Below are 60,948 nucleotides of genomic sequence, written 5' to 3' on the forward strand. Positions count from 1 at the left end.
GTTTTTCTCTAAGATTGAATTTTCATTAAATCTATACCGATCACTGAAATCAACGCATGTCTCGGATCCATGATAGAGTTTTAATTCACGATGTTTCGACCAAATTCTATGAGTCATTTTTGAAACGTTTTTGAGAAAATGATATGGAATCGAGTCACTACTCTCTTAGTCCTTGAAATTGGCTCACAGAATTGAGTCTAAGCGCCACTACTCTTTTAGTTTCGAAAATGGCCGATAGAAATGATTCTGAACGTTTCTGATTCTAAAGCAGAAATATTTCTAGTCAGATTTCTCTTTGTATTTCCACATTGTGGATGTTTACACTTGTAACACACCAACAAAATGTGACGATTCTACATCTTCTGTGATGGCGAGCTTCAGAGAGAAAGAGAAAGAGAGAGGGAGAGAGAGAGGCATCGTGGGCGAGAACACTGTAGGCATCCCTCAAGTTCCTATAAAACGCCCTTCCCCTGGAGAGCTGATATTTAGGCTTATCACGCATTCGCCAAGCTCGATGACGCCGGATAGAAGTGACGTTTTTGACACACACCTGGGAAACGAGCTCTGCGCCGACTGGAAATTGGAATTTCAAGCCGAATCGCGACCGATATTGTCAGTAGCGGCGTTATGACATTTTGTTAACGTCGCGCGCCTGTGACGACGACATCGAGTCTCTCGGTGAAAGCGTTCATTGTGTTCGCTGTCACGCGATATTCCAAGGGCATTTTGAAACTTGGGTTTGAATTCAGTCCCTGCGGCGGCAAAAGAAGATTCCACTTGAGGGTCCGCTAAGTGTCGCTAGTGTTCAGTTGGACATCAAATACTGAGGCAATAGAGGAGTCCACGCGTGGCAAGTGAAGATCCACCAGGCGTCGCTAGTGTGCAGTAGGACATCAAATACTGAGGCAACATTGGATCCCGCTTGTGGCAAGTGAGGATCAACCAGGTGTCGCTAGTTCGCTGTAGGACATCAACCACTGCGGCAATAGCGGAGTTCACATGTGGCAAGTGAGGATGACCCCAGGTGTCGCTTGCAGTTAATCGGTCATCCACGCCTTGATATCTTCCACATTTCGATCGGGGAAATCAAATCGAAATCACCTTTTCCAGCCCTTTTTAAGTTAATCAATTATGAATGATAACTAGTGCCAACCTTACGCAGAGGGTAGAATAATTCGATTTTTCGAACAACGACAATGTAGATAGTTTGACCACTTAAAGTCCCGAAGTCAAATCGGTTGAAGAAGATAAGACAAGATAAGATAATTTCATTACTATCCTACCGCTTCCATTGGTGGAAGGAAAAATAATTTTGTTTTACAAGTATTTAATATCAAGAGAAAAACAAATTTAAAAACTTAACACGGTCAACCGTAAGGTCACGCCATCTGGTGAGATTGGCTTCACGGGTCGACGATCTCGCGCGGGGAGTTTAGCGGATTCGGACGACGGCGTTGAGACGAGGTCGGAGCCCGCCCGATCGAGACAACGCTAACTCGTCGTGTCGTGTTTGACAGCTAGGAACGAGCGCCAACTGATTAAACGTTCACGCCGAATCGACTTTCATTACATCCGCGACGCAATAACTTTTCGATTTTTTTTTTCAAAAACGAACTCGACCTTTTTCGAAAGCTCTCTCGAGAACGATGCGAAACGCGAATCAACGATTCCTCCCCGCGCCCTCTCCCCCTGCACTCCCCCCGAACACACATTGACTACTGCTGCCCACGCGTTGTTAATTTTTTACCACACGTCAAAATTAGATTTTCGCGCGCCGAACGTAAACTCGATAAAGTGAAAAAAAAGTACTTTATTTATCGACGAAGCCGTCGCTTTATTAATTTCGATAAGTTACGAGAACTTGTGTTGGTCGCGTCGATTCTCCGCGGGATTTGCGTTACGACTTTTCCGACGAGTTCCTCACGAGGGAATTCTACCTAACGTGTGCGTGTGTGCGTTAGAACAGACAGAAACGTGCCGGAATTTCTCTTCACACGCTCGAGTTCATTTCGGTTTTTTAAACAATGGACATCTAATCGTCATCGCTAATGGCGTGAATCTCGTGGGCGTCTCGAGAAGTCTCGCGGGTTCTCGTGCGTGGGAGGCAAGGTTCAGAGATGATACGATTTTGTTTTTGCTACATGTAAAAACTTCTGCCTCTCCCTCCCTCTGCCTCTCCCTCTCCTGGCTCTCCCTCTCCCTCTCCTGGCTCTCCTTCCCTCTGCCTCTCCCTCTGCCTCTCCTGCCTCTCCCTCTCCCTCTCCTGGCTCTCCCTCTCCCTCTCCTGGCTCTCCCTCCCTCTGCCTCTGCCTCTGCCTCTGCCTCTGCCTCTCCCTCTCCCTCTGCCTCTCCCTCTGCCTCTCCCCCTGCCTCTCCCTCTGCCTCTCCCTCTGCCTCACCCTCTGCCTCACCCTCTGTCTTTCCCTCTGCCTCCCCTCCCCCATTTTCTCCCTCTCCCTCTCCCTCTGTGTCTCCCTCTCTTTCTCCCCCTGTGTCTCCCCTCTCCCTCATCCACTCCCCCCATTTCCTCAGCCCCCCCGCTAATTTAGATCTCGTTGATTAGGTAGCAAATGAAGCGATAGTAACGGAGTTGGAACACGAGGGAATAAACGACGAAAAGCCCGTCGCCCGTGCAGCAGCTTCTCGATCCAGCCGCCGCCGCCGTGCGTGGTGCGCGCCGCCGATATCGCCGCTGTTTCACATTCAGCTGATTAACTACCCGAAAAGCTAACGGCCCAATTAACTCCGCCGGCGGCGGAAAACACACAATTCGTCAGGCGAAACGTCGAATTTAGCAAATTCGTTCTTTTAACGCGAACGACGACAAGCGACGAATAACAATACGACTCTAAACCCTAGAACTCTTTTAGTTTCACTTTTTATCCTCCGCGAACGAACGAATTGCATTTTTCTTTTTTTCCGTTCTTTTTTTTGTCGGCTAATTCGACTCTTGATATCGAGCGAGCGACTGAGTTCAATCAATCGTAGCGCCGGTCGTAATCTGTTAAAATGGCTGCGTTTGTTTTTGTCGCTGCTGCTGCTGCTGCTGCTGTCGACGCTTCCACCGAACGGAGATCGACTGTAAAAACGACCAACTTCAAATGAATTACAGATAACAGGGATAGGGTTTAAATAGACCACTCGCTTTGAACTTCGGAGGCCGCAGTTTTTTTATAAGATGACATGATCGGACGTGAGTGTCGAGAGAGTGGAAAAGAGAAGGAGAGAGAGGGGAAGAAATAAATAGCGGAAGAAAGAGGAGAGGGAATCCGCAGGGAGAAGGGAAGCGTAGTGAAGGAATGGGAGAAGAAACATCAGTGAGAAGGGGAGGGAGACAGGGGGTGAGAAGGGGAGAGGGAGACAGGGATAGAGGGAGACAGAGGGAGACAGGGGGTGAGAAGGCTAGTTAGAAAGAGGAGAAAAGGAGGAATCATAGGAGACGAGAGCGAGTGAGGAGGAAAGGAGGGAGAGAAAAAAGGAAGGGAGAAATAAAATAGATGGGGATGGGGAGGTCGAGGATAGGAATTTAGTGGATGGTAGAGGGTAAGAGAAAGGAGACGTGAGAGAGTGAGAAAAGGGGGTGTTGGGGTGGGGGGGGGGGGTTGAGAGAGGATAGAAATAGTGGAGAGAGAGGGAGAGGTATGAAGTATTGTAGGATTAGTGTAACTGTATTATGTGTTGGCGCGAGAGAATAGAGATAAAGAAATAGAAGCAGCCAACCGACCGACCGATCCGACCGGGAGGGAAGGAGGGATATTAGTTGTTTGTAGGTGAACGGCTGATGTCTAATTGTGCGTGCGACGGAATCTTAATGAAATAGACACCGCTACCAAATGTGAGTCCAATACCGAGTTGTTCACTCGACCGGAAATGACGTATGCGCAACGAGACAGGAAGTCGTAGATCGACTGCGATAGCTAAATTACATTTAGATAAATCGTTATGTGTGTGTACAGTGTGTTTGTTAGAGCCTTCAAGGCCACCGCGACTGACTCCACAAATTACTTTGACTTCATTTTTATCGCTATTGTGTCAGAAATGGTAATGTAGGACTGTCTACCTGCTGTGACTAGCTCATCTATTTCCTCTAGTTCTCGGTAAACTCTTAATACGAAACCCGGCCAAAAAGACCGGGAGAGATCCCGCGGGAAACCCCTAGAGATCCCTGGAGAAACCCCTAGAGATCCCGCGGGAATCCCCTAGAGATCCCGCGGGAATCCCCCGGAGATCCCGCGAGAAACCCCTAGAGATCCCTTGAGAAACCCCTAGAGATTCAGCGAGAAACCCCGGGAGATCCATTGAGAAACCCCTAGAGATCCCGCGAGAAACCCCTAGAGATCCCGCGAGAAACCCCTGGAGATCCCGCGGGAATCCCCGGGAGATCCAGCGAGATCCGGAACAAACCTCGAGAGGCTCGGGAGGGACCCTAGTGGCTCCCAGACCCTGAGATATTCTCGTGTCCCTGAGAGGTCTTAAGAGACCATATACGATACCCTGCTTTCGAGGAAGGCAAAGTCGGTTCACCATTTCTTACTCAACGCCCTGACGGGGCGAAACCAAACTCAATCCCAATTCATATGGGACTTTAATTTTATACACAACAACAGCGCTGGATATTTCAATAAGGAATTCCTGTTGTTAGCGCAGACCAAGTCGTCTTTTGCGCTGCATTAGAAAATTTTAATTAAACTTGACGAAATGATTTTTAATTTCGAATTGCGTGGGATTCTTTTTTTCACGGGGAGAACGTTTTACTATTCAGTCAAATACTCTTCATTCAAAAAATATCAAAAATGCAAAGTCGAATTCCGTTGCGGTGATCAGTAGCTCGGTCACGTGGTAAAACGATCGATTGCCCGTGGCGTTTGATCGATTGCTACGCGTTTGAAATTCAAACTGGATATCCGTTACGCGCAAAAATAACGGTCGTTTCGCGAACGGGTTTTATGATTGCGCAGGCGGCGGTGCGCGAGCAGGCGGCGCTGGCCGGATAGAAGCAGGCTGTGTTGAATGATGGATGAGTTATGGAGTGCCGGATGCGAGTAGGATGTGTCGAAAAAACATGAATCAGTGACAAACTGAGAATTTCATTTTCCATGAGTAATCTGTTCGATTCGGTCTACATTTGAGGCGCCGCCATTTTGAAAAAGTGAACAAAAAAGGTTTGCACTTAATCATTACAGGGCCCTTCGGAATTCACCAAGTCCTGGCAGTGGTTGTCTCCACAGTAACCTACGTTGATCTACGAGCCTAGTTTGGTACATCTAAGTTTCTTGGTGAACTTCGGGATTGCATGACAAATCCAGCAGATGGCGCCACATGACGATCTAGAGAAGCCTGGATTTTGAGTATTTAAGGGCTAGGTAGATAGGATATCACCTTCTTCGCAGTTATTTCAACGCTTCATTAAGCGTCAACGGTTTCAGACGTGTTTTTAATGGATACCACGCCGGTCTCGAATACAACGTATTAAAGTTTCAATTTTCCGCGTTTATTAACGGAAAATTACTTAGCCGCGAGTGCATTACACACACGTGTATGTCATAACACGTTTCGTGAAGGAGTTTTTTCTTCATTTCGTGCCAGCGATCTACAACGCCCTTTCCCTAACCGAACGGAGGAGGCCATCTTAGTTCTGACAACTATTCTTAGTCAGTCAACGTAGTTGTCGTTTTTGAAAAATATTTCTTTTCATAACTTTAAAAATCCAACCAATAAAAAGTCAATTTCATTTTAATAAAGAACTTATCGAAGAAATATCTTTTATTACTTAACGGAACCTAAAGATTATCGGCGACAAATTAAACCGCCGAATAGAACGGAATTTCGGCGAATAAATCGTGCGTTGTGTCAGCGTGTGGCGCGTGATCGTGGAACGGAGTGTAATCCACTAATCGGTTAAAGTGCCGGGGCGATGTAACAAACAGTAACAGCGTCGAGTCGTCTGTCAATATTTCACCAAAACGCGTCGTCACTTCAACGAATGGAATGAAAACTGTTGGCGGATTTATTAAATTTGTCAATCTATTTTTGTGCGCGGGTTTCTCTCGCACTGGTCTTTCATTCAATGAAATAGCACATTTTTCATTTCGTTATTAAAGTCGTGAAAATACGAGAGCCGGCTTCGCAAACTTGAATAGATGGCTGACTCCGTAAATCCCCTTATGACATCACGAAAGTAGCTAAAAAGAATCTCCAAGACAAGTCGGCTGCCATCCCCCCTCAGAAAAGATGTCCGCCTCCATAAATCTCCCTATGACATCGTCAACTTGTCTACTAGTGACTTGATTTATAGACAATTCAAGAAATGATGTCTACCTTGATAAATTCCCCCTATGACATCATCAAATAACCTGCTTATGGTTTGATCTTTAGACACTTCCAGAAAAGAAGCCTCCATAAATCCCCCTATGACATCATCAAATTACCAACTAGTGGTTTGATCTTTAGACACTTCCAGAAAAGATGTCTGCCTCCATGAATCTCCCTATGACATCATCAAATTGTTTACTAGTGATTTGATCTTTAGACATTTCTAGAAAAGATGTCTGCCTCCATAAATCCCCCTATGACATCATCAAATTGTTTACTAGTTATTTGATCTTTAGACATTTCTAGAAAAGATGTCCGCCTCTTTTTAACTGCCCCTACGACATCATCAAATTAAGGCTCCATCAATGCACGTACGTCATCATAACCCTTTTAATTACGAGTTGAAAATAGTCGTCTGCGCAACTGGCGAGACCTTTTCTACAGTTCACGGTCGATAATTCATGTGTGAACGTTCTCGAATTTAATAAATTCATTTTGCAGGAGATTTCAGAATCAATTTCTTCACGACAGCGTTGTTTTATTTGTAGACCGCACGTCGTTCATTGATGGTTCGAATTTCATTAACAGTCAGTTCGGACGTTTTTACTACGAGTGAATTGTCGTATTTTGTTATAAGAATGACAAATTAAATTCCGCAGTCGACTTCTCGTGTGTCTCTAGACTCGTAGCTGTAGTGCTGTAGAGTTACGGTTACGGAGACACTGTCCTGAAGCGCGCGATTCGACTCCACTCCACCGAGCTGTGTTCGGGGGTGTCTCCGCGATCGTATCGTGGGACACTATGATTTAACCCATTGGAAAAATTTTGGAGTCTGGTTTTGTAGGCTTCGTTTCTCAAGGGATAAATCCTTAACCCGGTCCTGGTTTTATAGACTGGGTATCAAAGTTATCCCTAGGGATAAATCCTTAACCTTGGCCCGGCTTTATAAACAGCAGGGGCCGGTTGCATAGCTTAGACAGGGCCAGTTGCACGGTCGTGACTTAAGTCCAAAAGTGGTCTTAAATCTTAAGACTGGTCTTTGGCTGTAGAAGTTGGTCTTAGAATGGTCTTAAGTCTAAGCCATGACCATGCAACCGGCCCCTGGGTATCAAAGTTATCCCTATGGGTAAATCCTTAACCTGGGCCCGGTTTTATAGGCTTGGTATCAAAGTTAACCCTATGGGTAAATCCTTAGACTGGGCCCGGTTTTATAGACTTGGTATCAAAGTTATCCCTATGGGTAAATCCTTAACCTGGGCCCGGTTTTATAGACTTGGTATCAAAGTTAACCCTATGGGTAAATCCTTAGACTGGGCCGGCTTCTATAGACTCGGTATCAACATCCCTAGGCACAAATTGATAACAACTTGGGCCTGGGAAGATGCTGACTTGAGGCGGGTTACAAATAACTTACGAAGGCCGTTATGAACTGAGATATGCTATATTGAAAATGGAGGAAAGTATGAACGTAATTTGAAGACATTTTGACTAAAGCGTTTCCAATTAATAGCCTAATTATATCGCATTTAAGCCTGTACACTGGACTACTTTCTCATATCCAGGGTCTACGGTCGTTCGTTCACTTTTAGATCTTAATTCATCAGAACTCGAACGGAGGATGAGTATATGCCACCGGATTTACAGCGACAGTTGTCTATCCGACTCCCTGAATCAATAACAGCGGATCGATAGAGATTTTCTCATGTTCCCGATCGGGGGTAGGCGTTGTTCGGACTAAGCCGCGGATATATGTGTACCTGTTTTAAACACCCGACCGACTCGCGTTGCCGACGAATGGTTATCGCTAATACACGGACACCTGCCTCGTTCCCAGCGGTTGAGCTAATCTCGCGGATCTCGCTATGGACGGCATCGTTGATTGCCGCTATTCTGTGTCGATTTGATGAAAGAGTGAGTATTTTTTTGCAATGCGTCCCGAATTGAGGTTGTAAATATCTCACATGAAGTGCTTATTGGTTCCGGTGTCGAATTGTTCCCTGAGAAATGGCATCCGCCGCGTTTGAAGCTACAGATACCGGTCACTGTTAATACGTAATACGCATCAGGCGATTCCACTTGTGGCTGGTGAAAATCCACCAGGTGTCGCTAGTGTGCGGTAGGATATCAACTACTGCGGCAATACAGGATTCCACTTGTGGCAGGTGAGCATTACACCAGTTGTCGCTAGTGTGCAGTAGGACATCAACTACTGCGGCAATAAAGGATTCCACCTGAGGCAAGTGAAGACCCACCAGGTGTCGTTAGTGCGCGGTAGTATATCAACTACTGCGGCTATAAAGGATTCATTCCATTTATAGCTAGTGCCAGTCGCACCTCAATTATTTTACACGGACATATAATTTCTATTTTATTCGACGATCGATTTGGTTTAATGCTTTTGCACTCGATTGCCAGAGATCGATTCGATGTGGTCTTATGTAAAAGCGGCGGATGAATCGATAGGCACAGAGAGAGAGAGACAGAGAGCGAGTGATATCTAAATGTCACCTTTACGAGACGCGCGGCCATTCCGGGAGAACAGAGCATAATCAATCAAAACTTTTAAACAAGACCTCAGACGCTCGAAGACAAAAGAAAGTTATGTTACAATAAAATACGTTTACACTTAAAATCTATAAATGTCATCGGACGCAGTTCGGCTTTTACGGTCGGTTGCTTGGTTACTGGCGGTGTTTATTGCAAGTGCGCGGTGACGTGACAATATGGCGGCGAATGCCGGTAGTGATTTTAATGAGTAGATGAAATAAGAATGTTGTTTGATATTGTGTCGTTCCCTTCTGCTTTATGACAGACACCGTGCAATAAATTTATCGATTGCGGTAATGTTTGGTGCTTGTTTTTGGGTTCGTTGGGTTCACGAGCAGGGGTTAGTTCGTGTACCGGAATTTACCTGATGACGACGTCGTGATTGTACGCACGAAAGATTTCATATACCGTTAAGAAATTGGATCCATTTCCACAGTTGTGTGGGTTTGATTTGACTCTGAACTCAGTTCCACAGTTGTGTGGGTTTGATTTGACTCTGAACTCAGTCCCACAGTTGTGTGGGTTTGATTTGACTCTGAACTCAGTCCCACAGTTGTGTGGGTTTGATTTGACTCTGAACTCAGTCCCACAGTTGTGTGGGTTTAAATTTGACTCTGGACCTAGTTTCAAAGTTGTGTGGGTTTGATTTGACTCTGAACTCAGTCCCACAGTTGTGTGGGTTTGATTCGACTCTGAATCCAGTTCCACAGTTGTGTGGGTTTAATTTGACTCTGGACCTAGTTTCAAAGTTGTGTGGGTTTAATTCGACTCTGGACCCAGTTCAGCAGTTGAGTGGGTTAAATTTGGACCCAGTTCCACAGTTGTTTGGGTCTAATTTGACTCTGGATCCAGTTCCACAGTTGTTTGGGTCTAATTTGACTCTGGATCCAGTTCCACAGTTGTTTGGGTCTAATTTGACTCTGGATCCAGTTCCACAGTTGTGTGGGTTTAATTTGACGGGATATTTGTTGAGAATTCAGATGGAAGTTGATTACGGACAGACGACACATCGTCTGCTAGTGACTCGTTAAAATTGAAATTGGAATAGATTTTAATTTATCTACCTGCCCGATTCACGTTTCGTGTTATCACTGAATCAGCGAGTTTGTTAATAGGTTTATTGACCCCCCACCAAGAAAGTAGGCTATTCAATCATTCCACAAGCGCGTACACTTCTGGTTTATGCATTATCTTTTTTCTTGGCACAGAGCCAGCGAAACCGCGTGCAAGTATCTTATCCAAAATCCAGTTCATTGAAACTCAACATTAAAAAGTTATTTTATTTTCTATAGCCGGTATAAACTCCAAGAACCAATTGCCAGTTGCAAAATCGCTTAGATTTACGATCAGTCAAATACCATTTAAATTCTATAGCAAACCTAAAAACCTTATGACCACTCTTAGCTATACTACTGGGAATATATGCGGAAAAGATAAACGAGACATCATCGATGAAACTTACTGAAAATGGTCTTTGAATGGTCACTGGTTATTCATGTAACATATCGAGCCCCAGTGGCACAATCGGTTAGCGCGCCGTACTTATAGACAGTCGTGGCTGAGCTATGCGGAGGTTGAGAGTTCGAGCCTCTCCTGGGGCAACGATCATTTTTTAGTCAGCACCGACCATTCTTAAATTGTTAATTTTGAATCTTCAATTCCGGTCTTAAGTGTTTAGATTAGCTGTATGATTTAGAAGAGTAAACATCATTTTACTCGAACCCTTAGAGCAGTCGTCCGGCAAACGTAACATCCGTGGTTCGGTGCACCGGTCCAGGTGGTGGACCGCCTACCGGATTAGCTAAGATTAGCTAAACTACAAGTCGACAAGTGGTTTCAATTCGTGCCTCCAGTGAGAACGATATTCTAAGACGCTGTGCTGTTAACTAGAATATGATTCATACGAACTCGACGAAAAGCGACTTGTTGTGCGACGAATCTAAACGGAAAATCATGTCATACCGGTTTCAGCTGTCGCTCACTGCGTAGACCATAATCACGCTTGAAAAAATAGTATATGTTTTTTTTTATTGTATATTTTCGTACATGGATATATGAAAATGTTTAAAAAGAAACTTTGCCGCATCGTGAGACTCTGTCACAGTACAAACCCCTGCCCCTAGTAGACACATCCCTCTGAAGAGATTCGAACCTGATGACATCGTGAGACACTATCACGTTCCCCCTGGGGAGGGATTCGAACCTGATGACATCGTGAGACTCTATCACGTTCCCCCTGGGGAGGGATCCGAACCTGATGACATCGTGAGACTCTATCACGTTCACCCTGGACAGGGATTCGAACCTGATGACATCGTGAGACTGCCACATTTCTCCCTCGGCAGGGATTCGAACCTGATGACAACGTGAGACTCTACCACGTTCCTCCGCGACTGGGATTCGAACCTGATGACATCGCTTAACTCTGCCAACGGACACTCCTCCGCGCGGCAGGTGAACCCATATGACACAAAATAGAGAACAAAAAAAATATATGATAGATCTTCACCATCAAAATCTTTTATTTTCGTTCATTACCGTTTTCGGGTCCGTCGAGTCTGCGCGCAGCTATTAACGCGGAGGATAATGAACATTTTTATCGCCGACGTCGCTAACTGTAGATTGAGCAGATGAGTGTATTAGACGGGTGCGCGCCGATAGACAGACGGTTTTACTGCCCCGGGGCTCGTCTTCTGCTGCCTCGTTTTATTACTCGAATATCAAATCACTGTTTTATAATGACTACTTTCCGTTAAGTCTCAGTGAAATTGGATGCATGTTTTACCGAGCGGAATTGTGTAAGAGTAAGTAGTGATATCATGTGACCGACTCGATCGATGACGAGACTCAATCCCAATAGTTACAGCCAGTGACGTACGGTTGGTCAGTCATCGATCTAAATTGCATTGGTTCGAGTCCTAGTGGTAACAGTCGCAGGTGGAATCCTCTATTGTCGCAGTAGGTGATATCCTACTGCACACAAGCGACACCTGGTGGATCCTCACTTGCCACAAGTAGAATCCTCTATTGCCGCAGTAGTTGATATCCTACTGCACACTAGCGACACCTGGTGGATCCCCACTTGCCACAAGTGGAACCCTCTATTGCCGCAGTAGTTGATGTCCTACTGCACACTAGTGACATTGGATCCTCACTTGCCACAAGCTGCACTTGCCCTACTGTACACTTGTGCCACCTGGTGGTTCATCACTTGCCACAGTATCTGTGGTGTGTATTGGTCGATTGTATAAGCGTAAGAAAAATTAATTCTTCCACAAAGAAAGAGCTCTTGCGTGGTCACATTTTTATTAAATCTAAACGTCAAGAATCCATCAGATATTTGATGAAGTGTGAAGCGAGAATTATGAAAATCCGATATTCCGTTTCTGGTTTCTTTTTTCCGGAGCGCGTGATATCTGCGATTGCGACGGCGACGCAGCCTGCGCTTTGCGCACGGATGCATCGGTCGGGTTCAGTAATGAAAAATGAAAAAAAAACAACACCGCCAAATCAAGAATGGATCGAAATTTGATGAAAATTTTTTGTTGTGATCGTGAATGTTTATGAAATTCTGATTTCCTTTAAAAAAATCTCTACTCGAATGCGAATGTGGCAATCTGGCAATCTGCTGGTGGAAAGTGAGGATCCACCAGGTGTCGCTAGTGCGCTTTAGGACATCAACTACTGCAGTTATAGAGGATTCCACTTGTGGCAAGTGAGGATCCACCAGGTGTCGCTAGTGTGCTGTAGGATATCAACTACTGCAGTAACAGAGGATTCCACTGTTTTGTGGCAAGTGAGAATCCACCTGGTGTCGCTAGCGTGCTGTAGGACATCAACTACTGCAGTTATAGAGGATTCTACTTGTGGCAAGTGAGGATCCACCAGGTGTCGCTAGTGTGCTGTAGGATATCAACTACTGCAGTAACAGAGGATTCCACTGTTTTGTGGCAAGTGAGAATCCACCACGTGTCGCTAGCGTGCTGTAGGACATCAACTACTGCGGTTATAGAGGATTCTACTTGTGGCAAGTGATGATCATCCAGGTGTCGCTTGTGTGCAGTAGGACAGGATTCCACTTGTGGCAAGTGAGGATCCTCCAGGTTTTCGCTAGTAGTTAGTTATGATTTCGACGCTTCAATTACCTCCAAATTTCCTCATGATTTAACGGATGGATATATTTGATTCTGTGCCCGTGTGTTTTATGGATATGAAATCACACCGCAGCGAGCGCGAAATGGCTGATTTGATGGCTTTAATTCACGACAGGGGAAATTTGTGCGAGACAAACAAAAAATATAGCATGACATACGCTGTTCAATTAGACTGTCTCAGCGCGACTTGTAATTTTCAACAAAAAAAAATCTTTTATCTTACATTCGCTCTTGCGTGGTGGACGGTGCGGGTGGAAAAGAATGACAAAGATAATGTGAAAAACCCACAATAAGATTAAGAAAAAACAATAAAAGAGAGGGAGGAGATGGAGAGGGAGATAGAGAGGGAGATAGAGAGAGAGAGAGAGGGAGAGGAAGAGGGGAAGAGAGAGATGAAGGGAGAGGGAGAGGGAGATGAGAGGGAGAGGGAGAGGGAGAGGGAGAGGGAGAGGGAGAGGGAGAGGGAGAGGGAGAGGGAGAGGGAGAGGGAGAGGGAGAGATGGAGGGAGAGGGAGAGATGGAAGGAGAGGGAGAGGGAGAGGGAGAGGGAGAGGGAGAGGGAGAGGGAGAGATGGAGAGAGAGGGAGAGGGAGAGATGGAAGGAGAGGGAGAGGGAGAGGGAGAGGGAGAGATGGAGGGAGAGGGAGAGGGAGAGATGGAGGGAGAGGGAGAGATGGAGGGAGAGGGAGAGGGAGAGATGGAGGGAGAGGGAGAGGGAGAGATGGAGGGAGAGGGAGAGATGGAGGGAGAGGGAGAGATGGAGGGAGAGGGAGAGAGAGAGAGAGGCGATAGATGAAAATATATAAATTCCAATGGGATGAATGAAAAAACTGAACGAAGATTCAGTACATTTTTTCCCGAAGGACGAGAGATTAATTAATTATGATTATACTGCTCGCAGGTCCCCGGGGATCGTGTTGGTTGAAGCGTAGTAGCCATTTAACTGAAGTTAATATTCATTCATAAATTCAGTAGACAACGTAATTTCCGCTTATGGAAATCCTTATCTTTCTTCACCGCGGATGGAGAGAGCGTTGGTGATTCTTTTATTAGCATTTCTCTGCATCTCGTGGGAGAGAGGGTGTGGTTCATTTGTGGTTCATTTGTGTGTTCTGTGGTTCAGAGCAATGCGTATCCCGTAAAAAATGTTTGGTTTAGGTTCATTGAGAACAAACTGAACCCCCTCCCCCCTCACCCCTCTCTGTGACTAAGTATGCGGCGTACGTAGCCCCACTCCCTGAGAGGCGATCTAATTGAAATAAATCAGTAATCGGAACCGTTTCAGTAATGTTTGGATAGATCTTAATGCGTTAGTGGGGTTTACTGGGATATTCGAGCCGATCGTGTGTCGTTGATCGATGTGTGTGTGTGTGTGATCGTCTGTCGCTCTCAACCAGCTCCGCGGAATCGTCTGCGATTACCTAATTACCCGATATCTAATCAACTCGGACACGTTCGCCGGGTTTACTTGCGAACTTATTCAAATAATCGTAAAAATATGGCGGCATTTCCGCGGCGACCGGCGTCACGACAACTAGTTCGTTCAAAAAAAAAAATAGCAATCCTAGTATGGTGGGATTGACAGTTCCACATTACTCCGACAGGATTCTTACTCCACCCGTTGCGCAGTCATAGAATATGGATCCAGTCTAAAATCTAGTTCTTAAGCCAATCTAAAATTCCTATTTATATTTTTAGACTATATTTGGAATAAAGCTATAGGCCAGAGTCAAATTCAAGGTTAATTCTGATGCAATGGCGGAAAATTGATAATCAAAGTTTATGGAAACAATATTCGAGTCAAATGCATTGGTTTTCTTGTATAAAGAAGTAAAAATGGTTGTTGAGAAAAAGATCATTGCCCCAGGAGAGGCTCGAACTCTCAACCTCCGCATAGCTCAGCCACGACTGTCTATAAGTACGGCGCGCTAACCGATTGTGCCACTGGGGCTCGATATGTCATGATAACAACCAGTGACAGATGATAGACCAGAACTTTCAGAACTTTAAATCGTCGACGTCTGGTATATCTAGATACTGTTTTAGGTATAGGTCCATCTCCATAAATCCCACAATCACATCAGCTAGTTTTTTTAAGTCCCATTATATCCACTTACTTTCTGTGGCAGTTTGCCAGTGTCACCTGGGATTAGTGGGCTGGCAGGTGACTTTTCTGGCAAGGTTTAGAGATGATTTTTTTTTAAATGTCATATGCCACTGAGTTTTCCATAATTCGGAAAGTCAAAACCGAATGGCAATTTGAAATTTTAACACGAGATAAGGCACAGGCATCGGTATTCTACTGGATTTTTAAGTCTGACCACAGCTCAGGACCCAGTTCTACAGCTCAGCGCCCAGTTCTACAGCTCAGCGCCCAGTCCAACGTGACAGCACAGGACCCAGTTCCACAGTTCAGGACCTAGTTCCACAGGTGCGGAACCCGCCAAGAGAGGTACGTGGTAATGTGACACGGCGTCACCGGGTTGAAGGAGGAACGTGTGATGGTTAGGCTTTATAAAGTTGTTAACTTAACTAACTTTTCATCCTTGTATATACCATCAACCGCGGCTAACTTCATCACTCACATCGGTGTGATCGCAGACGACAGATGGCGCCACGTTACGTCGCAATAATCAGCAGTTAATTACTCGGATCGTCTGTCGTTCATTTGTCAATGTTTTAAGTGTTACAAATCGGTATTCTCGCTCGGAACTCCGCCTCGCGCAAATACAATGATTTACTCTACATGTTTCACGTTTAATGAAGACCTATTGTTCCGCGCACTTGTCACGCGCACTTGTTCCTCGTTTGGCGTCGCGATGCTTGGATACGTTACGTCATAAATCAAAGCTCGTCTCGAGTAATTCGTTGCCAGGGAAGCGGCGACATTTCGAGCACTTTATTCTCGTTTCTGGCGTAAACCTTTTTAGCGACCGGCGGAGGCCGGGTGCGAATCGTTTTATGGTAAATTAGGCAGGTTGAAAATTCGAATTTGTCTTACTTAACACCTTTACCGACATCGTCAAATCCAACCTGATCGGAGACAAATCGAAAATATATCCCTAAATTCCACAAAATCCACTTGTCCATAGGATATGGATTCTAACCTGAAAAAATGTCTATAAAATGTCGCCTCAGAATTCTGAGGGGGGCTTTGGAAGCTGAAATGTTCTGTGAAATATCTACTTTCTGGGGTTGCGTACTCTGAGATGAATAACCACCAGGGAGGTGCACTAGAATATCTACCAGAGGGAGCCACCTGTTGGTGCACCGAAATATCTACAAGAGGGAGCCACGTGTTGGGCTCGGTGAAATAATTACTTGAAGAGAACCACGTGCTGGTGCACTGAAACTAGAGGGAGCCACTGTAGATGTAGGTCTTGTTGTCAACTGAATGACTGCTCTCATTTGTATTTTTCTAAAGCGTTAGAATATTTGAATGTATATATCTATGCTTGGAGTAATGATTCAAACGATTACTCCAAGCTCTATGCATGGATAGTTCTAATTAGTTATGATATATAGAAGATGAGCTTAGATAGCTTACAGTGAAACATATGCTCCGGAAATTTGAGCACATATTTGAAACTCTTCATTAGTAAATATGGCCTTCGTGGTTAATCCAGATGGTCATTGTTTTGCCATCGTGGCCTTCGTGGTCATCAAGTAATCCAGATGGTCATCGTTCAATTGACGTGGCCATCTGAGAGTATGAATACGCCTGTCGCGGACTCATTCTCGGGTTCTCTCTCTTGTTCTAGACTCTTGTTCTAGCTCTCGCAACAGCTCGGTTGGCTCATCAATAAACTGAATTAACTAACAACTACTTTTCTTGTAAATTCTGTGAGCTAGGAAAATCACTACGGAATCCTATATCAGTTACTATGTTATTTCCTGTTTGTTCATTTAAACAAAATGTGTTATTGAATTTGTAATTTTTTGTACTGTGTTATACATCTGTAAATTTTGTGTTGTCCCTCTAATACCTGTAATGGGTTTGAGTGTAAATAAAATAAATAAATAGATATTTGTTAACCCTTTCAGTGCTGACTAATTAATACCCTATAGTGCTGGAGGTAATTCTAAAATTCTAAAGAATTCCACCCTAGTGTGTTATATAACAGGAATACCACTATAGTGCGTCTACACCACGGTGCAGGGTATCGTTAGTTACTAATATCTCACTATGTTTGACAGGTGCTGCAATTTTTCAAGAGATGTAATTACTAATTAGATAAATACACCGCAGTGCGGTGTACTAGCAAAATCCATCACTGATTCGTACACCGCACTGCGGTGTAGACGCACTGAAAGGGTTTAACGATTTCCGTCTTGAATTCTGGGCATTTCGGTGATTTCTACACGTACACGCGATCGAACGAACAGCGTGGAAACATATCGCGTTCCAGCACACACGAACAGAGATTGTTTTAAAATTCATAGGAGAACACTTATTTCCTGTTAAAATGATGACAAATCGTAGCTAGTTTTAGAGACAGCTAAATTGAAATCGGAATAAAAACTACGATGATTAATCATTTTTCGAAAGCGGCGCGTTTTATAAACCCGGTGATTTTATTAGTTTCTGTTTCGCTTCAGAATTTCTGAATCATAGTTATTTGATCGAGTTGGGGCGCCGCGGTTTTTGTTAGCGATGTAGTTAGATCTGTTGATGCCGTAAAAACCGTTACAACAATTGGTACAATGGAGGGTCGTGTGCGAGTCGATGCGCACTACGTCATCGATATTGGCGTTTCAAAATAACGATTGTGAAATTTGGCGCTTATTTTGTAACTGGATATATTCCATCAATCTTATTCTCTTTTTGGTAGTTTTTCATAATCATTTTTGAGAGAACGTGTGCACTACGTAATCAATATATGGGGGCTAGACTGGTTGCCGGCCAATTCAATTCAATTATCGATATATTAGAATTCTACATAACTCCAGCATAATTTAATGTTTCATTATTTCTGCATTTATGTCTATTTGTCGACAATGTGTTGTTTCTCATTATTATTTATTAATGAATTTCTTTTTTTTGTAAACTGCATCTATTTTTTTCACAAACTTAGACTTTTATTTCGAACAATATCATCTCAATGAGTCCGAATACAATGTACAATGCTCTGTTAACATTCGAAACAGGAAAATGTCTCCTCGTCGAAGGAAGTCTTAATGTTTATTTGTTAGAATGCCCGCGTAATGTGGACTACCGTTGGGCAGTTCGTAGTCAGCCGAAATAGCTCAGTTGGGAGAGCGTTAGACTGAAGATCTAAAGGTCCCTGGTTCGATCCCGGGTTTCGGCAGATATTTTGGTTTCATATAAATACCGCTTTTTGAATCGTCGACACTTTCTATGAAGGTATTATCAATATTTTTTCCTATCATCGCCTACTTTAGCGGTAAAACTTCCAAGTTTTACCGCTCGAAGTTTTAACGAAATAGAGAAATTCACCCAACATTTTGTATCTGCCATTTTATCCATTTTGTATATCAACACAGAAGACGAAGACGGCTCTGAATACGTCGGACAAGGGAAGGGAGTTTGGATACTGAAATACTATCCTTTAATTCGTTCAGTTCATCTCAGCTGTGACGCGTGGATCTGGTCGAATTTCAAAATTTCGAATTAGGAGAAAAAAAATAACCGTCATAACCGTGATAATCTCATTCGAATTCAAGTCTGCTCTACGAATGGCGTAATGATTCATCGATCGATAAATCGGGCGGAGTGATTTTCCTCTCGTCAATAACGACGACAAAAAATAGTTCTCCGACTATCGATCGAATTACGAACTCGACCGTTGTGTGATAGTGACTAACGGTTTTCGATTTCAAATTTCAAATTCGACCTCAATTCAGCAAACACCCTAAATTACCATATTTGATTCGCAGCATCGTATCGGAAAAGAGTGATAAAAATCGAAACAGATTCTCGAAATGTTATTCCTTTTTCGAAAAGTTCGAGCAACTAGAATCTAGACGCTGAATGAAACGAAGTTTTTCTAGAAGAGGATACAATTTCGGGTTGGATCCCAGTTTACAGAATTTGCGGAAATACAATGTAACAACAGCTAAGGCATCTGACAAGGCATTTGACAATTCGTGGTAGTCGGTAGTAGGCTGACCCAACCCAAGAAAATATGCCCAGGAAACTTCTGATGGTATTTTTTGCGAAAATCTGGAAACAATGCCAGAACGTATTGTCGTAAATGCCATGTATTCACAGTATTTGAAAAAAAAAACGTTAGACACAGATTTTTTTGTAGTTTTGTTGATTTAGATTTTACGAGCTCGCGCGCGTGCGCGGGGATATCGTGTTGACGCTGATTCGGTTTGACGCCCGCAATTAATTCACAAAATGACAGAATTACGACTCGTTGTCGTAATGGAACGTTCGGGTTCTTGTAGTGGTTGCTTTCTGTTTCATTTCAATTGAAAGTGAATTATATTTGATGACAGACGCGTGATCGTTTCGCGCACTGCCACAATTAGCATTTAGTCAAATATTGTTCGACATCCGTGAATAAAAAGCTTTTTAGAGTTGTTTGAAATATCATGGAAGCATCTCTAACTGCCTATTTCTCTCCCTCTCCCTCTCCCTCTCGTCTCTCCCTCTCCCTCCCTCTCCTCCCTATCTCTCTCCCTCTCCCTCTCCCTCTCTCTCCTCCCTCTCCCTCTGCCTCTCCCTCTCCCTCTCCCTCTCCCTCTCTCTCTCCCTCTTCCTATCTCTCTCCCTTTCCCTCTCTCTCCTCCCTCTACCCCCTATATCATCCTCCCCTCTTACTCTCTCTCCCCGCCTCCCTTCCCTCTCTTCGTCCCTCCTACTCTCCCCCTGTCTCCCTCGCCTCTGCCTGCCCTTTTCTTTCACACTCCTCTATTAATTTCCACGCGTAGGAAAGCCGCAAACGGAAATGCGTAATAGGGCATGCGAGGCAAGAGAAACGATTAGCACATACCCAGAGTACGATGATACTTGTGACCTAATTTCACTGAGGTCGCCTCGAATGACCTTCACAAATTAGGTCAGCGTCGAATAATGACGACTTCTCGCAATAACCGCTTGAAACTGAACCCAGGGGAACTTGCTTGTCCACCAGGAGGCGCTTATCAACTGATTGACAAGTTGTCTCGTACGGATATTTATTGCCGAATTCCTGCATTTTTTGATGCCTGTGCGGAAGAATTCGGCGTTTGCACTTATTATTGTGTATGATCGGTGATCCGGTGGCTGGCAGGCGACCAATTCCATATCGCAGCAGCCGGTACTAATTTCGCAGACGATTCCGGCAACGGTTTTTGATTTATGATACTAATAACTACCGCCGTGAACCGATATTAACCGAAGCGGTCTAGTAGCGTTTCGAACGTTTTAAGAATGTCTGTTTATGGCCTGTCGGGCGATGATTGCCCCATAAGAGAACGCGTCGGTCATTGTTCCCAATGTTCGTCGTAAATAACAGACGCTCAGATACCGTCAACGGCCGCCCCGGAGTATCTGTCGTCTGTCCGACAGAGAGCAATTTCATCATCAATTACTTAAGATTCGTCGGCGGTGGTGATTTGAAGCTACATTCCCGATACCAGTTTCTATCCGGGTAACGTATTATCTATATTCATGAAATCGCGGTCGGCTCTTCGCGTGTTATTAATGTCCTTCGTTTTATCGGAGCCGTCCCGACTCATCCATCGCCCTGATGAATGTCATGATGAATGTCACTGACTATTACTTGACCCTGCTTACCCCCGAGGCGCTTCGGTGCGGCTTTTAAATCCATCAAAATATGACTGCCTGGGATTTTGGTGAATTTCGCTTATTGTTTTATACCGTTCAAGCATCGACATTGTGTCTGAGTATGTCAAATTAAATTTATGTAAGTAGCAAGTAATGAATATTCGGTTGGAAATGATATGAAACCCGCAGGACCGTGCTGAGGTGAAGGGGAGGTTCGGGGGTAGCGAACGTACCGCCTAAAACGTTCAAAGTGTCCTTCAAAAAATCAGTGCAAACAAAATTTGGCTCAAGATATTTCAAAAATTTTGACATTATTTTCATGCATTTTATAAAAATCTATTGAAAATGTTTGTCTAAGGTTAGTTTTCAGTGAAAAAATCAAAAACTTGAGCTCACAACACCGTAGAACTGATACCGAACAGCTGACTGAGCCAGTTCTACTGTTCTGACCAAAAATGCATATCTTAAGATGAAACATTCAACATCAGTATTACTGACTAAGGATGCGGCTGCTAGGTTCAATTAACGGTAAGCTCGAGGAAACATCGAAATGTAAATGGATTAGATCCTTTTAAAGTTGAAAGATGGCGCGAGCGCGCGCGCGTGGAGCCGGCCATTATTTCTCGATGATCAGAACTCGGCGCAACAGATGTCTCTCGGGCGACTCTTTCACGTCCCGAGATGGACCCAGTTAGACGTTCAGCAGTTCAGGCTCCAGTTTAAACGGAAACTAAAATTTTTGATTTACTTGCTATCGGCGACTTCACGTTTCCAACGCGGACAATACTTCCGATTTAACCATTTAAAGCTACTAAACTCGGCCCCGAATTACTGCCTGTATCTGACATCTCTGGAACCAGTCTTAACAACGACGTCCGTAATTCGTCGTAGCTTCAAACGCGTGTTGAATCTGATCCTGTTTGTCATCAAGCGACAAGATAACATTGTATGAGGGCCAGAAAATCAAATAAAATCAAAATTAATCAATCAAATATAACATAGATTAACTTGAAGTAATCTGACTCTAGGACCCAGACTCGTAGTACCGGTATTAATCGTGTCCTTTTGATTGGTTCGTAAGGTGAAAAGGCGAAAAGTGCAGACGATAATTATCACGTGTGTATATTTCCTGATATTATATTAGCACTTTTTCAATATATTTCTTCGCGTGGGGTTCGAATCCCGCATATCATGTTATATATATATATATATATATATATGTATCCAATGCTGTTCCCGACACCTTGGAAATAAAATCGTTAACAAACCGCAACAAACCTTTCCAAAATAAACACTTTAAACACAGCTTTATTGACACTTTCTTTCGGGCGAATTCACAAAAACTGAGTAGAATACACATTGTATACAGTCGACACGCAGGGAACAGAAAAAATCAATACAAGATATACGTTTACGTATGTTCCCATAGACAGTGCGTAGACAAGTGACTTTATGTACATACAACATGAATTTAAGTTGATAGAAAAAAACTACAATCTTGAAGAAAAGCAGGGAGGGTGAGAGAGAAGTGACGTTATAACTACGCGCGTTCTTTGTGACGATTCTCAAAACTGTGTTTGAAAATGAGTTCATAGAATTGAGTCTAAACGTCACTATTCTCTTAGTTTCTGAAAATGGCTCCTAGAATTGAGTCTTAACGTCACTACTCTCTTAGTTTTTGAAAATGGCTCATAGAATTGAGTCTAAACTAAACGTCACTACTCTCTTAGTTTTTGAAAATGGCTCATAGAATTGAGTCTAAACGTCACTACTCTCTTAGTTTTTGAAAATGGCTCATAGAATTGAGTCTAAACTAAACGTCACTACTCTCTTAGTTTTGAAAATGGCTCATAGAATTGAGTCTAAACGTCACTACTCTCTTAGTTTTTGAAAATGGCTCATAGAATTGAGTCTAAACTAAACGTCACTACTCTCTTAGTTTTTGAAAATGGCTCATAGAATTGAGTCTAAACGTCACTACTCTCTTAGTTTTTGAAAATGGCTCATAGAATTGAGTCTAAACTAAACGTCACTACTCTCTTAGTTTTTGAAAATGGCTCATAGAATTGAGTCTAAACGTCACTACTCTCTTAGTTTTTGAAAATGGCTCATAGAATTGAGTCTAAACTAAACGTCACTACTCTCTTAGTTTTTGAAAATGGCTCATAGAATTGAGTCTAAACGTCACTACTCTCTTAGTTTTTGAAAATGGCTCATAGAATTGAGTCTAAACTAAACGTCACTACTCTCTTAGTTTTTGAAAATGAGTTCATAGAATTGAGTCTAAACGTCACTTATCTCTTAGTTGTGATAATTGCTCGTAGAATTGAGTCTAAAGCTACTAGGCTACTCTTTTAGCTTTTTATCACAATAAACCTTATTTAATATATTCTTCTTGCCTCGATCACTAAAATATTAGGATCAATGCCTATACAGCGCCGTATATAAGAAAATAAACTGCTATTTTTGTAACTCTTCGTGAATTACATTTTTGTAAAAGTTCCATGTAATTAAACCCATTTGAAAAATAATTTGCTCGTTCGTTATTATTCGTATCTGATAAATACTATCATCATAATTATTGACGTCAAATTAGTTGTGACGCATTTTGACGCTAGAAAAAGGATATATATATATATATATATATATATATATATATATATATATATATATATATATATATATATAGAAATAATTGAAATATATAAAGAATTACAACGAAGAAAAAACCATTAGCATATACAGAGGTATCAATTTGAATCAATGTTATTATGATATTGGAGGAAAATTCGAAGAACAGTCCTCGGTAGTATAGTGGTGAGTATCCGCGCCTGTCACGTGCGAGACCCGGGTTCGATTCCCGGCCGGGGAGATTTTTTACCAAACTTTTTCGTTCGGCCACCAGTTTAAGCTTTTCGATGTCGTTTTAGACGTGTGGTGATGGAAAATAATAAGACCCTAGACCTGAGGAGCCTGGGTACTTATAATAATACACAGCATAGTGCTTAACTCCCTATGCTTTCACCTTTGAGCAAAATGCTTCAAAATTGCTTGTTTTCCTTTGAGAACGATATTCTAAGGTGATTGTTATCGAACAACACTTTGCCGGCTTCCCTGCAGGGATTCGTACTTGAGGGCGTCGCGAAATTCTGCCACGGTACGAACCCCTGCTACACTAGACCGCAGCGCAGGTTTGCCGCACGAAAACTCTTGCAGCGAAATTTGCCTCAGCGTTTATACAACGGGCAAAGTCTGATTGGCGCTGCAAGCTTTCGTGCGGTAAACCAGCGCTGCGGTCTAGTGTAGCAGGCTTCGCACCGTGGCAGAATCTAGCCACGTAATCAGGTTCGAATCCCTGCCGAGGGAGGATGGCTCCTTATGTATGCATATCGGGCGTTTAAAGGTCAGGGATCTCTTTAGGGGATTTGATCTCGGGCAGTTTCGGATATTTCATCATGTCGATGTTATTCTCACTGAGACTCTTTTTGTAACCCAGACGGCGCTGCGCTAGCGAACTGCTGCCGCAAAGCGCTGAGACCTGTTTCAACACCACGCCGCTAGGTGGCGGCGTGGTGACCGATTCTTCCGGATACGTTGCCAGAGACTGCGACCGAATGCGAGGAAGGATTGGTCGATTAGGTGCGAACACGAGACGGTCTGAGTCGACAGCTGACGGCCACAATGGCGTAATGACGTCCAAATCGATTGGGCTGGTCACTTTCGGGTCGACGATGACGTCACAACTTTCGTTCTCATCGATCAATGGCTCCTTCGAGAGACGTCTGCCGTTTAGACTTCTACGGAACATCGTATGCCTGTTGCTGTTACTATTACCGCCGACAGGTGGCGTAAGCGGCGCAATCGGTGACAAAGCGTCGCCACCTACCGGCGATAACCTCAGTTGTTCGTCGTCGACCTTGCCGCCGGCGCGTCCGTAGCGCGAAATCGATTTCAGCTCGAACGCGGACGAATTGGTACGCGTGCGCACATTGTGCGCGCACGATTCAGACGATGACGTCAACGATGACAACCGGTCGTTGGAGATTGAGAAACATCTACGACGATCGTATAATGGCGATGCCACGTTGGATTCGATGGGCGTCGGGTGAGTTTTCGAGAAACTGCGCCGCGGCTCGGTGAACAGACAGGTCGGGTAGATTTCGCCCTTTTTGGCGAGTTTCGGCGACCGAGGAGGTTCGTATTGTCTCAACGCTTTGTTCGTATTGATCAGACGCGTCAGAGACTGCGGCCGCTCCGAAGTACACCTCAATACGGGTAGACAGTCGCCGCTAGGGGGCGACACGCAACGCTCGGGTCGTGCCGCCTCTTCAGAACGGGTGCGCTTGAGATGTTCAAGTTTTTGACACAAGTCGAGCATGCTGATGCGACCGGTCGGACTGCTTCCTCGGCGCCCGTTCATATTTTCTCTATAACCTGGACAAAATCCGGCGTCGTTGATAAATCAACAAACCACACGTGTTGTATGTAGGCTATTGCAGACCTGTCGTCAACTTAATCGTGTCTTGTGAAGTATAATGTTTATGGATGAAAGTCTACGATATTCTGGGCGGGTCAATTATCAATGTGCCTAAAATAAAGAATTTCAAAATTATTTGCAACCAAACGACTCCGCCGGGGCTTTTCAGGCCTCGGAGGCCATTTGAATAATTTTTTTATATTTCAAAAGTTTTCTTTGCAAAGAGGTCTTTCCAGAAATTGCGGACATCGCTTTAAATAAGAAGTCTTTCGATTGGTAGTTATCGATACACAGCCTGCCCCCTGTCGGCAAACCCCACATTCATTATTATCGAGGGCCTTTTTGGATTTATTTCTTTTCTTATCAAGTTCTCTTCTCAAAAATGTTTTCCTGACAATTCGGAGGTCGCATTCGAATTTTGATTCCAACCCGCCGAAAATCCGCCCTTGACAAGATAGTCATTCCCAAGTCGATCTCTATCGCGTTTTCGTGGGCGCTGAGCCCATATTCCATTTCATTCAACTCAGGGCGAACTCTTTTATCAGATCGGGGATTCCGTTTGCCTCTAATCGTACTCTTTTTTTGGTCACACGTGACTTTTTGGAGTCTCGGAAACCTCCTTTCTGTCGAGGTGGCATGATTCGGATTTTGTGAGGAGCCAACCGAAGATTTCGGAGGTCATAAAAGAGTACGCCCTCTGAATAAAGCGTTTTCCAGTAAACGAAAAATAAAAAAATCAAACGGATTTTTTTTGTGTACAAAATTGAAAATTACTTACAACAATAATGATAATAAGAATAATAATAGTAATAATTAAAATAATAATAATGATAATAATAATAATAATAATAATAACAATAATAATAATGATAATAGTAAGAATAATAACAATAATAATAATAATAAGAATACAAATAATAATAGTAATAATAAAAATAATAATAACCGTGCTTTCTGCTTACCTCATTTGAATATTTATAACTGATAAAGTGCAGAGGAATCACAAACTCTCTAACCTAATAAATAAATTCATCTACGTTTATGAAGGAGATATCACTTTCACACATTTATATATGTATAATTGTCGCTATTGCCACGGTAACGGATACGTTCCTGTGCCGTTAATTACCGAAGCTAAGACGGTATTCGCGGAAACCACGCTGGATATTGTAGGGAGAGATTTAACAGTCGTGTCCAGTAGATGGCAGCCGCGTGCAACCAGGGTCCAGTTCCACAGTTCTAATTTTGATTAGTTAAATTTGATTCTAGAGTTAAAACATTGAAAATGAACTGATTTTAACTCTGAGTTAACTTTAACTCACAACTGTAGAACCGGACCCAGAGTGTTTACGTTGAAAGTAAATCGAACGTGATATTTGTTGGGTGTTACTTAAAGTTAATAATGCAAAGTGTCTGATATCTGGTGTTTGTAGTTCGTTATCGATGGAAAATATCTCAGGCGAATTCCTGAGAACATGTGAACTGTGGACGATCAGTTTTTTAAAGAGTGATGATAACATATCTAATACATGGGCAAGTTTTATAGACTGGTATTAACTTAAATTTCTTCACGTATCCAATATATGAAATGGAATGGAGTGGATTGAGGCAGGAGGCTCAGTTTGGGTAAGAGGATTCCACCTGTGGTAAGTGACAGATCCACCAGGTGTCGCTAGTGTACAGTAGGACATCAACTACTGCGAAGATCGATGATTCTTCTGGTGGCAAGTGAGGATCCACCAGGTGTCGCTAGTGTACAGTAGGACATCAACTACTGCGACAATCGATGATTCTTCTGGTGGCAAGTGAGGATCCACCAGGTGTCGCTAGTGTACAGTAGGACATCAACTACTGCGACAATCGATGATTCTTCTGGTAGCAAGTGAGGATCCACCAGGTGTCACTAGTGTACAGTAGGACATCGATTACGGCGGCAATCGAGGATTCCACTTGTGGCAAGTATGGATCCACCAGGTGTCGCCAGTGTGCAGTAGGACATCAACTCCTGTGACAATAGAGGATTCTTGAAGTGGCAATTCGTTAGGATCCACCAGGAACAATGTATCTACGATCCTTGCTCTGTCGCTCTCCCTATCCCCCTTCGCTCTCTCCCACCTCGGGAAACTGCAAAAGTCATCGGTATCGCATATAGCCTTATTGAAACAATTTCATTACCGCAAACGAATGAAATATTGACAAGCATAAATACAGCCGGATTCGATGAGGCTTAAAACTGAACGACACTGGTAAATTATTAGTGAAGCCAGTGCCGATTGGAGGGTTTTAGAAACGCTAAAATTGCACATTTGTTTTTCAAGTGTATGCGGTATATTGATTTTGTCTAATTTCTGATGTTTGAAGTTCATTTTCAATTAAAAATGTATCGGGTGAATCCCTGAACACACATGTAAAGTGTGGACGATCAGTTCTTTTCATATTCCCTCTCCCTCTCCCTCTCCTGGCTCTCACTCTCCCTCTCCAGGCTCCCCCTCTCCCTCTCCCTCTCCTGGCTCTCCCTCTCCCTCTCCTGGCTCTCCCTTTCCCTCTCACTCTCCCTCTCCTGGCTCTCCCTTTCCCTCTCCCTCTCCCTCTCCCTCTCCTGGCTCTCCCTCTCCCTCTTCTTCATACAAACACATATAATATGGATGATAAAAATGGTAGGACTAGTGATCACATCAAATGGGGATACAACAAGGTCAAGGATACTGATTGATATCGTGCATTGCATCAATTTCTGCTTCCAACAAAAATATTGTATTTCTCAAGCACAGAGAATTGAATCGAAAGGACTCAAGACTCTCGTCAATATCTCCTCGTAAATGATTCACGGTTTATCATTTTGAGAGCTTTCTGTAAGATGTATTCACAAAATCATCCTTCCAAAATTCCAGGAATCAATATATATCAATATATATATGGAATTTTTTAAATAGAAAGACTTATAATTCAGATGCATATTCAGCAGAATTCTAATTCGATATATTTGCTTTCGAATCGATCGTGATATTGATATAATAACTTTTATCAAGCTGTCAACTGTAAATAAAGATCCACGTTGATCATTTATTGGTACAGTTGTTCTGTACTCTTTAGGTCAACTGTGGAGAATGAGCTCCAAATAGCTTTAATAAAATGATCCGAAATATAGCGTCAATTGTTTATAAAGCGGGAAGCATTGTCAGAGGTGAGGGAGAAAGGGGAGAGAGTGCGAGAGGGAGAAAGAGGGAGAGAATGTTGTTACGTAGGTGAAAGGGAAAGGGGAGAGGGACAGGGACAGGGACATTGGCAGGGACAGGGACAGGGACAGAGACATTGGCAGGGACAGGGACAGGGAGAGGGAGAGGGACAGGGACATTGGCAGGGACAGGGATAGGGACAAGGACAGGGACAGGGACATTGGCAGGGGCAGGGACAGGGACAGGGACATTGGCAGGGACAGGGACAGGGAGAGGGACAGGGACACTGGTAGGGACAGGGACAGAGACAGGGACAGGGACAACGAGAGGGAGGGCGAGAGGAAGAGGGCAAGGACTGTGAGAGAAATTTAATTCTTTTGCCGCGACGTCAAATTTCACCTGTCACTGATATTAACTATTTATACAGTCGCTGATATCCGAGTCTCTCGCAGTAGTTGTGAACAAGCGCCATACTGAATGCGGTATAAACACCACGGTCCAATTTAACAGATTGGTATTAGCTTTAAACGTGGGAGCTCACTCTCAATTGAAATTGAACTGAGTTAAAACCTGTTTCAAGATAACTCGCACTGTCCGGATTTCATGGATTCTAACGATAGAAACTGCTTGGGATTGGGTTTATTCGAACAGTATAAAGCGCTGACTCGTGTATTTCGCAGTTAACGCAACAAACTGACACACTCTGCAGGTGAGTACTGACACACTCTGCAGGTGAGTACTGACACACTCTGCTGGTGAGTACTGACACATTCTGCTAGTGAGTACTGACACACTCTGCAGGTGAGTACTGACACACTCTGCAGGTGAGTACTGACACACTCTGCCGGTGAGTACTGACACACTCTGCAGGTGAGTACTGACACACTCTGCTGGTGAGTACTGACACACTCTGCAGGTGAGTACTGACACACTCTGCAGGTGAGTACTGACACACTCTGCAGGTGAGTACTGACACACTCTGCAGGTGAGTACTGACACACTCTGCAGGTGAGTACTGACACACTCTGCAGGTGAGTACTGACACACTCTGCTGGTGAGTACTGACACACTCTGCCGGTGAGTACTGACACACTCTGCAGGTGAGTACTGACACACTCTGCAGGTGAGTACTGACACACTCTGCAGGTGAGTACTGACACACTCTGCAGGTGAGTACTGACACACTCTGCAGGTGAGTACTGACACACTCTGCTGGTGAGTACTGACACACTCTGCAGGTGAGTACTGACACACTCTGCAGGTGAGTACTGACACACTCTGCAGGTGAGTACTGACACACTCTGCAGGTGAGTTGTTTTTGTCTTACTAGATTATAAATAACGAAGATCAATTCAATTTGAATAGTTTTAACCGATTACGATCACGAATAGGTTCCTGACACGGAATAAACAATCCTTTCAGAATGTCCAATCCGTGTGATGACGACCCCGGATTTCACTCGCTGCCTCCAAACCATGTTCCCTCGGCAGGGATTTGAACCTGATGACATCCTGAGACTGCCACGTTCCTCCCTCGCAGGGATTCGAACCTAATGATATCCTGAGACTGCCACGTTCCTCCCTCGGCAGGGATTCGAACCTGATGACATCGTGAGACTCTGCCACGGAATAAGTCTTTTTTTATAACCATATATTTTGTAATGTTTCTACGTTATTTTCCAGGGGAATTTGAACTGATGAAATGGAGAACAGTTCTATTATTACCCCCCGCGTAAACCTCACTGAGCAGGCGAGAATCTGCTCGGTCACGTGGGTATCAATTCTGATCGGGGTCGTGCTCGCTTTGATTACCATAGCGACGATCGTCGGCAATACGGTCGTCTTGGTAATCACCGTCGTCGTCAAGGAGATGAGAACAATGTCGAACGTCATGATCGCGTCGTTAGCGACGGCGGACCTGCTGGTATCGACGGTCGTGTTACCGTTTAGTACGCTGCACCAAATCTGCGATCACGTTTGGATTCTCGGAGTACCGGCCTGTAAGTTCTGGGTCGCCGCAGACGTTGCCGGCTGCTCGGCGTCCATTTTGAATATCGTCGCCATAGCGATCGATCGATACTTCACGATCGCGTATCCCGTGATTTATACGAACTACGCCGATAGGTGTTTTTACCGGAAGAGGGTTTGCGGCGCGATGCTGTTTTTAGTGTGGTTTACATCCGTTATTATCGCGGTGGCGCCACATGTGTTTGACTGGTACGCGGGTACCGAGTTTAACGACCCGACCACGTGCATTCTCAGTCAAGATGAAGGTTACATTCTGTTCGCTTCTGTCGGGGTTTTTTTCATACCGGAGATTATCGTTCTCGTTTTGTACGCGCGCATCTGGAGGATAGCCATAACTCGCTTGACCCTGCGCCGTCGCAAGGTCATCCCGAACGCCACCACGTCCGGGTCACAGTCCGAATACCAATCCCGACAAATAGGTGCAGCGCCGTCTAACGATGCCGACGTAAACCAACCGATCGATAAGCGCGTGGAAAGAGCGCATGTACCAAACACGGCCGTCGCTGGTAGTGTGGCATTAAACAAACCACCAGGGGGCGCGGTTAACTTACGCAACAGCGCACCACTAGGGGGCGTTATGAATAAAAACCCACCAGGGGACGTTGTAGTAGTGAAAAAGGCAAGTCACGAGAGAACTCGTCGTGCGACTATTCTACTGGGAGTTATAATCGCAGTTTTTACGACTTGTTGGGTGCCGTATTTTCTGTGCATGATCATAATCACGTTCTGCGCGTCATGCGCTGCTACTTTACCCCCCGCGATGTTCGACACGTTCGTCTGGTTCGGTTACGTCAACAGTTTATTGAATCCGTTCATTTACGCCATCTTTAGTCGAGATTTCAAAACCGCCCTCGAGAAACTGAAAAATCGTTTTCGCAATTAAAGATTATGACGCGTGTGTTCATTGAAACCCAATGGAATATCAAAACAACTGAATATTGTAACGACAGACTTCACACAATAAACTCAGCCAAAAGGAAAAACTTATTTGCGCAATGTTTCGGGCAAGACTATTAGCCATCCATCCTCCCCCGGCAGGGATTCGAACCTGATCGCATCGAGATTGCCACGGCACGAAACCCTGCCACACTATACCGAGTGCGCAGCTACACGCGCAGCTTAGATGATATCATTATCATCCAATCAGAAATCCCGTTTTATTTTAGCCGGGTTTTCCTGTTCATACTTCTTCCTTGAAATTTTCTTCAGTGATTATACAACGAGCAATCTGATTGGTGCCGCCAGTTTTCGCGCGACAAAGCTGCGCATGTACCTGCGCACCCGGTCTAGTGTGGCAGGGGTTCGTGCCGTGGCTGAGTGCAGCGATGCCATCGGGTTCGAATCCCTGCCGTGGGAGGATGGCCATCATCAGGCGTACTGAAAACAGGAGATTATCGTTATATAATATATTATATTATTTGTTTATGTTGCTGATTAGATTAATCGGATAAAGACTAATCGATATCGCATATACAAGCGATAAGATCAGTTGACCTGATGTCGTATCGGTAAAACGTTTAAACATATATATACAATATATTATTTGGGATTTCTGTCGTTATCATCTTACACGTATATTGTGTATCTTCTCGTCTCAACATTGTTTTTTTTCCTCACATTTCGGGTGGAATTCCTACAACCATCTTTCGCATCTTTCGAATTTATTCGATTTTATTCTATACGAGCACTTTGTGAGAGGCTTACTCAGGGAAGGGTCCACGAGGCCGAAACGGGGGTCTCATGTATTCATAGTAATTAGCTCTAGTCAGTGCTCATCAATAATAAATTAATGTCTCTCAAATATGCCGATAGGAGTTAGTTTGTGTGAGTCCTGATGTCTACAACTAAAGACAAGCAAACTATGTTTAATTTTGCGATTATATGTTTTCAAATATTAGTCACGGCAGTTCCCACTGATTATTCAGAACTACTTGTATCAGGTTTTAGAACAGTTTTTGAGGAGTTGGGTGGTTATTCAGTAAAATCAACGGGTGAGGCTTAGAATCAACAGCGATCAGTTACGTGTGCGTTTCTAACCATATACCATTTGGTTCATAGCTATCTTGCTCGTGGTTCACAATGAAAGTGTATATACTAAGCTCGATCCATAGCTCCATATCTTCTATATGGGGAACTCGCAAGTGGAAAGAGGTCAAAAGGCCGCCCACATCTACGCTTCAAGGATACATGCAAGAGAGACATGAAGGCATGCTCCATAAATCAGGAAACGTGGGAGGCTTCAGCGGCAGACAGGTCACAGTGGAGACGTCAAGTCACGCTGGGACTTAAAAACTTTGAACAGGACTTTTGTGCTAAAGCCACTCTGAGGCGAGCTCAGAGACACGCTAGGATTTAAACTGAACTCTCTGCGGCGCTGTTTATCCATGGTCGAAAGACTGAAGGAGCCAATGATACAAAGCTCGCTGGCATAGACACATTTATAGCTTATGCCGTGTAGGTATAGTGTTTAGATTCCCCTTGGGTAGTAACGCACGTTTTATGGATAAAGATTAATCGATATCATATACTAGCGATAAGATCAGTTGAGTAGCCGTGTTGTTGACCTGATGTCGTGTCAGTAAAACGTTTCAACAGATAGTACTAAACGTTCACTAGTGTAAGATACGTACGTACTTCTGCCGAGGGAAGTGGCTCGACATGTTCAACAATCAAATTTCAACGCCCCCTGGTGAACATATAAAGAAACCAATGATCTTGAAATTCATCACCATTACATAGAACACGTCGAGCTTCAATTTTACAATCGATTAAGGTAACAAAATATGCCTAGTAGTTACCTCGACTGTTGCGATCCTCGTGATTCGATAAGACTTCGAATTAATAACTAAAGAAGTTTCCACGTTCGAAAGAAGGAGTTAAAACGCTTGAAAAATACAAAAAAACAAAAACAATTTCATAGATTTAGAATTTTTTATTGTGAGCGGTTTTTTTTACGTTAATTCTTTTTTTTTCAATAAATTTTACATTGAGTTTTTTTTAAGTCAATCACGTGACGAGAGAGACCATCCCTCAAGCAGCATAAACAAAAACAGACATCAATCAATCAATCAATCAATCAATCAATCAATCAATCAATCAATCAATTTTACTCCTTACAGAAGCCATGAAGCTTTCTCTTGAAGTAATAGTCATTACCGTGATATTCTGTAAATCATAAACTATCTATTTCTCATGTGAAATAAATTACTTTTTCAAAACGAGTCTTCATCTTATCATCACTACTTAGAATACGAAGTCTTTCGATTGACAGCTATCAATACACAGCCTGCCCCCTGTCGGCAAAAACGCGAACATTCATTATCGTCAAAAACCGATCGTCCATAATTCACAAGTGCTTCGTCAGAGACATTTTTCATTGAAAATGAAAGCTCTACACACAAACACACACCAGAATGTCTGCCACATAAGTTTGAAGGAGTGTTCGGTTTGGAGTCTCGATACATTGTTATATATAACAAAATCTGGGTTATTTTCCCCGTAGCACAAATCTTAGTCTCAGTATCACAGAAAACAAGGCTTCAATTGAATCAAATTAATATGGAAGCGAAAATTGTTCATGTTCTTCGACCCAACGTCTCTAGCTGTAAGCCTTTAGTCCCCTCTGTGGAAAGATGGCCCCCTTCTAGAAATCCTCTTATGACATCACTAAATATCTAAGGGCGGCATAGGTCGGAAAAATTGCTTCGGTTTCTAGAAGTGTAAACCAATCAAACGACGCAATAATTTGATGAAGTCAAAGGGGGATATGCCAGTAGTCTAGAGATCGAATCACTCGCTGTAATTTGATGTCATAGGGGGATTTATGGAGGCAGACATATTTTCAACAAGAAGGATATGTAGTTGAATCACTAGTAGGTAATAAGATGATGTCATAGGGGGATTAATGGAGAAAGCCGTAATAACTTTGAATTGTTAGGAGTTTGTTATTTGATGATGTCTTAAAGGGATTGATGAAGGCAGCCATCTTTTCAGGAAGAAGGGTCTATACATATATATAGATTGAATCAGTAGAGGACAATCTGATGATGTCATAGGGGGATGTAATGAACTACCGGTGAATTCAGTCTATTGAGAGTTTTACGGTGACAGGTCCTACGTGGTGCCAACTAAACTCATCTTTCGCGTACTCCATCGCCCAACCGGCCGCGAGTCCTAATACGCGACTTAGCCATACTCAACGAGTGAGTCGCCGATCGGGTAATCCAATTATCAGTCCGCACTACGCTACGCAGCTACACTCTTCCGAATTCCGAATCCTTAAAAAACGCCGTTTAGCAATTCTCATCCGACTGTGAGTCCTTACTACGCTAAATAGCCATACCGATCCGATTAGAGTCCGTACTACGCTATATAGCTATATTCATCCGGTGAACTAGGTGTCCGTTCTATGTATTGTTTGTCTATTAACGATTCTATACACTTTTTAATTAAACTAATACTAGGTGCGAATCTCGCCGTTGATTGGCTGATCACCTGAAAAATATGCAAATCAACAATTAGAAATTAGCATATTCCATCAATAATCCTTTTTATTCAAGGGGCAATGCATAAAATACGTATTTTCAACTCCTGTCTCATTTGGATGAGACTTTAAATTCTGCCGATGTTTAACACAACCCCTCGCTGCCTCATGCGTGTATTTTCAACACATCCCTCTTTTCGCCCCATAAAACAAGAAATGATGAATTTTCTAAAATCCCTCAAGGATGCGTCGTAAGCCCCTCCTCGATCTCTTACCTCTTGTACCAGTAACATGTGTTTCAGTTGTTTTCGAGCTTTCATGATTCGTACGATAGCCGCTTGTAAATATAGCTTACGATCCTCGTCGACGGCGTGGTGAGTCTGTTCGACATCCTTTAAATGCAAACAAAAAAACATCAAATCAGCCTGATACAAGGGGATCACAATACATCCACTGCTCGAATCATTTAACTTTTAATTCAAAAGGTTAAGTAGAAACATTACACTTAGAACTATTACAATATACAACATTTATATCAAATTTGTTGTATCAACAGAAATTGCTCAGAGGCCAAATTTTCAAAACTGCCTCAGGAGAGAATCCAAGACCCCGTTTCATTCCAAACAAATTAAAAACGAATCCACTGAGTCCTCGACTGTGGAACTAGGTTCTGAACTGTCGAACTAGGTTCTGGAACGTGGAACTGGGTCCTGAACTGTTGAACTAGATTCTGGAACGTGGAACTGGGTCCTGAACCGTGGAACTGGGTCCTGAACCGTGGAACTAGGTCCTGGAATGTGGAACTGGGTCATCATGGCTCTTTGTACCTGAACTGATTCCTTCTGTACTGCGACTGTGATCTTGAATTTTGTTCGTTTATTTGCGTACTGCATGTTTAACCTAAATATACTGTTCTCATTCGTGACTCCCTAAAAATAAAATACATAACGCCTAAAATTGGCTTCATGACTTTCAAACGCTCCCGAAGTATGACAACTGTTTCAAGTACGGCTGAAGTCCTTCTGAAAATTACATAGATGGACAGAGAAAGCAAAGGCTCTTTGATTTGGATGTATTCGATATTGATGGAGCCACCCACTAGAGAAATGGATGACTATGATTGGATATTCTCGGAGCCACCCACTAAAGAAAGGGATTGCCGTATGATTTTGATTGGATATTCTTGGAGCGACCCACTACAGGAATGTATGACTCAACAATCAGATATTCTTGGAGCCACCCACTAGAGAAATGGATGGATTAATGATTTGGATATAATGATCTTGGAGCCACCCACTTAAGATAGGGATTGCAGTATGATTTCGTGATAGGATATTCTCAGAGCCATCCGCTACAGGAATGGATGACTTACTGATTGGATATTCTCGGAGCGACCCACTACAGGAATGTATGACTCAACGATCAGATATTCTTGGAGCCACCCACTAGAGAAACAGATGAACTTACGTCTGTTAAAATGATTTTCGTCTCTACGAGTGCTTGTAGCTGTTTGGCGAGCTCTTTCTCCGGTAGAGACGTGTGTTTTCGTATGTCGGAGTTTGAAAGACTATCGGCGTTATTGAACAGTAATAGTATCGCCATGTGAAACGTTCCCATTGTTACGAAGTACGGTTTTTTCAGGTGGTTCATTTTCAGTTCGGCTGCAACGAAAAAACGACAACCGATCAATAATTATGATAATGATAGTAATTATCATCTCTATTAACTTGTGAACATTGGAGTTAAACCCTTTCAATGTGTCTACACCACGATGCGGTGTATAAATCAATGATGTACTTTGCTGGTACACCACATCGCGGTGTATCAATGTACCGTAATTAGAATTTAGTTTTTATCCCTAGTGAAAGGTGGTAGAGCTTGTCAAATATAGTGAAATGTTAGGAACTAATGATACACCGCACCAGGGTGTAGACGCACTATTGCGGGATACCCTTTATACATCACACAGCACCTGTCAAACATAGTAAAATATTAGTAACTTATGATACACCGCACCGCGGTGTAGACGCACTATAGGGGTATGCCCTGTTATACACCGCACTAGGGTGGAATTTGTCGAAATTTTAAAATCATCTCCATCACTTCGGGTATTAGTTAGTCTACACTGAAAGGGTTAAGCCTAACATGAATTGTAACAGATTTTTGAAACAAAATGCAATCAATCCTGGGCGGAATATTGGATATGAAATTATCAATTTTGATGATAAATAAAGAAAATAACCGAATTCTGAAGATTTTTTTTTAAAGATTTTATTTGAGGGGAGTTTGTCTTACCGTTACAGAAACTATGCATCCAAGTCAGTTTTCTGCCGCTAAAATTCGTTTGATAAAACAACTCAAACTGAAAATAGATTGCGCAATTTATTGATTCATCAAAATATTTGAATACCGATAGTTGTCTAAATATTGGCGGTATATTCGAAAATGCCGTGAGGAGGGCAGCAGGGAAGGAGTGTGTTTACCTTGTTGACGCTTTTTTCTAATTCCTGAGGTATTGAAAATGTCGGTAGATTGCTTTGTCCGATTGGCCAAGCACCGGCCTAGAAAAACCAACAAAATTTACGAAAAAGAAATTATAAATTTTTTTCTCAAAAAAGAAAACAAAATAAAATTATTCGAAATTTCTTCTAAAAGTAACGATTTTTTTTTTCTATCAATAAATAACTGTAATCTAAAATTCTTTGGATAATTCGTCAGACGAAGAACGATTCTCAGAGGCAGATTTCGCGCCGAAAATTTTTTCAAAAATTTCGAAAACCAATATGGCCGACGACAACTCACTTGAAGGACTAGAATTGAGAAGTTGACGCCTAAATCGCGGCCGCTATCTTTCTTCAGGTATTCGTTGAATTTGTTATTCAGGTCGGAGCTGATGTTCATATCGGTGAACATACGATGTAGTTTATTAGTGAACTCGTAGCCGCACGCCTGCTTCAACCGGTTAATCATCGCCTCCTCGGCGTCCATCGACATCGACTGACCGTAAATCAGTCGACGAGCCAACATACGAGCGTAGAACTGCATTTACAAAACAAACATGATGATGTCATAGGGGGATTTATACAGACAGCCATTCTGGAATTTACACGTCGCAATTTAAGGAGATTTGATGATGACATGTGGGCTAATTTAAGGCAGACGTCTTTTCAAGAAGTGTCTATAGATCAAATCACAAGGAGGTAATTTGATGATGTCATAGGGGGATTTATAGAGGCGGACATCTTTTTTAGAAGTGTCTATAGATCAAATCACAAGGAGTTAATTTGATGATGGTTTATGGAGACAGACATCTTTCCAAGAAGCATCTATACATCAAATCACTAGTCGGTAATTTGATGATGTCATAGGGGGATTCATGGAGGCAGACATCTTTTTTCTTAGTGTCTATTCATCAAATCACTAGTGGGTAATCTGATGATGTCATAGGGGGATTTATGGAGGCGAGACATCTTTTCTTGTAGTGACTATAGATCAAATCGCTAGTGGGTAATCTGATGATGTCATAGGGGGATAGTACGGAGGTGGACGTGATACTTACCCGCTGGTATATATCTTTATCGTCGAGGTATTTGAAGACGGTTATCGAACTGTTTAATTTATCGTCTATCTCCGACTCACTCATCCCTTTGGCACTTTTCTTCAGGAGCGTATCACAATATTTAGCAAGCTGAAACGGAATCGAACTAAAGTCAGCGAGCGATCAGTTTCCAAAACTATGTTTAAAACATTGAAAACGAACTAATTTCTAAGTGTTAACCGACACTATGCGAAACTATAGATATTGAGTTAAATTTGATTCCGGAGTTCAACTATTCGATAATACGTAACTCATCTGTATGCTAATCGAGTTAAAATGAGTTACGCACTTTCGATCATTTTAACTCAAAAATCCGAATTAATTCGCAAATTTTGCGAAATTCGGGATACAGAAGCGAGTTTGACGTCAACGATAGACTCGAAAGTATCACTCTCACAACCGCGGCGCTCGGATATAAAATTGACTTCGTCGATCGGCTCAAGAGTCCCGTACGACTCAAACTCACCAGTTCAGGAGATTTACACATGATTTTCGGGTTGCTTTTATGATTTATCACCGACGAACACGCCTTGAATTAAAACAGATAATTATTACGTTGATTAATTAAATAAATCATATTTCTCGATGACAGCTCGCCGTTCACTGTCCGGCCACTTACCCGATCGAGGGCTCCGATAAACTGTTGATCCGTATTAAACACATCACATATCAACTGTTTGAATTTACCGTGGACCTCGAGAAGATTCTCAACAAATTGTGAAGGCACCTGAAAAAATATACCGGCATTCATTGGTCGTATACAGATCTATGGGAGGCGGACATCTTTTCTGGAAGTGTCTAAAGATCAAATCACTGGTAGGTAATTTGATGATGTCATAGGGGGATTTATTGAGGCGGATATCTTTTCTGGAAGTGTCTAAAGATCAAATCACTAGTAGGTAATTTGATGATGTCATAGGGGGATTTATTGAGGCGGACATCTTTTCTGGAAGTGTCTAAGGATCAAATCACTAGTAGGTAATTTGATGATGTCATAGGGGGATTTATTGAGGCGGACATCTTTTCTAGAAGTGTCTAAAGATCAAATCACTAGTAGGTAATTTGATGATGTCATAGGGGGATTTATGGAAGCAGACATCTTTTCTGGAAGTGTCTAAGGATCAAATCACTAGTAGGTAATTTGATGATGTCATAGGGGGACTTATTGAGGCGGACATCTTTTCTGGAAGTGTCTAAAGATCAAATCACTAGTTGGCTATTAGATGGTTTCATAGGGGGATTTATGGAGGGAGACATCTTTCCATAAGTGTCTATTTGATGAAACCACTAGTAGGTAGTCTGATGATGTCATAAGGGGATTTATGGAAGCAAACACGAGGATTGAGAGAGGGTTTAAGTTGAGTTCTGACCGAATATCGATGCCGTATTGAAGGGTATATATAGTTTTGCTCAGTTATAGATGCCGCGTACTCACGTTTTCGCCGGAGAGATTTTTAATGGCGTCGAATCCCGTCTGTTTGATGTGGGATTCGGTTTGTTTGATGAGGATCACTAAACCGCCGGGGATCGGATTCAACAGCTCGTACATATTAGATAAATCTGAAAATAGAATAACAACGCATTTAGAAGAGTGAATATCCAGGAGTTAACCAGTGGATAGTTGACGTAGTGACAATTGAAAGTTCATTGTTACTATGCTATTTATCCACCGGTTATCTTTAACCAACTTTTGAGCTACTGCAGCCCCAGCCTAGCCCTACCTTCTCTCCCTTTACTATTTTAACTACAAACTAACCAGATAACTGTGAAGAATCATTACAGAAGCCCTCGGCGAACTTCGGTTATCGGAGTTAGTCGACTATTTATGAATTGAGTGAAACCGAATGTCAGGTAGGCTAGTTAAGTTGGATTTGCAGTCCGGAAATAGCAAACCGCGCACCAGAGCGTCGTTGCTGTAGTTCGGACCTAGTTCCAAGATGGCCGACACTGTGAATCGATCACTCCAACCGCTAGGAGTCTAGGACTAACTATCGAAATGCGATATAGATTTCAACCCGATTTCCACGCACCTTTATAAGATAACGTCCATGAGAATATCATTTGAATACTCTCGAAATACTCAAAATATCATGAGTACCGAACACTAGGAGTCTAGGACTAACTATCGAAATGCGATATAGATTTCAACCCGATTTCCACGCACCTTTATAAGATAACGTCCATGAGAATATCATTTGAATACTCTCGAAATACTCAAAATATCATGAGTACCGAACACTAGGAGTCTAGGACTAACTATCGAAATGCGATATAGATTTCAACCCGATTTCCACGCACCTTTATAAGATAACGTCCATGAGAATATCATTTGAATACTCTCGAAATACTCAAAATATCATGAGTACCGAACACTAGGAGTCTAGGACTAACTATCGAAATGCGATATAGATTTCAACCCGATTTCCACGCACCTTTATAAGATAACGTCCATGAGAATATCATTTGAATACTCTCGAAATACTCAAAATATCATGAGTACCGAACACTAGGAGTCTAGGACTAACTATCGAAATGCGATATAGATTTCAACCCGATTTCCACGCACCTTTATAAGATAACGTCCATGAGAATATCATTTGAATACTCTCGAAATACTCAAAATATCATGAGTACCGAACACTAGGAGTCTAGGACTAACTATCGAAATGCGATATAGATTTCAACCCGATTTCCACGCACCTTTATAAGATAACGTCCATGAGAATATCATTTGAATACTCTCGAAATACTCAAAATATCATGAGTACCGAACACTAGGAGTCTAGGACTAACAATCGAAATGCGATATAGATTTCAACCCGATTTCCACGCACCTTTATAAGATAACGTCCATGAGAATATCATTTGAATACTCTCGAAATACTCAAAATATCATGAGTACCGAACACTAGGAGTCTAGGACTAACTATCGAAATGCGATATAGATTTCAACCCGATTTCCACGCACCTTTATAAGATAACGTCCATGAGAATATCATTTGAATACTCTCGAAATACTCAAAATATCATGAGTACCGAACACTAGGAGTCTAGGACTAACTATCGAAATGCGATATAGATTTCAACCCGATTTCCACGCACCTTTATAAGATAACGTCCATGAGAATATCATTTGAATACTCTCGAAATACTCAAAATATCATGAGTACCGAACACTAGGAGTCTAGGACTAACTATCGAAATGCGATATAGATTTCAACCCGATTTCCACGCACCTTTATAAGATAACGTCCATGAGAATATCATTTGAATACTCTCGAAATACTCAAAATATCATGAGTACCGAACACTAGGAGTCTAGGACTAACAATCGAAATGCGATATAGATTTCAACCCGATTTCCACGCACCTTTATAAGATAACGTCCATGAGAATATCATTTGAATACTCTCGAAATACTCAAAATATCATGAGTACCGAACACTAGGAGTCGAGACTAACTATCGAAATGCGATATAGATTTCAACCCGATTTCCACGCACCTTTAAATTTCTCTTTTTCGACCATCTCCTTACATTCGCTCTGCAGAAACGGCAGATGATCGGCGATCATTCGTAACTCGCATTCCCGCGTCACTTTCGTGTACGAACTCGGGTGCAGGAATTTACGACTGCGGAAATTCTCGTCCGACAAACGATGTATCACCTGACAAAAAGATAACGTCCATGAGAATATCATTTGAATACTGTCGAAATACTCAAAATATAATTTAAATACTCTCGAATATCATTTGAATACTCGAAATACTTGAAATATCATTTGAATACTCTCAATATACTCGAAATATCATTTGAATACTCTCGAAATACTCAAAATATCATTTGAATACTCTCGAAATACTCAAAATATCATTTGAATACTCTCGAAATACTCAAAATATCATTTGATTACTCGAAATACTTGAAATATCATTTGAATACTCGAAATACTTAAAATATCATTTGAATACTTGAAATATCATTTGAATACTCGAAATACTTGAAATATCATTTGAATACTCTCGAAATACTTGAAATGTCATTTGAATACTCTCGAAATACTTAAAATATCATTTGAATACTCGAAATACTTGAAATATCATTTGAATACTCGAAATATCATGGGAGTACTTGAAATACTCAAAACATCATCGAAATAGTAGAAATCATTAAAATACTCAAAATATCATTAAAATACTTAAATAAATAATTATCAAGACACCAAAAATATCATTAAAAATTATCGATAATTTCACTCAAAATATCATCAAACTAATCGAAGAAATATCATTGAACTACGATGAAATATCCAAAAAATCATCAAAATATAAACAAATGCTGAAAAATATCAAGACATAATCAAAATACTCACAATCTTATTGACATGATCGAAGCACTCAACATAGTATTAAAATACTCAAAATTTAATCAAAATTTCATCGAGATACTCAAAATGTTGTGATGAATTGAGCCAAAGACTGAAGCAGAGTATTGACTGAAATTACGTACCTTTTCCATGTATTCAGAGCAGTTGAATTCGTTCAACAATTTACTAGCTTCGCTTCGATAATATTCACCAGTACCGCGTAAAAATGCGCTTTCAAATAATTCTTCATATAACTACAAAACACAAAACAGAAATAAATTGATTCTGAATAATTGAGTTTCGTGTGTCACTCGTCACCAGGAACACCAAAAATTCAAATTCCCCGATCAAGTTATAAGATATCGTCGGTGGGAGCTGTTTCTTTCTTATCAAGAGGTTCCTTGTGTCACTCGTCACCAGCAAGAACAACAAGACACCAGAAATGCAAATTCCCCGACTTTCAGGAAAAGTCGGAATTCCCTGATTTTCTCTGATTTGCAAGAATCCGGGGTCGGTTAAGACTTAAGACCAGTCTAAGACCAACTTATTTCTAAAGCCGACCTAACAATTTAAGACCAGTCTTAAGATTTAAGACCACTTTTGGACTTAAGTCACGACTGTGCAACCGGCCCCTGGAGCTAAATATGTACTAGACACCCTCTAGATTCAAAGATAGTTAATTTGAAAGCCCCTTACAACTGTAGGAGCAGCTCGAACCTCTCTGACGTTCAATCTACGTCCTACCTGAAGCGGGTATTTCTTTTTGTATTCTTCAACATTTACAAATGAGTTGATGACACCGTGAAGCACGGATTGATTCACTGAACCACCGCAACGATCACTGCAATTACAAACACAACATACGTTCAATTAGAAATTGCCAGTACTGAAATAATATATGAAGTGTGGATGATCAGTTTTTCTGAAAGTGTGCTGATAAAGTTTCTAATGTCTAATGTTTGTAGCTGATTTTCAATTAAAAATGTCTCAGATGAAGCACTGAACACATGTGAAGTGTGGACGATCAGTTTTTCTGAAAGTGTGCTGATAAAGTTTCTAACGTCTGGTGTTTGTAGCTGATTTTCAATTAAAAATGTCTCAGATGAAGCACTGAACACATGTGAAGTGTGGACGATCAGTTTTTCTGAAAGTGTGCTGATAAAGTTTCTAACGTCTGGTGTTTGTAGCTGATTTTCAATTAAAAATGTCTCAGATGAAGCACTGAACACATGTGAAGTGTGGACGATCAGTTTTTGAAAGTGTGCTGATGAAATGTCTAATGTCTGGTGTTTTTAGTTCATTTTCAATTAGAAATATCTCAGGTGAAGTTCTGAACACAATGTGAAGTGTGGATGATCAGTTTTTGAAAGTGTGCTGATAAAATGTCTAATATCTGGTGTTTGTAGTTCATTTTCAATTGGAAACGTCTCAGGTGAAGCACTGAACACATGTGAAGTGTAGACGATCAGTTTTTGAAAGTGTGCTGATAAAATGTCTAATATCTGGTGTTTGTAGTTCATTTTCAATTAGAAATATCTCAGGTGAAGTTCTGAACACAATGTGAAGTGTAGATGATCAGTTTCTGAAAGTGTGCTGATAAAATATCTAATATCTGGTGTTTTTACCTTTTAATACCATTGAGTAACAAAGTCAGCAGATTATTTTTCAGAGGAGTGATCATCAGACGTTTCCACGTGTCGAGCGCCAGTTCGCCGATTTCTAACATCTGTTCCGATAGTTCGATACCGAAATTACCGTACAACGAGTGAGCCTCGGAATACTTCTGTTTCTTGATGAACTGAGTATTTAAATATCTGCGAATAAATTAGCATTAATTACGATTTGAATATTAGTTCCATAAATCCCCCAATGACATCATCAAACATCCTACCAGTGATTTGAACTATGGGCACACCTCCAGAAAAATGTCTACCTTCACAAATCCCCCTATGACATCATCAAATTGTCAACTAGTGATTTGATCTATAGACACCTCCAGAAAAGATATCTACTTTTATATATCCCACTATGACATCATCAAATTACCTACCAGTGATTTGATCCACAGACACTTTTAGAAAAGATGCCTGCCTCCATAAATCCCCCTATGACATCATCAAATTGTCTGATAGTGATTAGATCTATAGACACTTCTAGAAGTACATTTCTAGAAAAGATGTCTGCCTCCATAAATCTCCTTATGTCACCATCATAATACCTACTAGTAATTTGATCTATAGACACTTCTAGCAAACATGTCTGCCTCCATAAATCACCCTATGACATCATCAAATTGTCTACTAGTGATTTGATCTACAGACACCTCCAGAAAAGATGTCCGCCTCTATAAATCCCCTTATGACATCATCAAATTGTCTCCTAGTGATTTGATCTATAGACTAGCCCTTTCTAGGAAGTATGGGTGCCTTTACGAATCCACCTATGACATCATGAGAATGTAGTCATTGATACTAACCCGTATAGCTGATCTAGGTAATCAGCCCCTTTACTGTAATCCTGCCAGTGTTTGTGGTAACACGCTAAAAGTCCTTCTTCACCCGATGAACTCACAGTCTACAGAAAATAGCGATGTTAAATAAAACTTTTAAAAGAACTTTGCAGCTTACACAAAATACCAGAAATCATTCTTTTAAGCTAAAAGTCCTTCACCAGAGGAACTCACAGTCTACAGAAATACCATTAAATAAAACTCTTAAGAACTTCGCAGCTTATACAAAATACAGGCAATTAATCTTTTCCAGAAGACAATGTAAGGTAGTAAATCTGAAGGGTTCTACTTTTATCATATCTAATTAATTCTCTAAATCTAAATCTAAAATCTTACAAATCTAATTCTAAAATTTCATTAAACATCCATTTCTCTTTTTTTCATTTCATTTTTCCCTCGGTAATTTCGATCAAAAACTATTTCAGAAACTTGCAATTCTATCACGTTTCAAATTTTTACGAAAATCATCTTTCATCCGTAAGTTTCCCAATTTGTACCGGACGTTTACCTCGTGTAAAGAGCGCACGTGTTTCTCGAGAAAGGTTTTCGTTTCCTGATACAAACGGTCGCTGAGCGGCTCAGGGTACGCGACGCACAGCGCGTAAACATCAGTGCAGCTTTAGTTAAGGGTTTAATAAACACTAAATCCACGATCTTAACTCGGTCTTATCATCCTAAGTTTCAACTTCGAAACTGCACGAGAATTCGTTCATCCTGGTCTCAAACTGTGAAGCTGGACCAAGCAATTAGCTGAGCCCGGTTTCATCTTAAGTGTTTATTGCAGAAATGGACTAAAATGACGCTAGCTAAGGACTACGCAAATAGGCCTGTGGAAATAAGCTTCGCCCAATCTTATCTAAATCTCAAATTGTGGTATTGGACCAAAATCAGTTAACCTGGTCTTAAGTCTCAACTGTGGAACTGGACTAAAATCAGCTTAGCCCGGTCTTATCTTAAGTCTCAACTGTGGAACTGGACTAAAATCAGCTTAGCCCGGTCTGATCTTAAGTCTCAACTGTGGAACTGGACTAAAATCAGCTTAGCCTGGTCTTATCTTCAGTCTCAATGGTGGAACTGGACTAAAATCAGCTTAGTCCGGTCTTACCTTAAGTCATTATGGTGGGAACTGGATGAGTTTAGCCCCGTCTTAACTTAAGTCTCAATCGTGGAATTGGACCGAAAATAGTTTTAAGCCCGGTCTTATTTCAAGTTGGAATGGTTCTAACCACGTGAACTAAACGCATTATTTGTCTCGTCTCTGGCCGGTTCCATAGTCAAGACTTAATACGAAAAGTGTTCTTAAACCTTAAGACCTGGGCCCAGTTGCACAGTCGTGACTTAAGTCCAAAAGTGGTCTTAAATCTTAAGACTGGTCTTAAATTGTTAGATTGGCTATAGAGCTAAGTTGGTCTTAGACTGGTCTTAAATCTAAGTCATGACTATGCAACCGGCCCCTGGTCTTAAGTTGTTAGAATGGCTATAGAACTAAGTTTCTCTTAGACCGGTCGTTAGTCTAAGTCCTGTCTATGGAACAGGCCCCAGCTGGTATATCTGTTTTTCTTAAAAAGGATATGAGAATCGATCGTTCCACACTTTCCTCGGTACGGTATCGCACGTGATCACTCCACGAACTGTTTCCAGCAATAACGCCCAGGTGGCGTCGAAGTCCATACGCCGAGGTTTCAGCGACATTTTCGTAATTTATTCGGATACCAGAAATACGGATTTAACCCACAGGGGCTCGTTACGATAGCTGGGGGTCCAAAATCAAAGATTTGACCCAGTATCCTAGGTACCACCTATAAAAAAAGAAAAGGGAGCTAACATTTTGACATACTAGAATTGACCTTCTCATTTCAACCCCTCATGACTTCGTAACCGATCGACCGATTTACACGAAATTAGATTCGTTTCATTCCCAAGAGGTGACTTTTTCGTTTGAGACCTTCCCCGATGAAATCGGACCGGAGAGGCCCGAGAAATCACGACTCAAATCCGAAAAAACGGGTCAAAATATCCAAAGCCGGAATTACTAGGACGGCTTGAAGTGCTCAATTCCCGACGAAAAATGATGATTTGACGCGGTTCCCGGACGTTAATCTTCACATATCATACATCGCTGGAAAGCTTATGAACTGACCTTATTGACAGACGCGTTTATTTGATAATCCGTTCCGATACCCGCGACTGGCGAGCTGATAATCCAGATTGATGCGATAAATACGATTTCCAAGTGTATTCCGGCCGCCATTAACTGCGTGACGTCATGAGAAATCCCAGCATGCAACGCTAGATAATTGACATATTCAGTCGACCAATCACGTATCGCGAATTTATCAGTCCTCAGAGCCCGTGACGTCACACCCTCAATGGCGGTTCAGTGACGCTTAAAGTGCGTATTTATCGGTTCGGTGCGTATTATCACCTCGCTTGTCGCCGGTTTCGGAACGGATTATCAATTAAACGCATTTTTCAATAAGGTCAGTTCATAAGCTTTCCAGCGATGTATGATATGTGAAGATTAACGTCCGGGAACCGCGTCAACTCATCGTTTTTCGTCGGGAATCGACTACTCCGAGACGTCCTAGTAATTCCGGCTTTGGCTATTTTGACTCGTTTTTTCGGATTTGAGTCGTGATTTCTCGGGTGTCTCTTATCCGATTTTGTCGCGGAAGGTCTCAAACGAAAAAGTAACCTCTTAGGAATGAAACGAAACCAATTTCGAGCGAATCGGTCGATGAGTTACGAAGTTATGAGCGATTGAAATGAGAAGGTCAATTCTAGTATGTCAAAATGTTAGCTCCCTTTTCTTTTTTTATAGGTGGTACCTAGGATACTGGGTCCAATCTTTGATTTTGGACCCCCAGCTATCGTAACGAGCCCCTGTGATTTAACCTGCAACGATGATAACACTTCGAAATTGAGGAGATGACCCAATTAATCTATGTGGCAAAATAATACTGTAATAATAGTTTGATTAAGTGGATGACGAGTCCTGAGAGGAACACAAATGAAATCAGGCCGGGTATGGGCAGCAGCAGCAACAACAGCAGCTGCAGGGTGAACCTGGTGGTGATGGATCTAACAAAATTCCTTACCCTTCTTTTATTTATTTTACCCTTCCGAGATCGTCAGTCGAATCAACTACAATTTACGAATTGATTATTTCGATCTAGGCGTTCTTTTATCGTTTCGGGGGCAGTGGTATCTAAATCAACGCCATCTCGGCCCCTAAAACATCCAAAAACACTGGAAATATCGTCGATAAACCAAAAATTCGACCAAATCTCTATCAGAAATCTCGAGCAACTTCGCGCAGTAACAGTCGCGACGGGACTCCGACTCCATGCAAGTCCGGGACCGTAGTCCGAATTCAAATTCAAACTTTATTCGACATCAGTGACATCATTTTATAAAGATTTAGCCTTTGGCAGACGGCTGCCCCCTAGCATCCTTGTCTGTATTGATGTTTTATGATTGTATCATTATGATTGTGTATTTCTGTAGTGTATGTTTGTCCTGTTTTGGATCCAGAAGTGTGTTTATTTTTGCTGTCCGTCCCGCTTCGCCCTCGTTGGGCTTCTCGGGCCGGCGGCATTGAATTGTCTCTATGTTTTTTTTCTGATGTACGAGTCTTAAATGCTAGGCTCAATAAAGATTTATTCTATTCTATTCTATTCTATATGGCGCAAATACATGGATCTTTTAATCGATGTTTTTGTCGTTATGTTTTTATCAGATATTGGGCCCGCTCAACAAACCCGCCTCGAATGTTTACCTAAATACAGTTTTGAATTGAATTGAAATTCGATTCGCGAATCGTCGAGAATTGAATGACATTTTGGAACTGGTGTTGTTGATTTATTTTTCTTCACACATACACACAGATTTTTAGTCGTATTTTTTCTCAATAACGGGTCGAGAGAGAGAGAGCAGCATGAAGGGAATACAGTCTGCTGCTGTTGTATTCATACAGAAGGTTCTCGTGCTAATGTTTCTTGTATTGATGACTGGCAATATCCCGATGGTAAGCCTAATTTTTAATTATTTAAAATCATCTTTCTGATTCTCTGAGGGGATGTACCGAACGAACTGTTTCTGAATACCCTGATACCAGTCGTTGTTACGGGTTCCCTACAACTCAAGCCGTTATTTGGGGAATAATGGCTGAAAAAAACCGAACGAACTGTGTCTGTGACCTGTCAAAATCGATTTTTTGCTACCTACCTGTAATTTTGACAGTTTAGTTTGTTTGACATGTAATGTTGTTGTTATGCTTGAACCTGATTTTCGAAATCTACATTGTTTCCAACCTTGAACTTGAACTTATTAAATTGCGCTGTGTTATGTCATTGTCATTTTAATACTAATTGGATTAGACATGCAATTATCAATCAATAAATTGCCAAAACAAGACTTTAGTCAAATGGCATTCAATAAAAGCAGTGTTCAATAAACACAAATGACATTAAACACATTCCCCTTTTTAGTTAGTTACCTAATCGTTGGCGGTAAGCTTTTTATAATCGGATGAGCTTGTGAAAATATCCGATCGTGAAACTAAACCACATACAGGTTACTGACTTATTCCTCTTGGGCTGGGATTCGAACCAGATGACATCGCGCACCTCCACAATATCGATACTATTGTTGCAGTTAGGCCTACGAGGCCGGCGGATTCGAGTCCCCGCCGAGGGACCACCCATCTATTGATACTACAGGGCTGGCAGGGCAGTTTCAACCTATCCATTAACCTGTTTTGGTTGGACCAACAATTTCCTTATCAGTTCTAAATAACTTATTTATCAGATGATGGCTTAAGAGAGATTTGACTGATTGACGCAATTCCTCTAATGAACCTGTTAGGTAATGTTTTTTATATATCTTTTACAGAGCGCCGCTGAATTCTGTACAGAGTACGGCCACTAGTAAGTTGAGATTCTCAAAAGAAAAAAAAAATAGAAATTTCGCTAGAAAGTATTTAAAAAAGGAGTATTTCTAATCAGAAGAGGTGCCATCTGGTGGGAAAACTAGTACCTAGACTGTATTTTTCAAAATGACGCAAAATTTTCAAAAATTAATTCTATTCAATTTTGGTGTATTTTATTTACAGTTGTCACGCGCCGTATAAATGCTGCGCGGACGTGTGCTGCGCTGATCGGACCGCGGCCGGAGATACCCATCAATCGTCGGATTTCACAGGAGCATTTTACTCGTGGAACATGTGGAACATGTGGTACTTCTGGTAAATATGACACATAAATCCCCCTATGACATCATCAAATTGTTTCCCGATTCCCCCTATGACATCATCAAATTGTTTCTCCGATTCCCCTATGACATCATCAAATCATTTCCATAATTTCCCCTATGACATCATCAAATCATTTCCATAATTCCCCCTATGACATCGTCAAATCGTTTCCATGATTCCCCCTATGACATCATCAAATCGTTTCCATGATTACCACTATGACATCATCAAATCATTTCCATAATTCCCCCTATGACATCATCAAATCATTTCCATAATTCCCCCTACGACATCGTCAAATCGTTTCCATGATTCCCCCTATGACATCATCAAATCGTTTCCATGATTACCACTATGACATCATCAAATCGCTTCCATAATTCCTCCTATGACATCATCAAATCGTTTCCATGATTCCCCCTATGACATCATCAAATTGCTTCCATGATTCCCCTATGACATCATCAAATTGTTTCCCGATTCCCCCTATGACATCATCAAATTGTTTCCCCGATTCCCCTATGACATCATCAAATCGTTTCCATGATTCCCCCTATGATATGCTGTGTTATGATGTTGTAGGTTTGTAGTATTGTTCGTGTTGTCGACGTGTTTCGGAGGTTGCGGTTACTGGAGGAAACGTCAAATCATGTTCGGCGGACGCCATTACCACGACAATGACCTTCACCACCGCGGGCTGCCGATATCGTACCCGGCATTGTTCGCGTCGCCAGCCGAGCTGAACCGCGCCAACGCCAATACCGCCGGGGCGTTTACAAACCGAGGAATGACGCCCGAAATTACTACAACTGCCGGGGTGTTTGCAAATCGGGATCTGTCGAATTCAGGAATTCCGTCTCCACCACCTTACAGCGAGGTAAGTGTAGAATTTTAATATTCTTTTACAATGATACTCAAGGGTTCCTCCTCTGGCAGTCAAGGATTTCCCTCTGGCAATCAAGGATTCCTCCTCTGGCAGTCAAGGATTCCTCCTCTGGCAATCAAGGATTCCTCATCTGGCAGTCAAGGATTCCTCCTCTGGCAATCAAGGATTCCTCATCTGGCAGTCAAGGATTCCTCCTCTGGCAGTCAAGGATTCCTCCTCTGGCAGTCAAGGATTCCTCCTCTGGCAATCAAGGATTCCTCCTCTGGCAGTCAAGGATTCCTCCTCTGGCAATCGATGATCTTGATCTGCTTGTATTCCAGGTTTACACGAAGCCCGAGAATTACAAGGATATGGAAAAAGATATGCCGCCTCCGTACATGACGGTCGCGCTGCCGCCGGCGTACTCCGAGGCGCCACCTACCGTCGATACGATGAACCAACAGAGCGACGAGGTTACCGCGGCGAGTGATACGTTGTCTGCCGATACCGACACGACCCGTCTGGTCGAACCACCAGCGCCACCTAGCGGTAGAGATACGAACGAGAGCTGAACAGCCTTTCGCGTCGAGATGAAAAACCTACGCAGCAGATGAAATTTTAAAGGGGGGGTTAAAAGAGCACGGGGAGGGGGGAGCACTGGTTGATAATGTTATTTTAGGGGGATGAAGGGGCACTGTAAGGGGAGGGGGTTTAAAGGACCACTAGGGGGTTGGGTTATAATAGGACACTGGGAAAGTGGTTTTAAGTGGGGGGGAGATCACCGGGTGGGGGTGGGGGGATGAAAAGAGTACTGGGGAGGGAAGGGGTCTTTTAGAGGGGGGTTGAAGTCACACTCATATTTAGGGTAATTTTCACAGGGGGGAGGGGGGTTCTTGAAAATGAGTGAACTGTGTTTGAATTCTGATTATATTATCGATCGACACATATGAGTTATCGATTATTTCACCACACGTACCGCTGTATTTATTCAAGTAAGAGCCGAACGGGTTTAGTAGGCCACAAACTATCGGTTAATTAATGAGATGTGTGGAAAGTTTCGTCGAATTTCTCATCGCTGCCAAATTAAAAACCGACTAAGTAAAATAATAACAGTCGTACTAGTTCGCCATCTAGCGGAGAGTAGTCGCACTTAATGAAATACCTTACAGGAAGGAATTAATGCAGAACCTCATTATAACCATTTGTCCGTTTTAAAAAGTCTAGAATTCGATGCCAAATATGAAAGTTTTCTTAATTTCACTCTGGATACAATGGTTGAATAGTAAACGTATATTTTCTTGTTCATTGTAACGAGTTCTAAAAATACCTAATACACCAGTTCGCCATCTATCGGATACAAGTGACACTAGAAGTAGTACGTGAAATTGATAAATTACTTGCATCTTAATTAATCACAATTATGAAATGTATGATATTAATATTAATATATATGTTTAATTATTTATTTATTTGACGTGTGAGTAAATTCTATGTAATATTAGATTATTCGTGAAAAATGCCGTTTTTGAAAATATCTCGTGGTAAGCACTATGTGCAGGGGCGGATACAAGGACTAAGGTCTTTTTGGACGCGTAGTCCTTAGAAATTAAAAAGTCCTGAGCTTCTTTCCAAGTAGAAAAACTTATTCATATCAAAGTTTATAAGATTCCATATGAGGCAGTGACAAGTTTTATAAAAATTGATTTTTAGAAAAGGGAACTGACAAGATTTGAGGGTCCTGTGTATTCGCGCCTGTTCTACACAAGTATTTTCCACTGTCACAAAATGCCAAAAATCTTAGGAGCGGTACTAGTTCGCCATCTAGCGGAGAGTAGTCGCACTTAGTGAAATACCGAGGCAAACATCTTAGAAACCTAAGTCTCATCGACTCGGTTTTATTGCCTAGTTTAACTGAACCTGAACCTGGTGGTATTTAAACTAAATTTGAAGTTTCAAAATTTGGTCGTGTTCTCATTCTAGGGAGGTTGTCTGAGGTCGGCTGTCGAGGCAAGTCTTCCTCCGCCTCTATCGGGAATAGCAAGAATGGCATAGCTACTAATTACGCTTAAGATTTTAACCCCTTAGTTGCTACACCCTCTCTCACTTAATAGTTGTAAAACGGATATTGAGTATTGTTTCCGTTGCTTTTTGTTGTGATTGATGTAAAATAAATTAAGAAAAGAATAAAACTTTTACCTACACATGGAATTATGAATTTGAATGTATTTCTCTCTTGAGACTGGAGGAAGTTGGGATTCGAACGCTTCTACGGGACAACGGGAAAATTGACTAGGTCGTGTCGTCTTGTGATATTGTAATCATCCTTTTATGGAGCTCCTAGCCTCTGGTATATCAAGCTCAATACGATCTGATATACTCCTTTCACGGACCACTCATGCGCAATCTATAGATTGACCGGATAGGTCAGTTTTGGATTGTTCTGGTACAAAACAGTTTATGGCGCGTACGACAAAAGGACACGTCATTGTAACGCGAAAGCTCAGCGGGGGCTCCGTTCTGTACATGGAAATTCTACAATGAAACGGCAGCTTTTTTCCTAAGGAGAGATTTTAAATAACAAACAATTTTCTCATTTTCTTTTATTAATAAAAGCAACAATAATTCTATTGTTTCTAACTACGGACTATTTTAAGTGGCTGCCAAGTCGTTCTGTATATGATTCGCCGGGACACCGTTCGTATTCCGAGTCGTCATTTCAACCGACGTGGGCGGGGCCTCGTCAGTATTCTCGCCGTCAATCACAGCGCCAGAAGTGGTCGTTGTTTCGTCATCGAGTTTTTCGACGGGTTCGGGCTGACTGGCGGCCATATTTACTCGCTCGTTGACGATACGGCGGTAATCGTCTGCCGAGGTTAATTTCGACATTTGTTGGTCGTAGTTCTCGAGACGAGGGAAGATGACGGCAATGTATCCACAGGCGTGCGTCTAAAAGGAATACATTTCAATAAAATGAATAAATATAAGCATTGAAAAAGAATTCAAATCAATGCCTCTAGTTTGACAAGTAGAAATGGTTTCTTCACGTGGCTATGATTGAATTTGAGCCGTAGCAATTAAACAGATGATACTGTGTAACTATTACTGAACACCCGACTGATTTTAATCATCTACGATGAACTCGGTCTGAAGAATATTCATATTGATACAAACTGTGACCGAACACTGACTACTATCAAACTCTCATTTCACCCTTTAGACAAGAACCGCAAACGATTTCCTCATCGGTGACTTCAGAGAGAAAGTCACACCTGGGCCCCGACCTTTCCTATACACAACCCATCATAAACTTCACAAAGATAACCGCTACATTGGCGGAGACACAAGTCAATAGTTTCCAGATGTGATTTAATGAAACACTTTGAAGTCGCCCGTTTCTATAGACGATACGATTACTGAACCGCAACCTCGACCAAGATGTTGCAAACAGCCGCGACCAATCAGAATCCAGCACGACCTGTCGTCTGCGTATTTAAACGCAGACGGATTTAACGGTGATCATCATTCACATTCACTGACTGTCAGTAAACTATTAACTGGTAACTCACAGAATCATCTCAAACCACAAACACAAGGTAAGCTTCTCAAACTCAAGCTCGTTTATTACGAATACTTAATTTGCTGGATTTGTTTTCATCGAAAAATTCCAAGTAAAACCGCGTGTTTACAACAGCGCTTCTGAGGAAATATTCCTCGCAAGGATCGAAATACTTTTGATCTTGAGGGTAAAATCCCACCCGACCGTCAAACCTGAACTCTGTGTTTGGTCGGGGTAAAAGAGTGAGATTGAGTCGAAAATAGTTCTCATTTCCATGAGTTAATTCTTGAGTCAAATTTTGCAGAACTGTGGAAATAGGTCTCGTATCTCTCAGGCTCAAACTCGGCGAAACTTCAACCTAAGCAAATCCTCTATAAACGAAAGATTCTCTATATTTTTTTCATTTCAGAAATCATGATGTTGAAATCGCTGGTAATTATATTCGCTCTCGTCTGTCTGGTGAACAGCAGTTCAATGGAGAAATGTCTGAATCAATGCAACAAAGAAAACCAACAATCGGACTTCATGAATCTTGACGGTAAATCGAAGGCCTGCCTGTCACAGTGCGCTAAAGTCAACCCGCAAGAATTCAAACCCATTCCCGAGGAGCTACGTCGCCGCTAAAACAACCAACCAATTAATTAGTTAATTTGTTAACTAACTGAATCTAATGGTTCACTAATACTTGCTAATTGAAATCAATCGATTGTATCAACTAATTAGTCTGAAATAAAATATTCTCAGAAAAGTATTCGATCGTATTTTTTAAGTTTTCTTGTGATCAATAATAGAATCTTTATAAAAAGAATCGTGCTTGCCAGTGACACCTGGTGGATCTACACTAGCCACAAGCGAAATCCTACATCCTAGTCCCAACTACTGATTCAGGCTAAGTTTTCTGTACAACTACAAAAAATTTCTTATTGTCTATTTCTCAAAATCGAAGGAGTTTTTAAGGAGTTTCAGGCATTTTGCTCAGGAGTTTAAGGAGTTTCAAGCACCCTTTTAACCCTTTCAGTGCTGACTAATCAATACCCTATAGTGCTGGAGATGATTTGAAAATTTGGAATAATTCCACCCTAGTGTGTTGAATAACGGGAATACCACTATAGTGCGTGTACACCGCGGTGCAGTGTATCGTTAGTTACTAATATTTCACTATGTGCTGCCATCTTTCAATAGAGAAAAAAACTAATTACATCAATACACATACAACTCGGTCTGATGAATATTCGATACAAACTGTGACCGAACAGTGACTACTATCAAACTCTCTTAGTTTCACCTTAAAACTAGAACGCCTCGCTGAGAGAGAGAGAGAGAGAGAGAGAGAGAGAGAGAGAGAGAGAGAGAGAGAGAGAGAGAGAGAGAGAGAGAGAGAGAGAGAGAGAGAGAGAGAGAGAGAGAGAGAGAGAGAGAGAGAGGGGGAGAGAGAGAGGGGGGGAGAGAGAGAGAGAGAGAGAGAGAGAGAGAGAGAGAGAGAGAGAGAGAGAGAGAGAGAGAGAGAGAGAGAGAGAGAGAGAGAGAGAGAGAGAGAGAGAGAGAGAGAGAGAGAGAGAGAGGAGGGGACAGGAGAGAGGGACAGGGAGAGGAGCAGGGACAGGGAAGAGAGACAGGGACACGGACAAGGAGAGGAGGGAGAGATCTGTACATGGTCGACCGGTCATTCTTGAAGGTGTAACATATGTCCAGATCTCGTAAACACTTTCACCTGAGCAACACGTGGCCTTTAAACACAAGTTAACCACAGACGATTACCTCATCGGTGACTTCAGAAGAAGAGAGAAAGTCACACCTAGGCCCCGACCCTTCCTGTACACAACCCATCATAAACTTCACAAAGACGACCGCTACATTGGAGGAGACACACGTCACCAGTTTCCAGATGTGATTCAATGAAACACTTTGAAGTCGCTCGTTTCTATAGACGACACGATTACTGAACCGCAACCTCGACCGAGATGCTGCAAACAGCCGCGACCAATCCGAATCCAGCACGACCTGTCGTCTGCGTATTTAAACGCAGACGGATTTAACGGTGATCATCATTCACACTGACTGTCAGTAAACTGTTAACTGAAAACTCATCTCAAACCGCAAACACAAGGTAAGCTTCTCAAACTCAAGCTCTATAGGCTTACTACGAGTGTCTTGTTTGAATGCAGTCTGCGTTACTTTCATATCTCATTACACCAGTAGACTGCTCCTAAAATCAGTTTAGCTCGGTAAACCATCATCATGTGGTTTTGTGAGCGAATTTTTAACCTTTAAACCTTGGAGTAATCATTTGACAAATGATTACTCCAAGTTTAAACTAACTAAACTCGGTTTAGAATTCGGTAAAAACAAATTTGGTTACCGGTAAAAAGAAATCCTGATCCCAACCAATTTGGGATTAGTCTACTGTACAATTACAAACTAAAAATTTCGAATTGCCTATTTCTCAAAAGAGAAGGAGTTTTGGACATTTTGTTCAAATTAAAGGAGCTTAAATTACTTTTAAAAGCATTTTCCATTTAAGATGGAGTTTTAAGGAATTTAAGAGAAGTAGGGACGCTGTTAACGCTATATTTATTCATTTCAGAAATCATGATGTTGAAATCTCTGGTAATTATATTCGCTCTCGTCTGTCTGGTGAACAGCAGTTCAATGGAGAAATGTCTGAATCAATGCAACAAAGAAAACCAACAATCGGACTTCATGAATCCTGACGGTAAATCGAAGGCCTGCCTGTCACAGTGCGCTAAAGTCAACCCGCAAGAATTCAAACCCATTCCCGAGGAGCTACGTCGCCGCTAAAACAACCAACCAATTAATTAGTTAATTTGTTAACTAACTGTATCTAATGGTTCGCTAATACTTGCTAATTGAAATCAATTGAATGTATCAATCAACTAATTAGTCTGAAATAAAATATTCTCAGAAAAGTATTCGATCGTGTTTTTTAAGTTTTCTTGTGATCAATAATAGAATCTTTATAAAAAGAATCGTGCTCGCCAGTGACACCTGGTGGATCTACACTAGCCACAAGCGAAATCCTCCATCCTAGTCCCAACTACTGATTCAGGCATAGCTTTCTGTACAACTACAAAAATTTCTAATTGTCTATTTCTCAAAATTGAAGGAGTTTTTAAGGAGATTCAGGCATTTTGCTCAAATCTAAGGAGTTTCAAGCACCCTTTTAACCCTTTCAGTGCTGACTAATCAATACCCTATAGTGCTGGAGATGATTTGAAAATTCCACCCTAGTGTGTTGAATAACGGGATACCACTATAGTGCGTCTACTCCGCGGTGCGGTGTATCGTTAGTTACTAGTATTTCACTATGTTTGACAGGTGCTGCCATCTTTCAATAGAGATAAAAACTAATTACACCAATACATCGCAGTGCGGTGTACTCGCAAAATCCATCACCGATTCATACACTGCACTGCGGTGTAGACGCACTGAAAGGGTTAAAGCATTTTCGGTTTAGAAGGAGTTTTTGAGGAACCAAAGGGTCGTAGGGAGCCTGATATAACTTACCGGTTGTTTGATTAATGCAGGATTTGTGGCTAGATTCTCGTTGACCTCCACAAGACGTCCGTTTATACAACTATAAACAGTATAACAACTTCCATCAGTACAAGTTATCATGCACAGTTTAGAATCAGCCGTCATCCACTGACCCCCCTGAAAAATAAAAATATGAAAAATTACAGTTCCAATCCCTGCCAAGGGAGGAACGTGGCAGAGTCTCATGATGTCATCAGGTTCGAATCCCTGCCAAGGGAGGAACGTGGCAGAGTCTCACGACGACATCAGGTTCGAATCCCTGTCGAGGGAGGAACGTGGCAGAGTCTCATGATGACATCGGGTTCGAATCCCTGCCAAGGGAGGAACGTGGCAGAGTCTCACGACGACATTGGGTTCAAATCCCTGCCGAGGGAGGAACGTGGCAGAGTCTCGCGATGTTATCAGGTTTGAATCCCTGCCAAGGGAGGAACGTGGCAGAGCCTCACGATGTTATCAGGTTCGAATCCCTGCCAAGGGAGGAACGTGGCAGAGTCCAGCGATATAATAAGGTTCGAATCCCTGCCGAGGGAGGAATGTGATAGAGTCTCGCGATGTCATCAGATCCGAATCTCTGATCCTCATTCCCAATTCTCACCTTTTTCCGTTTTCCGACAACTTTATTATTCAGTAAATTCGTGTTTTTCGTCACTTGGAAATCGACTTTCTCGATCGTTTTGTCGGCGGCGAGGATTGGATGAAATTGAGACAATGTCACGATACATAATCTGTAAAATGGAAACATAATCTGCAAAAAATCGAAAACAAGTGATTTTTCTCTAGGCCTAATTGAAAAATTTTCTATAATCTTATCTTTCATTTAACTGCTTTACAAGATTAGGCTATTCTTAAATTCAGATGTTGGTTAAACTATTTTCTTTTCCCAAATTCTTGAATCGCACCATATCTTAGCACAGAAAATTAGTTATCAATTGGGCTGTAGCGCAATGAAATCTAGGTAGGAAAAAACTGTAATCGAAAGTCAAAAAAGTTTCTTCAGGCCATTCTTAGAATAGTGACACTTACTTATTTGAATGGCATAAGATTTTAAGGTCTTCGCTTTGAGCATCTTTCACATCTGAAAATGGAATATTGAATTCTTTTACGAAATCGACGGCCGATGCACAAAGCGTGATAAAAGGTTGTTGCCTTTTGGCGTAAGCTACATTCAGATTTGGTTTGAAAGGCAGAAAGGGAGAAAGGGATAGGGCAGAAAAAAGAGGCAGGATCGAAACCGACCAAGGAGAGAAAGATGAGGGAAAGCAAAGGCACCATCTCTACTAGCCTATGATACATTTAGCCAGAAATCGCGATTCTAAACTGGTAATTGGCATTTTGAATGAAGTTTCGGAAATCATTCTTAACGTCGAAACGGGTGCCCGCAAAATAATGAAATTGAAACGGTTCAATAAAGTTTAAATTTGTATTTGTTTATACCTGGCTTGTATCTGGCTGTGAAATACCTATCCTCGATTGTCGGCGCGGTTTTCGGTAAGAATTTCGATTCCATGGCGATACTGAAGCGTTCGTATAGTTTTCCAGCTTCCGCAGTGGCATTTTCGCCAGAATTCGGTTCTATGCAATTCATCGCCGATTTTTCGTCCATGGGCGCTGCCATCTTGAATTTTCTGCACGGACCGAGACGCGGACTGCGGTCTCAGGTAATCTCGCATACCAGGGTTAACTTCTGCCGACATTGCGCGCGTGCCGCGAGTTCCGACGGCGCGCGTTGCAAAATTTAATTCTCCTATTCAATTGAATTAGAGTTCAGTGATGTTGTCAAATCCTGACTCACAGGAACTGCGTGGCTCCAGACTCAGAGAGTAACAAATGCCCAGAAATGCATTGAAAAATAACAACAACAAAAAAACACAAAATCTACCATGCCATACTCGGGCAAAATATCACTTATACTTACACTTACACTTATACAACAAGAAGGAGCTCTCGCTGGGGGACGAACAAAGGATGTTCAGACACGGCCTGCTTCTCCCGGCCAGACCCGCAGATACACGTGTCCACACGTAACACAAAGTGACACGACCCAGATACTTCACAAGTACAGAAAATGTAAGATCGTTTCATACGAACCGTAACCAATTTTAGATAATAGGTCGTAGCCGTAACCGACATTTCCGGATTCTTAAACCGACAATTTTAAAAACTATAGGCGACGGCATCCGACTACATCACCATGCACTTCGATTCATAATCAAACCCCGGCCTATTTCTGGTGGGTGTTTAGGGGCACGAAATTATCAAATCAAAATTACCCATCAAATATCAATCCAAGCAATGAAAATTCCCTTAAACCAAATAATCGAAAAATAGTGAC

At 42.0% G+C, this 60,948-nt stretch overlaps 4 protein-coding genes and 4 non-coding genes across 8 annotated transcripts; 5 read left to right on the forward strand and 3 right to left on the reverse strand.

Annotated features, from left to right (window-relative positions):
* Window positions 1-10,368: 10,368 nt before the first annotated feature.
* Window positions 10,369-10,460, forward strand: Trnai-uau (transfer RNA isoleucine (anticodon UAU)). The gene is given in 2 exon segments: window positions 10,369-10,406; window positions 10,425-10,460. It is a non-coding gene; the product is annotated as a tRNA-Ile (tRNA).
* Window positions 10,461-14,872: 4,412 nt separating this feature from the next.
* Window positions 14,873-14,964, reverse strand: Trnai-uau (transfer RNA isoleucine (anticodon UAU)). Its single transcript is given in 2 exon segments — window positions 14,873-14,908; window positions 14,927-14,964. It is a non-coding gene; the product is annotated as a tRNA-Ile (tRNA).
* A 3,285-nt stretch (window positions 14,965-18,249) lies between these two features.
* Trnaf-gaa (transfer RNA phenylalanine (anticodon GAA)) lies at window positions 18,250-18,322 on the forward strand. Its single transcript has one exon. It is a non-coding gene; the product is annotated as a tRNA-Phe (tRNA).
* Window positions 18,323-23,551: 5,229 nt separating this feature from the next.
* Window positions 23,552-23,623, forward strand: Trnad-guc (transfer RNA aspartic acid (anticodon GUC)). The gene has a single exon. It is a non-coding gene; the product is annotated as a tRNA-Asp (tRNA).
* A 6,482-nt stretch (window positions 23,624-30,105) lies between these two features.
* On the forward strand, window positions 30,106-31,314 carry LOC141912197 (5-hydroxytryptamine receptor 1D-like). The gene has a single exon (XM_074803411.1). It carries the CDS (start codon window positions 30,106-30,108, stop codon window positions 31,312-31,314), a length of 1,209 nt encoding a protein of 402 aa, XP_074659512.1.
* A 2,604-nt stretch (window positions 31,315-33,918) lies between these two features.
* Window positions 33,919-47,666, reverse strand: LOC141911700 (cullin-2-like). Its single transcript, XM_074802706.1, has 19 exons — window positions 47,527-47,666; window positions 46,960-47,185; window positions 45,895-45,997; window positions 45,354-45,451; window positions 44,503-44,691; window positions 43,622-43,718; window positions 43,021-43,131; window positions 42,016-42,178; window positions 39,948-40,072; window positions 39,132-39,239; window positions 38,979-39,041; window positions 38,474-38,602; window positions 37,717-37,953; window positions 37,398-37,475; window positions 37,210-37,276; window positions 36,382-36,575; window positions 35,742-35,843; window positions 35,190-35,306; window positions 33,919-34,925 (listed from the first exon to the last, which is right to left on the reverse strand). Exons 2-19 carry the CDS (start codon window positions 47,076-47,078, stop codon window positions 34,794-34,796), a joined length of 2,232 nt encoding a protein of 743 aa, XP_074658807.1. The 5' UTR covers window positions 47,079-47,185; window positions 47,527-47,666; the 3' UTR covers window positions 33,919-34,793.
* Window positions 47,667-47,767: 101 nt separating this feature from the next.
* LOC141911701 (uncharacterized) lies at window positions 47,768-52,144 on the forward strand. The gene is made up of 6 exons (XM_074802707.1): window positions 47,768-47,866; window positions 49,126-49,413; window positions 50,280-50,314; window positions 50,500-50,631; window positions 51,223-51,517; window positions 51,847-52,144. The coding sequence occupies exons 2-6, from the start codon at window positions 49,324-49,326 to the stop codon at window positions 52,075-52,077; spliced, it is 783 nt and encodes a 260-aa protein (XP_074658808.1). The 5' UTR covers window positions 47,768-47,866; window positions 49,126-49,323; the 3' UTR covers window positions 52,078-52,144.
* A 1,956-nt stretch (window positions 52,145-54,100) lies between these two features.
* On the reverse strand, window positions 54,101-60,247 carry LOC141912051 (protein Abitram-like). Its single transcript, XM_074803224.1, has 5 exons — window positions 60,051-60,247; window positions 59,640-59,691; window positions 59,212-59,341; window positions 58,587-58,733; window positions 54,101-54,451 (listed from the first exon to the last, which is right to left on the reverse strand). Exons 1-5 carry the CDS (start codon window positions 60,229-60,231, stop codon window positions 54,155-54,157), a joined length of 807 nt encoding a protein of 268 aa, XP_074659325.1. The 5' UTR covers window positions 60,232-60,247; the 3' UTR covers window positions 54,101-54,154.
* Window positions 60,248-60,948: the final 701 nt, after the last annotated feature.

Source organism: Tubulanus polymorphus, chromosome 10 (assembly GCF_964204645.1).
Source record: "Tubulanus polymorphus chromosome 10, tnTubPoly1.2, whole genome shotgun sequence".
Taxonomy (NCBI): Eukaryota; Metazoa; Nemertea; class Palaeonemertea; order Tubulaniformes; family Tubulanidae; genus Tubulanus; species Tubulanus polymorphus.

What these genes read in the sequence shown, in the direction of transcription:
- LOC141912197 (XM_074803411.1), top strand. Translation starts at nt 30,106, where the DNA reads ATGGAGAACAGTTCTATTATTACCCCCCGCGTAAACCTCACTGAGCAG.
- LOC141911700 (XM_074802706.1), bottom strand. Translation starts at nt 47,078, where the DNA reads ATGTCGCTGAAACCTCGGCGTATGGACTTCGACGCCACCTGGGCGTTA. An exon ending in AAAATCTCTCCGGCGAAAAC is followed by an intron (nt 39,240 to 39,947) that starts GTGAGTACGCGG and finishes ATATTTTTTCAG; the next exon opens with GTGCCTTCACAATTTGTTGA. An exon ending in TTATCGGAGCCCTCGATCGG is followed by an intron (nt 39,042 to 39,131) that starts GTAAGTGGCCGG and finishes TTTTAATTCAAG; the next exon opens with GCGTGTTCGTCGGTGATAAA.
- LOC141911701 (XM_074802707.1), top strand. Translation starts at nt 49,324, where the DNA reads ATGAAGGGAATACAGTCTGCTGCTGTTGTATTCATACAGAAGGTTCTC. An exon ending in TGTACAGAGTACGGCCACTA is followed by an intron (nt 50,315 to 50,499) that starts GTAAGTTGAGAT and finishes TTTTATTTACAG; the next exon opens with TTGTCACGCGCCGTATAAAT. An exon ending in CTCCACCACCTTACAGCGAG is followed by an intron (nt 51,518 to 51,846) that starts GTAAGTGTAGAA and finishes CTTGTATTCCAG; the next exon opens with GTTTACACGAAGCCCGAGAA.
- LOC141912051 (XM_074803224.1), bottom strand. Translation starts at nt 60,231, where the DNA reads ATGGCAGCGCCCATGGACGAAAAATCGGCGATGAATTGCATAGAACCG. An exon ending in CACAGCCAGATACAAGCCAG is followed by an intron (nt 59,692 to 60,050) that starts GTATAAACAAAT and finishes TTCCATTTTCAG; the next exon opens with ATGTGAAAGATGCTCAAAGC. An exon ending in CTGCATTAATCAAACAACCG is followed by an intron (nt 54,452 to 58,586) that starts GTAAGTTATATC and finishes TATTCCTTTTAG; the next exon opens with ACGCACGCCTGTGGATACAT.